Here is a 60,948-nt window from a genome sequence, read left to right on the forward strand (position 1 = left end):
ACTTTAGAAGCATATTTCTACATCTAATCTAATCTAAAAAAGTTGTAATGTCATCATCTGTCTGGTGATACAAGTCTTGATTCATGATCATGTGTCCGCGTCCGATAAGAATCATCTTTCACTTTGAGCTCACATGTCCGTGTCCTACCTGATGATACAAAGACCGGATCTATGTATCCGCGTCCGATACAAAGTCAGACCACCGCCTCCATGTGCAGGTCCATTTAACCTGACGTGTAAGAGAAGGAAAAAAGGTCTAAATGAATTTCAACATAGTTTAAGGTTCACAAAAGCAAAAACATTTATTAGCTTTTAGTATTTTCCTAAAATGATCACAACAATCACTGTAGGTGTGGGCAAAAATTCATTGGCCCTGTTCGCTTTGCTTAAAAACCATGGCTGAAAGTATTGTTCGCTGATTTGTTGTGAGAGAAAAACACTGTTCGTCGGGTTCATAAACCCAGGGTCCCCGATGGGCCCGCTTCCCTGCAAAAGCTCGGCCCAGCAAACAGCATTACAACAACGCGCGACTCCTGGGCCGGCCCAGATACCTAACGACAGGCCAGAAGAGCTATCCAGACTTCGACCGGAAGGCCTGGCCAAGGAGGGGACGACGCTCGCTTCCGACTCCTACCCGCTTTTCCGACCAGGAATACGCCGAACCTTTGCTTACTGCTCTTCTCCGTCCGACACAGTTTTTTTTTTAATTTTAACCCTTTTTTGAATATAATTTTAAATCTAACACTGTTGGTTTTTTTTAAACTAACACTTTTGGCCGCGCCTATTGCCCTGGCGCGGCCAAATGCCTGTGCCGCGCCATGCATGGTGGCGCGGCCCAGGGCTGACGTGGCGTGGGCCAGCCTGGGGGGCCGCTGATGTGGCGGGTCTTGCCGCGCCACCGACCCTGGCGTGGCAGGACCAGATATATACCGCGTGCGAGCCCGCCCGCCCGCATGCACCCCTGCCCTGCCCGCCCGCCCAACGCCCGAACGTCGCCGCCGCCGCCGCCAGCCGCCGCCAGCACCTTGCCTGCGACCGCACGCACCCGCGCCCGCCCGGCCTCGCCTCGCCCCGCCTGCGCCTGCATGGCCCGGCCTCGGCCGCTCGCCCACGCCGCGGCCGGCCACTCCCGCCGCGCAGCGCCCTAGCCGGCCACGCCACGAACGCCGGCGCGTCAAGGCCGCCCGCTCCTAAGGTACCTCCCTCTCGATTTCATATTTTTATTATTATTATCTAGTATAGTTAGTATTTTTTGTATCTACTATTAGTGTCTTTGACCAAATTTATATAATAGCGTGCTAATATTTATAATACATAATAGGTACTATTACATTAAGCATGGAGTATACTTTCGTAATAAACTTATTAGGAGATAGAAATATTGATACCGTTTTTTTAGTTTTGATCAAACTTAAACATATTTGACTACTCGAGAAGCAAGATGTGTATTTATTTTGAGACGGAGAGATTACTTGTAATTTTAGAACCAAAGTTTTATATGGATTGATTATGTATTTATTATCTAGTATAGTTAGAATTTTGGGTTTAGAGATTTAGGCTAGTTAGGTTAGTGAATTTGTTTGTGAACTTACTAATGTTAACTTGAATTTTGTTAATTTGAATACTCTAACGCTTTGTTTATCAATTTGTAACAGGATGGCCCCTCCCACGCAGCACCCGTTGTACCCCATTCTGGAGGTGGAGTACGACGACCAGCACCGAGCACACATCTTGAGTGACAACGACGCAGAGGTGTCCTTGCCTCCTTTGAGGCCCCGCACTCACACCAGGGCGCATCACTGGGACAAGCGTTATACGCCGTACATACGGCGTGCCGGCTTCCTCGAGCTTGTCCGTGTTGTCAACCACGGTCTTCCGCCCTTGACCCAGCACTACTTACTGCAGCTGTAGACAGGTGCGAGTATATTCTTTGTACTGTAAACTTTCTTGTAACAAATTAGAGGTAACTAACAGTCGTTCTATTCTTATAACAGGTGGAGGCCTGAGACCCACACGTTCCACCTACCTTGTGGCGAGATGACCTTGACGTTGCAGGACGTGAAGGCTATTTTAGGCCTTCGGTTGGGGGGACTTCCAGTGACAAGGATAGTTGACAACGATCACTAGAGGGAGCTGGTGGCTCAGTTTACTGGTTTTCTTCCACCGGACAACGATGCTTCCAAGAAAAATAAGTGAGTAATTCAAGCCTATTTAATACTTGCATTGCTTTACAGCTGGCATCGGGTCTCATTTTCTTTGATCAATTATAGGAAAAGTTCTGGTGTTTCGTCGTCCTGGATCACAGAGCGCTTTGAGTACTTGGACCCACAAGCTGAGGAGGCACAGATCGACAGGTTCGCTCGAGTGTGGCTCTGGCACTTTCTTGGTGCTTTCCTCTTCCCAGACGCCTCGGGCAACACCATCAGCTGGATCTTCCTTGACATACTTCGCCAGCCGTGGGAGACCATAGCGGGGTACAGCTGGGGCAGCGTAGTTCTGGCATGGACGTATCGATAGCTATGCGTTGCCTACCGTCGCACCTCAGGACATGCGAACCTTGGGGGTTGCTCCTAGCTACTCCAGGTTTGGTGTTGGGAACGATTGCCCGTTGGGAGGCCCCTTAATAATGGTTTACCGGTAAGTACTTCGGTTCATTATATTCTTCCAGGCAGTTAGATATGATGAGATTATTTGTTGCTAATTCATTATCGTGTTCAATGCAGTAATGGAACAGGCATGATACACTCCCTACAACTCTGTATATCTGGACGGAAGCACAGTTAGTTAGAGGGAATGCGTGGCGCAAGTACAGGGAGTATACGGACGGTCTCGACGTCCTGACACAGCACCAGGTTACGCTCTCTATACTATCGTAGCAGTGTCTTCTTTGATGTACACTATATCACAACCTAACACAATTACGAAATTTCAGGTGTTTTGGTGTCCTTGGGATTCTTTGGAGCTCCAGGACTATCTAAGTCCTGTCACTAGGGACGAGTCACACGAGTATCGCTGCGACGTCCCTCTTATTTTCTTCCACGTGGTTGAGATTCACTTGCCCATCCGGGTCTGCAGACAGTTTGGAAGAATGACAGGCTGCCCACCACCGCTTTACTCCACCAATCAAGTATTGTACGGGTGCGTTATCGATTAATAAGAATGCTATAATTCAGAGGTGTGTTTGGTACAACTAATATCGTTTTGTTGCAGGTTAGACCGCAGGAAGAGGTACAAGACCAAGGATTGGCGCGTGACACATAGCTCATACATACATTTGTGGCAGACCAGGGTACCACATGCGGTCCTTGCGGGTCCTCCACACGACCAGCACACCTTCGATGAGTACCTGCAGTGGCTTCACAGATCTACGAGGACACATATCAAGCCTCCGTACACTGACGTGGCGATTGATGAGGACTCGGAGGAAGATGTCATCGAAGATGTGTACGACGTTACCACTAGGGAGGACACACAGCTACAGAGAGCCCCACTTCAAAGATACATGGTAAGATACTTGAATGGTACAATTTGTTATCCTTTTGGTATTAAGTATGTGTACTAAAACTGTCCAACCGCGTTTCTAGTACCCAGGCGACATAATTGTCAAGGCTGTCCAATGAAGCAGCGTTCCAGGCTTCACTGAGTCTAGAGGGCAGGGGCCAGGCGTTCTCGCGGCTTTTGTGGAGGTAAACATAAACTTGTCCATTTTGAAAATATTTCTTTATTGTATATGTGTTTGGCTAATGAACTAACTTTAACGTCTATTTATGCAGAAGGTGAAGAAGAGCTGCAGGAAGCTAGCTTAGAAGTTGAGCTGCATGGACACTCCTTATGAGGAACTGCCACTCTCCACAGCGGTCGGGTGGCACGTCTTCAGCCTCTTTGAGGACACCAGCCGGCTCTTCTCAGCCGATGACGCAGGGTGTCCACTTCCGCGGTGCGTACACCACCAAATCATAGCGCTGGGAAGGACCCTACAACCGAGGACGAGGAGGAGGACGATGACGACGACGACGAACCCCTAGGCTTCCACGGACAGCACGACCAGTGGGAAGAATGGCCGTAGGACAAGATCGGCATGTCTCAGCTAGGTGGTGCCCCGTTTGGCACCCAAGGAGCCTCACAGGTACTAACAACGATAGTTTGTTTCAATACGTAGTCTCCATGAACTAACGATCATAAAGAATTATAAGTAATCGTGCGTATCATATACCTGCAGGGTACGAGCCGTACGCACCGTCGACGCGACCATACCGACGTTGGCTACACTCCCAATGTGTTGCCAACAAATCCGAAGAGATAGAGGCGTCCGAGGGATCCTTACACTCCTGGGTCTTAGTTTGTTTAGGTCAAACGAATATTGGCATCCGAAACTTGCGGGGTTATTTGGTTATGTTATGTCAAACTTATGTCAAAACAATGAATACGTTATGTGGCAGCTTGTCAACTTGCTTCTTATTCGTTTCGTTGAGTCGTGGCAGCACTACCGACGAGATTAAGTACCCTGCGTTCGGGAACCAGCAGTCCCGGCGTATCTGGACACCAGTGGCAATTTTTCGTAATTGGTTAGTTAAAATGGTGCATAACCGTATTATGAAAGACGAAAAACTAATCATTGGCTTATCAAATTCTCTATTCGGCCGTGAAAAAAACTCAACAAAATACGGGCGCGACGAGTTTCGATTCTACCATCCAGGTAGCTCAGGTCGGCGGCAGGCGCAGCGGCCAGGTGGTGTGGCTGCTCATGCGGTATGTTTGGTCTAGCCACGCCACGCAACAGGGCGTGGCACTGCCGCGCCAGGGTCGGTGGCGCGGCATGACCGCCACGTCAGTGGCCCCCTAGGCCGGCCCACGCCACGTCAGCCCTGTGCCGCACCACCATGCATGGCGCGACACAGGCATTTGGCCGCGCCAGGGCAATAGGCGTGGCCAAAAGTGTTAGTTTTAAAAAAAATGACAGTGTTAGATTTAAAATTATATTCAAAAAAGGGTTAAAATTAAAAAAAATCACCGACACGGTCGGAGCCGACTGGGAACAACCGACCGGGGACGCCTGCTCGGTGAGGACCCAAGAATCAGGCGGAGCAGATAAGGTAGGGAGATCAAGTCAACCGCAATACCGAGGACCGTACCCTGCACACCTGCAGGACAGTACCGCCAGCCCATGCCAGAAGGATGCTATGCAACCTTCCAGACATGTCAGAAGACAAACAGTATTGTGGGCACTAACATTTGTCCTACAGTATGGTAGGCGCCGACATTTGCCATACCAGACGAACACGATGGAGCCTGCCACATGCATTTGGGCGTCAATAGTATTATGGGCACCGACAACTGTCTTGTACCCGACGGCGTGGGCAACAAGACTAGGTAGCACACACAGTCACTCTCTCTCACTCTCACTCACTTGTAAGGCCATCCCCTTCACCTATAAAAGGGGATGCGCTCTCTCCCAACCGAGAGGACAGACATTCCGACTCTCTCTCTCTGCTAAGCTTTAGACATTCTGAGCACTCGAATAGCTCCATAGCTCTAGAACTCTAAAGCTACACAGAGCATACGTTCTAATACTTAGCGCATGTTGGAGCTCTCATCACTCTTGGTCCTTCGGTTTAGAGCCCGACCGGACCTTTAACACCCCCTTCTTATTCCCACTCGTTTGTAACCCCACAGCAAACTTCGAGCACCTGAGCTCAAGAATAAAGTCACCAATCGACTAGAACTGGACGTAGGGCACGTTGCCTAAACCAATATAAATCCTATGCCATTGAGAGCTATGCCACATCCAATCCCAACGCACGACAAAACTACAAATATTTACTTGTTGGTCACTTTTCGCACCGACAGTTGGCACCGTCCGTGGGGAAGACGTCGTGCGTTCACGCTTTTGGTCATCGGATGTCCCACCTTTCCACCATCTTCGGCATGACGGGCTCAACCGATATGATTCGCTTCGGCTCACTGGAGTTTCCCATGCTCCCACCTGTTGGGATGTGGGTTCCTCCCGTCTTCAAGCCGTTCCAGACATTCCTCTTCAGAAGCCTATACTTTGTCGCTGACTAGCTCGGCGTACTTCGCCTCCACGAAGGCACTTGTCCCAGCGCCCATCGGAGGAGGAGCGCCCTCCATCGGCTCTGGGCCACCTGACGACCTCAACGATGAGACACCAGCGTGTAACACCTCGGTTGTTTAAATACTAAAACCTGTCATGTCATCATATGCATTGCAAAGCATTTGGCATTTAGTGAAAATTTGGATATGCATACACTAAAACAAGTTTACATTTATGTGGTATGTATTGAATTGTATTGTTTGAATCAAGTTCAAAATTTTGGTTGGATTTTGAATTTTTATGAAAAATCCTGATTTTCAGTATTTAAATCCTACCCTGAAAACTCATTTCAAAATCTAAGCACATTTTGGGGTTGAGCCTTAAAGCAAAAGTGTAGAGCTTGTCAAGTTATACAAAGTTTGTTTTTGTAGTTTTCAAAGTTGTTATGAAAAATTTGAGGTAATTTGAAAAGGCGTAATTCCCTAAATGTCCCCTATTTGAATTCAAAAGTTCATTTCAAAATGTAGACCGAATTAGGGGATGGTTATAAAAGCAAAGTTGTAGAACTTTGGATTTTGAGCAACTTTTATTTTTGGAGATTTTTGAGTTATTATGCAAATTTGGGAGTAATTTGAATTTTAAAAGGGGTGGCAATTCTATAATTCTTGTGAACGGTACCACGACCACCGCCCCACCGCCGGTGTCCTTCTCCGGTCTTCCAGACGCGCATGTGGCCACTCTTGGCTTCGCGCTGGCGCGGTGAAGGCCACTGCGTGTCGCCTCCTTGCTCTCTTGGCCGTTCTATAAAGCTTAGATGACGTCGGCGACCTTCATTTCGCTGCTCTGAGTGCAGGTTGATATATGTAGGTCGCCTCCTTACTCTTCCCACGGATTGGTGGAGTACTGTATTCTCGGGTGCCGCAGACCCGTTCTTGTTTTAGAGGATCTGAGTGTAGGTTAATATATATAGGTCGGGGACCTGCATATGTCGTGTGGTCTGGAATCCCCAGCTGGGTTAATAATTGGTTCGAATCATCGTTGCTCCTCGGTTATGGAGACTCAATTCTCTATTCATCATCGTAGTTAATAACTGGAACTTGAGAAAGTTTGAGAAAGAGATTGATATGAAGTTCATGATCTCATTACGGATCATGGTAGATTCATATGTGGTACTTATAAAGTTTTACCTTTGAAGTAAAGAATTTTGTTAAAGAGGTTTTACGCAAAAGAACTTTGATTATTGCTAAAGCCATACCTTGAATCCCTGAGCCTACATTCCTGAGTCTTCTTAGTTTTTATTTCAGTTAAGTCTTGTTGAGTACTTTTGTACTCAGGGTTCGTTGACCCTTGTTGCAGGTGAGCCTCATGAGCAGGTCTATTTTGGACCTTGCTGCATGACTGTTGTTCAGGTCGATGACGATAAGTGATTGTGTGATCCTTGGGCAGGATGTTTATTTTGTGTGTTATGTTTATGTTAATTATGCCACTCCACTACTATTATGGTTTGTAATAACTATCGAACTTAGTTTGTAAGGTTTGAAACAACTGGTTTGTAAACTAAGTTATCGTAAGACTTCCGCTACTTTACTTTGATGTATATATTTGAATAAATGTTGTAATACTGCAATGACTCTGTAATGTGATCCTGCTCGGAAATCGTGGATGATTCGGGGTTCCCCAAGGACACCCGACAGACTTCTTAAGTTACCAGGAACATATGTGTAGTTGTCAAAAGTCGTTGGACAGTGACAAGTGCATGTGGGTCCTATAATTTAGGAGGTTCTGCCACACAGCGCTTCGCTTTGAGCCCACGTTGGGCTCAAGCCCCACTGTGAGTAACATACATATTGTTCTTTACTCATTGTTGAATACCTTCAGTCGATTCTCCAAAGGTGCCCCGTTGCCCCCGTCGTGACCACCGTGCAACCGGTTCCCCTATGGCCTCGTGTCCCTCGCGGACGCGTACGCACGGGGGCTCTGAAAGACGCTGATACAGCCCCCTCTCACATCCGAATTCATGGGGATGGCGGGCTACACTCCCACCTCTTTTCATGACCTCGTGGATGATGAGGTTGAAAGCGATGACTCCAGCAGCGGTAACGTGGCACTTGGTCACCCTCTGTTCCGGGAGTATGCTATGGCGGACGCTCCGGGACAGCCACCGGTGGTAGCGGAATCTCTATAGACACACACCCCTTCAGACCCTCCTGTGGAGGCTCTCGCTCATGCGCAGGAGCACGGCGAAGAGTTGTGACAAAGGCGGTAGAGCCAACTGCCACCTGCGCTGGCACGCTTGGCGCAGCACGCTGCGCCACACGCGTGTAACCTGGCGAGCGGCGCCTGGGGTCGCGCCCGTTAGGTCCAACGCAACATCCTGGATAGAGGAAATGATCCCCCACAGTTTGCTCGGGCTGGCTAGAACATCGCCACTATGGCAATGCTTCTGCCTAGCCTTCCCGAGCCTATCGACCCTAGGACCAGGTGGTCCATCAGAACCTCCGGACGCTGGTCGAAACCACTGCCGTTCAATAGGAGGAGAGCTCCATGTCGCAAAACCGGCTCACGGCCTCTTTCCCCACCGGGGGAATGGGGGTGCACCAGTTGAATCACTCCATCCGCTCACCACAACAGTCGCCGGGCGTGGAACGGGAGGCTGCAGCTGCACCATGGCCTGACCTGGCCCCTGCTCCACACCGACCACCTATGCGTGAACCGTGATGCTCATAGCATCATCAACAATCGGTGTCAAGCCCGACGTGATGATGACGTCCATCAAGGAGCGGTGAGAGCAGGCAGCACAGGCCCTGGCCGGACCATTGAGGGGAGCGAGGACATGCACCCCAGGCATGGTCGCCGACCAGATGACTAGAGTCCTAGCCCAGACGGCCCAGGACCATGGTGTCGGCACAAAAATGTGCCAGGCACACGAGCAAGCTAGAAGGGTCTACTCGATGGAGTTGGAGATCCGCCTGGCTTCAACGCAGGGATGGTCGGTCCTGCGTATTCCTCCCGAGACGTGCCAGTCAATTTGACTCTACAATTGACAAGGAGACAAAGTTTATCAGTAATTTAAGGTGGAACGTGCCGGTCTGTGCCCAGATAGTTCCAAGTGTGCCGCTTTGGGAGCAGCCATACGGGAAAAAGCGACTGAATAGCCGATCCGCAAAGAAATCGGCTGTTACGGACTATAAAGCTCATGGATAGCGATTAACTTCATATTGACAGGTACAGTACTCGTAGATGTAAATAAGATCATCAGCTAGATAAATATTGCCGGTGTAAAGCATTGAGCCGATGAATCTAATCAGGAAAAGATATAGCACACGAATCAATCGACTATCTGATACGAACGGATCTACAAACGCTCTGAATCTAATATGTTACCACCAGCAGTGAGGTTTGACAAGATCGATGACAGCTATGATGATAGTAACAAACTAAAACCAAAGAATCCACAAAAACATCCGTACTTCGACAGACTTTCTGAAAGACATGCTATGCGTGAAGGCTCGGATGAATCGGCTGAAATAGCCGATTCAGGTGAAGAGGACTACAGCGTGTGAACAATCGACTATTTCACATGAACAAACCTATGGACTCCTCAGACTACACCTACTATCTCTAACAGTGGGGTTCGACCGAATCGATGCAGCCATGAAAAAGACAACGAATCAAACCCTTAAAGTATATAGATCTATTCACGCTTAACAGAATCATAGACACACACTGTAGGCGTTGACACACAGGTGATCGGCTATTTAGCCGATGCAGGCATAGCAAACAGTTAAGGTCATGCCTAATCAAGAACAGATCTACTAACTAGCATCCTCCAATCTACAGTGCTATCAGTGGGGATCGACCGGATCGTTACAGCCATAATATTGAACCGTAGACCAGATTTAACGAACCAGCAAACCTCTCCAAGATCATACGTGCCTTAACCATGTACTATGCGTGACCAAGATCAAAATAGAACAGCCGATAAGACATAACCAGTCGTTCATTGTAAGAAGTATCGTGTTGTGACAAAGCAAACGACGGACCCAAAGGATATGAGGCCAATCTAAATCGATCTCGATTGGGCAGATTGATGTTGCTACAAACTAATGATGATAAGAACATCAGCAAGATCGGTAACTTAATGAATCTACCAAAGATTGCCACTCTTAGATAGAGCCGATAACCTGACCTTAATCTAATTCGAGCAGTGGAGGTCGACCGGATCGATGTAGCCATACTTGAACTAGACAAGAGTCGATAACTAGCTTATACTAGAGTCGTAGTGGAGGTTGACCGGATCGATGCAGCCGTACGAACAGATGTATAAGCCATGATGGTACTTACAGACAAGCCGAAGGTCAGTCGGACCGTTGCAGCCCTGCTTGCTAAAGAGCTCACCGAGATCTACTCTACTCCTACTCCTAAGGGATGGCTGGAGCCAAAAAAAGTAAGTAACTTGTATTTGATTGATTGTGTGTCTTTTACAATAGCCGGAGCCAGCACAAGGTGCCCTACAGAGAGGCATGCGTCGCCAAAACGGTCGTCCCCTCTTTCCTTAGCTGGTCAGAATCTCTGATCACTTTTGATCAGAGGGACCATCCTTCCCACGTCACCAGACTAGGTCGCTACCCGCTCGTCGTCGACCCCATTGTCTGCAAGAAGCGCCTCACCAAGGTGCTGATGGACGGAGGCAGCGGCCTCAACATTCTCTGCGTCGACACCCTCGACGCCATGCGCATCCCCCGGTCGGAGCTCCGCCTAGTGAGCTCTCCCTTCCATGGCGTGATCCCAGGGACGCAGGCATACTCGCTTGGGCAGATCGACATGCTCATCACATTTGGTAACCGAGCCAACTTTCGCTCGAAGATCCTCACCTTCGAGGTGGTGGACTTCCTAGGGTCTTACCACACCATCTTGGGGCAGCCATGCTATGCCAAGTTCATGGCGATCCCCAACTACACCTACCTCAAGTTGAAGATGCTGGGACCGAACGGTGTCATCACTGTGGGTAGCACCTTTTTGCACACCTACACGTGCGACCGCGAGCATTACGAGCTCGCCACTGCCGTCATCAACTCAACCGAGCTCCCTCAGCTCAGAAATTCATCGACTCCAGTAGTCCCAGACTGCAACAAGCCAACCTCCTCGACTGTCTTCCACCCAATCGAGGAAACTAAGGTGGTGGGGATCGACCCCACGGACCCAACCAAGACGGTGCGGATCGGGGCCAAGCTCTCGGCCAAATAGGAATGTGAGCTCGCCAACTTTCTATGCGCCAATCGTGATATCTTCGCATCGAAACCTTCTAACATGCCGGGCGTACCACGGGAGGTTGCCGAGCATGGATTACGCCTTGTCCTGGACTCAAAGCCCGCCAAGCAATGCCTGCATCACTTTGACGATGAGAGGCGCAGGGCCATAGGTGAGGAGATCGCCAAACTCCTGGCAGCTAGATTCATCAAGGAGGTAAACCACTCTGACTGGCTAGCCAATCCTGTTCTTGTTAAAAAGAAGACCGGGAAATGCAGAATGTGCGTTGATTATATTGGCCTCAACAAGGTGTGTACGAAGGACCATTTTCCTTTACCACGCATAGACTAGATAGTCGACTCCACCTCAGGATGTGAAATCCTCTCCTTTCTAGATGCCTACTCAGGCTACCACCAGATCGCAATGAAAGAGTCTAAACCAAACACACTCCGACACCAATCTGGCACTCGGGGGCTCCAACCTTGGTGCCTCCATGATGGCATCGCCCGCCGACGTCGCCATGGTAGCACTCAATCAAGCTGACTGGAGAGCACCGCTACTTGCCTACCTCCTTGAGGAGATTCTTCCACCAGAAAGGACTGAAGCGCGATGAATCGCTCGACATGCCAAGATGTTCGTCACATTCGGTAACGAACTCTACAAGCGAAGTCCGTCAGGAGTACTCATGAAGTGCATCCCTACTGACCAAGGGAAACAGCTCCTCCTCGAGGTCCATGCTGAAATATGCGGACATCACGCGGCCCCGAGGTCGCTGGTCAGAAAAGCTTTTTGCCATGGTTTTTACTAGCCCACTGCGTTGCGAGATGCAGAGGACGTCGTCCACAGGTGTGAGGGATGCCAGTTCTACGCTCGGCAAACTCATTTGCCGACATAGGAGCTTTAAACCATCCCCATCACCTGGCCATTCGTGGTCTGGGGCCTCGACATGGTCGGACCCCTCGAAAAGAGCCCGAGGGGCTTCACTCACCTACTTGTAGCGGTGGACAAATTCACCAAGTGGATAGAGGCGAAGCCCATCACCAACATTCGCTCAGAAGAGGCGGTCAAGTTCTTCCTTAACATCATCTATTGTTTTGGTGTTCCTAACTGTATCATCACTGACCACGAAACTAACTTCACCAGGAAGTTCCTGGACTTCTGTGATGGATATGGCATCAGGATCGATTGGGCCTCGGTCGGACATCCACGTACTAATGGTTAGGTCGAGTGGGCCAATGTCATGGTCCTCCAAGGACTTAAGCCACGCATCTTTGACTGACTCAATAAGTATGCCAAGCGATGGGTTGTAGAGGTCCCAGTGATCCTTTGGAGCCTGAGAACGACCCCGAACCGATCCACAAGGTTCACACCTTTCTTCCTGGCCTACGGAGCTAAAGCAGTGTTGCCCTCCGACCTCAACCACAGCGCCCCAAGAGTGAAGGCCTTCGGCCAAGACCAAGCCGCAGAGGCTTAGCAGGATGCGGTTGACCTACTTGAGGAGGCTTGTAAGACGACCATCATCCGCTCCGCTCGCTACCAGCAAACTCTCCACAGGTACCATGAAAGAAAAATCAGGGGGGTCCTCGAGGTCGGTGATCTCGTGCTCCGGAGAACCCAATCAACCAAGGAGAAACATAAACTCTCTCTGCCATGGGAAGGACCCTATATGATGACCGAGGTGATCTGACAGGGCACCTGCTGGCTGAAGGACGATAACAGCAACGTCCTCACCAACACATGGAATATCGAACAGTTACGTCGTTTCTTCCCTAAAGCTCGGTCTTACCATTTTCTTTCATTCAACGTTTGCTCCTACAAGCACCCTAGCCCGAGCACTTTTGGCCTGGGTCGCTCGGGGGCTCCACTAGGGTGCGATACCACCCCTCTTTTTTACTATCATATAGTAATACTTTTCACCCAAACGAAAGGGTAGTCCGTTCCTTTAATTACCCTACATAACTTATGTTTTAAACTCCCAACCGATCACACCCCGCCACGACCTACGGTTATGAGCAGCTAAGCCTCGCGGGCCACGCTTGGGTTCTTAAGGTTGTAGCCTATGGGTCAAACAGGCAAATGTGAAAAAGAAAGGATAAAAAACAAAGCTATGCTAGGGTAAAAAACAAGGACGGATGGGACAAGCTTCCCCTTACGAGTGATTCCATCATAAAAACGAAATTAAAGTATTCACAAATGTAAAAAACTATTCACACAGGGGTTCCCCCACAAACTTATCTTTTACATATACTGACTGTTTCTATTCTAATTCTATTGTGGCCGCCCGGCGGCATCGGCTGATGGCACGATCGACGAGGATAAGGGTAGCTCACTTTCCAACAGGACAACGTTCGGCTCGGTCAGAGACGGGACGACGCTCGCTTCCAACCCAGTCTCCACTCCTTCCGTAGGCTAGATGACATCTTCCTGGTGCACGCCTTCAGCCACGCTCGAACGGTGAGCCTCCATCACCCACTGCATGGAGACTTGCTCGGCAACCATCTATGCATATGGCACCAAGCTCTCCCCAAGCGCATGGATTGCATCTACGCTCCACCCATCGGCGTACCCTCTGTAGATGGCGGTGAAGTCTAGATCTGAGTGGTGTGTCGCAACTGAGGTCAGCACCCCCAACGTACCATAGAACATGACATCAGAGATGAGCACCCAAACTTCATTCGGGACCTTCGCTAGCTAGACAGCAGGCGTATTGGTGCTCAGTCCCGACTCGAACACCTCAGAAATGACCACCTGGGCGACATTACGAATCTGGTTGAGCTCCCCCTCGAGAGCACATTGCTCTTCAAGGGACTTGGCTAGCGCCTCCATGCTCTGACCGATCGCCGCCTTGGCTGTCTCCAGCTCTCGCTCCAGAGAACCAATTTTTCCACCTAGTTCTAGAAAAAGGACAGCAAGTTCAGAAGCAAAGGAAAGGAAAAACCAAGGCATCAACCGAAGGTGGAATAGATACATACCAAGGCGGGTGCTTTTGAGGATGGAGAGTCCTTCCTCTTGCTAGGTCACCTTCTCGAGTAGTCGAGCGTTCGACTCCTCTACACCAAGCACCTGCCCCTGGAGCGTGACCACTTCTTGTTTAGCCACCGACCAGGCCTTCTGCTCTGTCTCTAGAGCCTCCAAGGACTTTTGAAGTGCCACCTCGGTCTCCGCCAAGTGGACCTTTGCTACGTCAAGTTCCCGCTCGGCAGTAGTTGCCCGTTCAATCGCAAGCAATTTCACAGCACGCGCTCCCAACGCCTCGGCCGCCCGGTCTTGGGACTCACGGCGGGCAAATTCCAGCTGGCACCGAAACTCGCCAACCCGCCATGACATCATTGCTTCCTGCTCCATCCAACCATGTTCCTCCCAAAGGAAACGGGACTTGTGGATCAACATCACCTCTAAATCCTGTAAAGCGAGGAGCAAACATGCTGAAACAACCAGTGAAAGATCAAGGAGTCAAGGACAAACGCTAAAAATGTAGAGAACTTACCTCTACAACACATGGTAGGTCGATTGTAACTGCCTGATGGACGAGCTCAACCCACTCTAGGGCCTCCTTGAGCCTCGCCTTGGTTTGGCTAGATCGGACTCCATCGATAGTCCTCACTCCTCAAGCAAGTGCCAGAGCTTCACCTCCTCCTCATCATGAAGGACGAACCGAGCCTTCCCCGGGTCACTGGGTCTAGGCCACACCAGCTCGCTGGTCACCCCCGACCCGCTGGAAGATCCAGCCATCGCAATATCGTGCGATGACCGGATCATCACCAACTCCTACGACGGTGGGATGGCTGGTGGCTCCACCCCAGTGCCTTCCTCGCCAGAGCAGGGGATCTCCACTATCTAGACTCCATGGCTCGCCGGTGGATGTTCTACCTCCAGACTAAGCCACGTCTCCTCCCGACCCCTCCAGCTCTGACTAGGAGGAAGAACCGTGCGCTCCTTCACCGGGCGAGGTAGGGAGCCTAGTTTCCCTCCTCTTTTCCGCCGCAGCTGTTGGGAAAGAGATCTCAAGGGTCACCTCTGACCCAACCTCTGCCATCACCACGGGGATCGCTGCCATCACCACCATCACCACAGCCACCGTACTCACGACCGGCCAGGAGGACGCAACCCCCAGATGGGAAGGTCACACCACCACCAATCTGCTTTCCCCACCGCTCGTCGCGACTCGCTACAGGCGGGGTCTCCACTCCTCCCCCATGGGAGGCAGGGCGATGCCTAGTCCTGCCAGGCCCTGACCACTATCAAATAAGAGCAGGTTAGTCGCGCTCAAAAAACACAGCTATGAGATCAAGAAGGAACATAAATGCATACCTAGACGAAAGTGGCAGAGCCCTGAAGCCTCGACTCGCTGGCGATGAGCCCACCGGATGAGGACCGCTCATGGGTCGCAACCCGTGCCCCCTTGTATCGATCGAGGGAGGAGCCGACCCGGCCGATTCCTGATCGGCCCATGAATGGCCACGACCACCAGCTCATGGCGAACCCACCGGAGTAACTGACAGGGCATCTCCCTATTGTGGGTCGCGCACACACACCAACCCCAAAGAAGCGGGGGGATGAACATGCTCCTCCTACTGGTTGGCATGCCCCGCCATGCTCAGAGTAGGGGGTGTGGAGCCAACGACGCATCCGAAGGGCGCGGCGACCACACCCGCTTTGCCTCTCATTCGACAGTGGTATATTCGCTTGTGGCACGCTTCCTTGACTTGGGAACGTCGCCGTGCTTCTCCGTATCCCACCCACCATCTACGGACGCGGCCATAGGCTCACGACGCTCCACCGAGGTCACGACAATGCCCCTGTCTCCTTCGTCCTCGGAGGTACTCGTGTCGCCACCCATCTCTGTGGGCTCCTCCGACTCGATCTCCGCCTCCACGTCACTCCGGCTGATCTCCTTCTCCTTCTCAAACCTCCTCCGGGCCTTCTCAGCTCTCTTCATCTTCTTCTTGGCAAGCGCTGCCTCCTTCTAGACAGCTTGCCGAGCTACGCCCTCCAGCCCCCTCGAAAGATGTGGCTGGGATTTGTATCCTGCGGGTCCCTACGAAACGGACAACTCAAAATCAAAACAAAGCAGAGCAAGAGGGAAAATGTCACGACATAAGAAGAGGGTAGCATACCAGATTGGACAGCTTCGTGGCGTGAATAGGTCTGGGTGTTCCTTCAAGGGAGTCTTTATCCCTCAGTTGCAGCATCTGATCGAGTCAACTCCAGACTTCGTCCTTCGGCAACTCCTCCGGTGACGCACGGTCAGGATCCGTTGGGCCATAGTATGCCCACATCGGCCACCTCCTCTCCACCAGTGGGGTGACTCAATGGTGGAAGAAGGTGTGGAAGACCCGTAGCCCATCTAGGCCATGCTGCACTAGCTTTTGAAGCTCCGCCTCGATGACCTCTAGCTTGTTATGCCGACCAGCAGGACCCCACGACCAGCTTTCCCTCCTCTCCGACCTTCTTCTGGTGAACGGCGGGAATGGTGCCTTTGCTGGGTTCTTGATGTAGAACCACTCGCCATGCCACCCCCGATTGGAGTCACAAGGGGAGTACATGGGGTAGGAGGTCAACGGCTTTGGCTTCTTCTGCAAAGCGAAACCCCCAACCGGCGTGGTTCTGGGTGGCTTCCCCTCAGACAAGGCTCGCCCGCTGAAGATCCATCGAAAGATTTCCATGTGCGGCTCCATCCCGAGGAAGGCCTTGCAGACAGTGATGAAACTAACGATGTGTAGCACCCCAGTTGGATTGAGGTGCTGTAGCTCTAGGTCCCACTCATTGAGAAGCCCGCGCAAGAACCAGTGCGTGGGATATCCAATCCTACGCTCGTGGAAGGCGAGGAAGGAGACAACCTCATGGGCCCGTGGCCATGGAACAGTTTCCCCTAGCGTAGGAGCCCTCCAATGCGCCACCTCCTTCGACGGGAGCAGCCCCTTCTTGGCGAAGGCGGCCAGCACCTCCTCATCTACGTTGGATGGCCTCTAGTTCAACACCGTGCCTCGAATTCATGAACGAATCTATGAGTTCTCCTCTCCCTCGCTTTACCCTCTCTCTCTCCTAGAAACCACTGCGGCGCATGAATGGGCTTGGTGAAAAGGAAGAAGGAGGAGAGGAAACAGTTGGAGAAAGGCAAAGGAATGGGAAGAAAACCCTCTCCCTTCCCCCTATTTAATACGGATAGTCATGCGGTGGGACACGTCCTGACTGATGGGATGCGCCCTACCCAATGAAACATCACCTAGTTAAAATGGGATGTGGCCTAGGTAGGGCCCACCACTACCACAACCTAGGCATAGGAAACAAGGCGCAACTACACGCAAACGACCCTCTGCCTTCCCAGGTAGGGTTTGGAAGGGCCCACCAACAGGATCTCTGTCAAGGAAAGACCAACAGGCTACCTGAGTCGATCGGATGGCTCAGGCGACTACCGAGAGACAGGTAAGGAGCAGTGGGATGCCCCATGCGGGCTATGCCGACTCCATCATGAATGATAGACATGGATCCCATTCGGACATATCCGATATGAGCTCCTCAAACCCATCGCTTGAGTCATCAAGGTAACTTTATCAAACCTTCTTACTTTATTTTATTTTCTAATGCATGATCATTCATTCATCCTATCTCATACACGCATTCACACATTCATCCATACAATCATTCATTCATCCTATACATCCAAAGCATTGCATATGCAATTGATGCATCACAACGCTTCGTGTTGCATCACAAAGCGGTAGTCGCCTCATTTGACATGAGCGACGATCGACCAGGGTTCAAAGGCTGGCCCATGAAGGGCTTGAGGCTGTCTCATGTCAAACAGAGCCAGGGGAGAAAACGCAAATGAGCCCCAGCGGCCCTCGCTCGATCTGCTCGGAAGCAAACATGGTCATCCTGACCTTCTCGTTCGATCCTAACCTAGAGTCATGCCCATAGAATCTCCATCGAGGGGAGGCCAGCGGGCCACCTGAGTTGGTCTCTAGAATGGCTCAGGCATTTGCTGGGAGGCAAGTTAAGGAACAGTGGAATGCCACATGAGGGCTATGTCGACCCTGTTACGAACAACGGACCCGGATTCCACTCAGACATACCCGTTAGAGAGCTCACCGAGCACGTCACTCGAGCCATCGAGGCAAGCGATGTTAGCTCAGCCCCTCTGGTTGTGGAAACCGCGGATGGGTAACGCATGAAACTAGACCAGCCCCTTGACCACGCCCAACACTTGGGTTCGCGCTCCATCGTGCCCGACCCCCCCCCCCCCGGACGCACCCGATGTTTGGGTTGGCGACCCGACGCCTGGGTCCACGCTCCCAGAAACGATGGCTCAGAACCTATGAAGGGGATACGTGCAAAAACAAGAGACATTTTTCCCTACTAATTTTGCTATCCTCTCATCGATCTTTAGTGACACCTGACCCCAGCAACGGCAAGGGGTCGGATCTCACTTGGGGGGCTACACCCACCGGGTAAGCTCGTGCGGACCTACTAGCAAGTCAAAAAAATCCCCCAGGTGATTTCTAGGACCACCAAGGCTACACCTCTTGCCTGGCTCCGCTTCGGCTGACCCCCAAGGCTAGGCTCCGCCTCGGCCAACGTCTGAGGGCGGGATTCGCCTCACCCAGTGTCTGAGGGCTGACTTTGCCTCGCCCGACGTCTAAGGGCTGGCTTCGCTTTGTCTGGTCCCTCGGACACGGTTCCTAACGGAAGCTCACGCCACCGCCAACCACTACGGGCCAGAAAGTACAACTCCAGGTCAAACTTTTGGCATTGTGCAGGGAGCGGTCACATCTTAGCGTGACCCATCTCCACGACATGTTGTTCTAGGGGACTCACATCGACCCACTATGACGGACACATGGTCACTATGCTACCTACTCCCTGTACGATCACTGATCAACATGCTGGTTCGTCGGTCCGACGCCTGGGTCCGCGCTCCGTCGCGCCCAACAGCGACTCACGATCTTACACCCACCCGTTGATCTCGTACAACGAGAATAAACAGACCCTTCATGACTTCGCAGAAGTCCCAAAAGGGCTCAGGGGCTCCTGTCGGGTTCATAAACCTAGGGTCCCCGATGGGCCCACATCCCAGCAAAAGCTTGGCCTAGATACCTAACGACAGGCTAGAAGAGCTATCCAGTCTCCGACTTGAAGGCCTGACCAAGGAGGGGACGACGCTCGCTTCCGACTCCAACCCGCTTTTCCAACAAGGAATACGCCGAACCTCTGCTTACAGCTCTTCTTCGACCGACACGGTCAGAGCCTACTGGGAACGACCGACCGGAGACGCCCGCTCGGTGAGGACCCAAGAATTAGGCGGAGCAGATAAGGCAAGGCAATCAAGTCAACCGCAATAAGGAAGATCGTACCCTACACACCTACAGGATAGTACTGCCAGGCCATGCCAGAAGAGTGCTATGCAACCTTCTAGACATGTCAGAACACAAACAGTGTTGTGGGCGTCAACATTTGTCCTACAGTATGGTAAGCGCCGACATTTGCCGTACCAGACGAACACGATGGAGCCTGCCATATGCATCTGGGCGTCAATAGTATTGTGTTCACCAACAACTGTCTTGTACCCGATGGCGTGGGCAACAAGAGTAGGTAGCACACACACTCACTCTCTCACACACACACACACACTTGTAAGGCCATCCCCTTCATCTATAAAAGGGGATGCGCTCTCTCTCAACCGAGAGGACGGTCATTCCGACTCTCTCTGCTAAGCTTTAGACATTCTGAGCACTCGAACAGCTCCACAACTCTAGAACTCTAAAGCTACACAGAGCAGACGTTCTAATACTTAGCGCACGTTGGAGCTCCCGTCACTCTTGGCCCTTCGGTTCAGAGCCCGACCAGACTTTTAACACCCCCATCTTATTCCCACTCATTTGTAACCCCACAGCAAACTTCGAGCACCTGGGCTCAGGAATAAAGTCACCGACCCACTGGAACTAGACGTAGGGCACGTTGCCTGAACTAGTATAAATCATGTGCCATTGAGTGCTAGGCCACATCCGATCACAACGCACGGCAAAACTACAAATATTCGGCCTGTTCGCTGGTTGGTTTCTGGGCTGATAAGCCCGGCTGATGCTGGTTTGTTGTGAGAGGAAAACACTGTTGGCTAGCTGATAAGCCCTTGCTGAAATCAATAAGCGAACAGGCTAATTTACTTGTTGGTCACTTTTCGCACCGACACTATTCGTTCGCTGAAATAGTACGCTTCATGAGACAAGCGAACAGGGCCATTACCAGATGCAACGCACGAGCATATATCTACTAACTATATATATATATATATATATATATATATATATATATATATATATATATATATATATATATATATATATATATATCCTTAATTATGTGATCTTTGCATCCCAAAAAGGGAACCAAAAAAACGTTATTATGTATATACTACCTTCAACTACAATTCACAATAATAAGCATATACGGTTAATATCTAGCTTATATATACATTCATATCTAATATAAGACCAAACTTGCAAGGTGGCCTACATAAATCGTGGTGATAACTATTCCTTCCGGTTCCAAAATCCAAATTATAAGTCGTTCTGTCTTTAGGTTTGTAGCAAAACCTACTGCATACCTAGAAAAGTCAGAATAAATTATAATTTGGAACAGAGTGATTAGTTTTTTTTCGCTATAGATTTATTTTGCATAAAATAATTTTTACAAGTAGTTGTTTATTGGTTTCATTGTATTGGTCCCCGATCGCGCTCTCATCGATGCACATCCATAGTATCCATCGGCATGAACTTCGCATGATTGTCGTCGATCAATTTATTGGCTTAAGCTACTGTTATCTCCCTTTCACTCCTCCTTTTGACTTACTCCTATCATGTGGCTTTGCAATTTCTGTCGATGCAAAATCAAAGTAGGTGCCCAGTTTCGTTTCTGAGCTCTCTTTTTTTAAGAAAAGGGAATATGTTAATATTCTAGCTTCTGCATCGATTAATACATATAGTTGTTCCTTATTACAAGCACAAGTACAAAGGTCCACGCAATCTCAAAAACAAAGTATTGAGTCAAATAGGAAAAAGGTAAATTTCCCAAAGCAACATCTAAAACGCAATTCTATTACTGAATCTCCAACCGATTCTTGCAAACACCTCCATCGCAGTTGTCTCAATATTCCGGCAACCCATCTTCATCATTTGGCGATCCTCCTCCTTCTGTAGTAGGGACCAGAACCTGATCCAGTAAGTCCCCTGAAGATAACCTGCAAATAAGATGGTGCTGGAATCTTGTCAATAAAAATCAATGTTCATGTCTCTCACGAATGGTTGAGTTCCTTAAATTTAAATTTTGGATCATCATGTACGTTCTTTACAGATTGTATTAGTTGCCTTTTTTGTCCTAAAATATGACTTTTGCTTTTTTTTTCTTGATCGGGCGTTGTACCCGTTTTTCAACTTTTGCTATTTATCTGTTGATATATTTTTTTAAGTACTAAATCTGTCAGATTTCTATACGTTTGGTCGTGCTTTAGGTTGTATTTATAAAAAAAATCTGACAGATTTGATCATATAAAATCTGTCGACAGATAACTAGATACTCTCCTAAAATATTACCATATTTATTACTATATAGCTCATGTCTACTGGAGTTACTACACTCAACCAACCAACCGATCAAGCATCGAGCTTGTCGTGTGACAACATCCATTGGCACGTCAAGCATTCTCAAAGAAACTATGAAACCAGCACTATATATTGGGAGATATGCTAATCTTAGGTCTACTACCTATCACTACTACAAAAAGCATTTCTAGGGGTGACTGGTAACCCTTTGTAGGGGCGGTTTGCCCAGCCGCCCCTACGCAAGGGTCTCTACAAATCATGTATTTGTAGGGGCGGTTCCCGGGCCGCCCCTACAAATCGATTTGTAGGGGCGGCTCGTATTACCAGCCGCCCCTACAAATCGATTTGTAGGGGCGCCTATAGTACTAGCCGCCCCTACAAACAGGTATTTGTAGGGGCGGTTCAATCTAGAACCGCCCCTACAGTATGTTTTCCCGCCAAAAAAATTCAAATTTACAATTCAAAATCGCGTTGCTGAACGTCCCACGACCAACGTTCCGAACCGCGTTCGCGTTGCCGAACGCCCCACGACCAACATTCCGAACTGCGTTCGCGTTGTCGAACGCCCCACGACCAGCGTTTCGAACCACGTTCGCGTTGCCGAACGCCCCGTGACCAGCGTTCGCGTTGCTGAACGCCCCGCGACCGCGACTACAAGCACAAGAGTATTCTATAAACTACAATTACAAGTCCAATTCACAAAAATATATACAATCCATCATTAAATATATAAATTCCATACACATTGTTATCAGTCTCACGAAGGTGTTGATACTGAGGATTTGTACCTAACTCAGACTCTCGGTCATGGTAGGCGCCTCTGACGTGTACAATCTGGTCCAATATGAAGTTGCAATGGTCGCCGACGAGCTCTAAGAGTTGGTCATCCTTGTATGGGTCTCTTTTCATTCCTTTCTCTTCTCTCCACTACAAGAGAACAAGTTTCGATTTATTATTTCATATCATTTATGAAGTTTTTATACTACGGGTGAAGAGGTTCAAACTTACCCTTAAGGGGTGTCTCCTGTAGGCACATGTGTTACTCATTATAGAACATATATAGTATCCACAATGTACACTCCCAGACTTCTGCTTGGGGCACTGTATGTTTTGCATATGAAAATGTTAAGTAATGCTTTTGACAGACATATAATGGAGTACTGAAGAAGTAAGTTACACTTACCGCATATAGTGTTTTTATAGCTAGCTTTTCCTTGTTGGATCATGCCTTCCATGATGATTAGTGACATAGAACCTAAATGCCCTGTTCGAATTATTTTAGCAAATACAACTTGTTAGTATCTAAAAGTGAACGTTACAAGTATGTATACAAACATATAAGCTAATGAGGATTATCAATATGTATACGTCTTGAGAATCGATATGAAGTCTTTGTATGTCACCGTGTCCTTATCTAATGAATCAAAGACCCATGCCATGCTCCTCCTGACATCGACGGCTATACAAATCCAATGGTTGCTGCATGAATTTAATCATAGAACTAGATAAGCTCTTTTGCATCGAATAAATATATCGAACAAAGCTTTAAGTATAGAGTTGAGCTTACTCGAAGTTGTATGGTAGCCATATAGTAGAGTGTTGTTGGAGATTTTTGAAAGCCAGGGCAATGTATGCCGTAACCTTAAAGGACTCTTCTCTTAGTTTCGCCGTATGGATGTGCTCTTTCTCCCAAAGAGTCTTTGCAGCAGCTAGCTCTTTGGCATCAAGTGTCCACCATTTAGGGTAATTGAAATTTGTTTGGCCTATAGCTTGAGGGTCCACATACCCGGCTTTCACACTTGGCATTTGTTTGACAATGTGCACTTGCATTCTACAAATCACGGCGTGGGTTAGTTACAACAAAATTCAAAGATTATATTCATATCATATCGGGAGGACAAGGACTTACAGGCACCACGTGCGAATTAGATAAATCTCCATTTCTCCTAGGTGAAAGCATGTTTGCATGTCATTGAAGTCAAAGACAATTTTCCCGGCTGGGCTTCCAAATGTGCCGGTGGGAAAGCATGCTTGTATGATATTTATGCTCGTTGGGAAAACACGCAAGTACCAATCATGGAACCTTCTCGTTCCAAGTGGTAGGCGCTGGATGTCCAGGTTTGGTAGGAAGGGATTGCCTCTTTCATATGTTTTTGGGCAATCCTTTGACCATTTGATGGCATCAACATTTGGATACTACTTTACAATTTGGTGGAGTTTGCTAGTGATGGCCTCCTTAGAACCTCGTGATGGGACTTTTTTAACTTGGTTCTCAGGCTTGAACTGGTCATGGGAATACCACTTGGACACCGATGAGAAGTCTTTGATCGGAACATAAACTGGCCTTATGGTGATTGGATGCTTCTTTCGAAGTTCCCATACAGGCACGTCCTCATCTTCTTGTGCTCCAGCTTCTTCAGGAGGCACTTGTTGTTCATGTATCGGTTGTGCTTGTTGAGAAGACTGTGGTATCTCATGATGCACTTTCTTGGTACGAGCTGGAGAAGGTTGTGGCATCTCATCAGTCACATGCTCGCTAGGAGGCGGGGAAGAATGTGGCATCTCAGGAATGTGGGGGTCACGAGATGGTGAAAATATCTCCCCGACCTCAACAACTCGCTCCAAATTTGGGAGAGGGGGAGGCGGCGAAGAAGCAGTCAATATAATGTCCCGTTTGTGCCAGAGGATGAACTACCACATAACGTCTCTGAGTAACACCAGCCCCTCAGGAGTTGCATAGTCTATCCTCCACTGCATGAACTCGGGCTTCACTGTATGCACCTCGACCTTAGTGTAGTCCGGAGGTATCTTATTATTGTGGTGTAAGCCACCGGGAGGATATGCCACACCCGTTGCCACCTCCATCCCAGTGTTCTGCCAGCCATTGAGAAACACCAAGGTGCAACTAGTTGGTTCCCGTATGCGATCGACTGGGGTTGTGGCTGTAGTGGAACCTTGGCTGCTAGGAACTTTTGGAGGGCTGCCAACTAATGCTAGTTCTCCCGGCGACGTCTCTAATATCCGTGGCTCCATAGACAATCCTTGCTCCTCCAGCGCCTTCGCAACTAGAGCCTTCACTTGGAGCTCAAGACTAGTCTCCCGGTCTCGGCCATGTTCCTTGTACATGTGCCTGTCCTCTTCGAATCCTTGCTTCTAGGTCATCCTTTTCCCTAGCCCCCTGGTGCGGCCTGTGTGCTCCTTGTTTCCCAAGCCAAGGCTAAGCTCGTCCCTCTCTCTGGAAGGATTGAATGAGCCCTTCTCCTTGTCTTCAGCATATTTCAGTATCCTTGATACTGCCTCTTGGGTCTCTAGCCTATCAAACTTAAGATTACTGCCGAATGATTCTGTACTCCTCGCATATATTCAGTTCCTTGAGCGTACCTTCAAATTCGTCACATCGATATTCCCAGCAGCTGCGGCCTCTTCGTCCATCTTCCTAAACTGCTCTTCCTTGGCATAGTAGCCACCGAGGCCTAGATGATGGTGGTGTTTGTTCCTCTTTGCCAGCTCGGTGTTACAAGCACTGAGCTCCAATGCCTCTGGTGAAGTCTTCTGAGCCACGAGCTCCTCCCATTGACTAGGAGTTATTTTGCCGAACTCATTGAAGGGAGTTAACCCCTTTTGGATATACTTCGTGTTGAGCTCTGTCCTCCAACATCGGAATGACTCTCCCATCATCTTGATAGCATTTTTTTACCAATTTGTGCTTACCCTCTAGAAATCTAAAATTGACCTTCAGCTGCCTATCCCATAGTGCATTCTTTGTGTTCTCTGGTACCTCTTTCCAGTTAGGGATTGCTGGGTTCAATTTATCTCTTACTAGGGCCCCGATCGCATTACGGAATTTTCCTCTTAATTCCTTCGGCTCAAGGATCTCCCCTGCTGGCCCGACCTCCGTTATCACATAGCATGCCTTATCTGGATATAGATTTCCTTTTCTATCCCCTTGTTTCCTCTTAGGCTTGGTAGTCGTGGTTGTGTCTTGAGTTTGTATAGCAGAGGCATCGTGATCTGTCTCTGTGGCTGTTGCCTCTGCTCTCCTTTCCTCTACTCCGTCTTGTCCAGCGAGATGTCGCGGACGTCGATGTCGTCTTTTCTGAGTTTCAGGAGGGACCTATATATATGACGGGTCAAAGTGTTAGCAGAGGTAACACAGCCAAATCTTTAGCAAAATATACAAGCTAAGGCTTTTTTCCTACCTCCTCGTTCGGGTCAAAATCCTTGCTAAATCTTCCTCCGTTGGCCTCCTTCTGGCTTCACGTGGGAAAGGATCCTCGGGACTTTCATATTCCTCTTCTGAGTCATCATCATCATCATCCTCTTCTTCTTCGCCTTCAGCAGCCTCTCCTGCTCTTCCTTCTGCTCCCCCTTCCTCCTCGTTACACTCCTCCTGAGTAAGCATCACTTCTAGATCCTTTTCTAACTCGTTATCGAACTGCTCCTGAGTTAGTTGGTCCTCTAGTGCTTGCTCCTCATTGGTTGGGTGGTCATCATGCTCAGGGCATCGGGCTGCACTGTCTGATGTCCACGATATTATTTCATGCTTTGTTCTAATAGATGCAAGAAAGTGTGCTTTAGGTACGCGAGAAGGTATAAGAAATCAAAAAGGGCTAGAAACCAAAGTAGTCCTATAAGACAACAATATATCAAAAAAAAGTAGTAGCAGTGGTAGAGGCCTCAGAAACATGTCAATCATCATCTGATCTTGAACTTAGAGCATCAAGGCATCATAACAGACAAGAAATGAGAAGGTAATGTAGGGGCGGCTGCTAATGATGCCAAGTTCCTCACAAGTTCTTGATTATCAGCTCATATTCCATATAATGTATGGACTTGGACAATTTCATCATCGGCAAAACAAAGGAGAAGAGAGGAGAGGGGAGATTTGGCAAAAAAAACCAACAACTGCTTATCAAACAAAGTGCAGCAGCTGATGGCAAAAGACAAGACAACAAGTCCTGGGCGAGTCCTGGGAGATTTGGCAAAAAAAGCAACAGCAGCCAATAGTTAGTAGCTAGAAGTAGCCACTTAGGAGTAGTAAGTAGAAAGTAGTTGAGTAGAGTAAGAGTAGCAGTAGAGTGGTAGTAGTAGAGTAAGAGCAGCAGCCACTTAGGAGTAGTAGTAGGAGCATTACTAAAAGAAGAGCAGCAGTAGGAGAAGCTATGGCATCATGTTTAGCTGCACCATGTCTTTCCGTGCTTTCAGACCATCTTTTGACTTGCCTGTGTCCATCAAGGTAGCAATGAGACTCTCAAAGACATTCTTCTGCACGTGCATAGCATCAATGGCATGGGGGACCTCCAAGTCTGGCCAATAAGGCAGATACTGAAAGAAGATCGATTGTTTCTTGAAAGGTATGCCTTCAATAGGAGGTGTGCTTCTATCTCTGTTCGTCCCATCCGGATTCTTCTTTCCATAGACGACGCGTATGTTTTTCACCATTCTGTACATGTGTTCTCTGTTATGACGTCTCTCTGGAGGGGATTCAATCTCTGGGGCGTTGTCATAAAATCTAAAGAACAATTTGCTACGGTACTTGTGACTTGTCTTTAAGAAGCGTCGGTTCCTTAGGTAAACTATCTTCTTAGATGCATCTAGGTACACCCATGTAGTACCATCCAAGCAAACCAAGCATTCCGTCTTTCCTTTGATCTGTCCAGACAAAGCAAACAGCGTGGGATAATCATTGGTAGTAACAAATATTATTGCTCTACATATGAAGTCCTCCTTTCGGAACGCATCGTACATCTGCTCCCCATGCCTCCATAGCCTCTCCATTTCTTGCATCAAAGGCTCGAGGAACACGTCTATATCAATGCCTGGTTGTTTAGGGCCAGAAATAAGAATAGTGAGGAGAAGGTACTTCCTCTTCTGACACATCCATGTTGGGATGTTGTACATGGTCAAGATCACTGGCCATGTGCTGTGGTCGCTCATCCTTTCATTGAAGGGATTCATTCCATCGGTGCTCAAGCCAAACCGTACATTCCTTGGGTCATCGCTGAATTCTTTCTGCTTCTCATCAAACCTTTGCCACTGACTACAATCAGCCGGGTGTGCAATCTTATCATCATCCACCTTGCGCTCATCATCCCACCATGTCATGAGTGCAGCTTCTTTAGGGTTTAGGAAGATACGTCTCAAGCGGTCGGTCATTGTCAAGTACCACATTACCAAGGCAGGAATTCTTCTCTGCTTTGCATCGTTGCCTAATGGAGTGTCCTCTGGGGGCTGAGATTCTTGTACCACCTTTTTTGTACCATTCTTATTCCTCTTTTCCCCCGTGGAGGGTTCGTCCCCACCGTAAAGGTCATTGTTCTTGTACCAACTGGCCCCACACCGGGGACATTTATCCAGTGACTTGAACGTTTCGCCACGAAAAAGTATACAGTGGTTGGTGCATGCATGGATTTTTTTCAACCCCCATTGTCAATGGACTTATGACCTTCTTCGCTTGGTATGTGTTGGTGGGAACTGAGTTTGGTTGTGGTAGCGCCCATGATAGGAGATGCAATAGATCATTGAAACTACAGTCTGACCAGCCGTACTTAGCCTTCAGGATGAGTAGCTCAAGCACAAAACGTAGCAATGTCCAATGTATCGGACAACCCTTTTCAACACCATACACAGTCTCCTTCGATGCTTTTGTCACCCTTTCCAAATTTTCTAGACCTTTCGGGCTATTTAGTAAAATCTCTGGTCCAAGGGCTCGAATCATGTCCTCCAAATCATCTTCATCCCCGACACATGCTCCACCATCATTATTGGCACCATCTTCGTTGTTACCATCCCAACCACCAGCATTACCACCTTGTTCATTACCAAACTCGAAATCCATTCGTGCATCAAGCTCTGCTGAATATTGGGACAGGGATTCTATGGTTTCATCGTCGTATTCCTCCTCATCCTTGTCGTTAATAATAACCGTTTCACCATGATGAATCCACACTGTGTAGTCCTCAACAAATCCTCGCATAATCAAATGTGATCTGATGATAGTCACATCTGTCCATGCCATACGGTTCTTGCAATCTTTATAGGGGCAAATAATTGTATCCTTATTCTCTTTCAATGTCGTTGCATGCTTCTTTGCGGCTTCAATAAATTTATCCACCTCTTCACGAAAACCTGCATTGAACCTTAACGAACCATACATCCAAGAGTTCATGTACTCCATCTTTTACAACAACAACAAAACAAACATTAAATGACTACTTATTCAGATATATATAAAAATGAATCAAATTAATAATTACTTGAGAATAATTGTATATACTTCAGATATATATGAATATAAATCTAACATAATTACATGAAGCATACAAACACACCATGGTAGAGGAAAATTAATTAATGGCCCATTTATCCATAAATAATTAAAATACATATTTATTGATTACAATAAACAATTTCAAAGACAACAATTAGCAACAATTATACTTTACCCAATATCTTTCATACAAACCCTAGTCCAATTTCATCAAACATAAATTAACAAAAACAAAATTAATAAAAAACCAAACCCTAGATCTAGATCCACATGCACATGAAACATCCATAAAACTAACTAATTGTTCACTAAAATCAAAAAACATGGACCAAATAAGGTACTGATCTTGTTCTCCTCCCTATTTTACCCTAGTACATTTAAAACTTGGCTCTAATTTGCTTCATAAGTAGCTCAAGCACCATTGAAGAGAGAGCAAAACAAAACTCTAATTACTAACTAACCAACCATTAAAACTTCAAAAAAAAAGTGCGGAATAGTATTTTCTTACCTTCTACAACCTCTCCACCAAAGGATTTGAAACCAAAACCTTCCCCCCTTAGTAGAGCAATTTTTGGAAGGTGTCTAAGGCCTCCCCACCTTTCTTTCATGGGTTGGAGTGAGTGACCTGAGGAGGAAGAAGTGCTGCAGCTGTTTTATATGTGGGTCATTTGTAGGGGTGGCTGGTGATTGAGCCGCCCCTACAAATCCGAGCTATATATACGTGGGCATTTGTAGGGGCGGCTCAATCACCAGCCGCCCCTACAAATAGAAATTCCAGGGACGGCTGGTGATTGAGCCGCCCCTACAAATCAGATCCTATTTGTAGGGGCGGCTCGTATCACCAGCCGCCCCTGCTGTTCCATTTGTAGGGGCGGCAGGTGTCTGGGCACCCGAGCACGCCACTGTAGGGGCGGCTCCATCACCAGCCGTCCCTACAAAAAATTTGACCCGTTGCTAAAAATCGTTTTTTACGTAGTGTATACCACTCTACCTTATCGGCCATGATGTGGCCACGTTTGTTTCTGCTTGTGGCTAGCTTCTTGAGAAAGAATAAAAAAAGGCCAAATTTTTTGAGGTCAACGACAGGGGTTCAAACCGATCCTCACCTGATTTTCATTCCCCTGATCCCAGCAAGGCCGGTGGGTGGAAGGGGCTAGGCCCTCCAAATTACAGTTTTTTTTAGATCAAACCGGAGTTTTGTATTAGCCATGAGCAGGATTACAATCATCATTCAGAGCCTGAAACTGATTATCATATAGCAATCGATACGCCGACCGGACCGTGTATACACCGTGTCGTTCCGGTTCCCAGGCCCAGGAATCCTCCCCAGCGCCTCTGATCGGCGTACTCAGGATGGCATAAGCATCAACATTGGCAAAAGTCTGTCTGATAAGATTCACATTCCAACCTCCACTTGGCATCAACAGGACAGACATTGTGTGGACCTGTGGCTCATCCGGCACAACGATCGGCTGCCCCCCAAAATGTCCTGGTAGCCATCGATCATGCCAAATATCTGTTGTTCTGCCATCACCACTCCTTTGCAGCAAACCTTTCTTCAACACCTCTCTTCCTTCCAGAATCGCACGCCAAGTATGACTAGCATGTTTTTTTCTAGTTGCAGACAGGAAGTCAGTGTCATGAGTTGCTTAATTTTGCACCCAATCGATTTATTTTATTTTATTTGCATGATGATCGATCGAGCTGCCTGCGTTCGGGTACAGCCTCGTCCGCACGGTCTCCTTCCTGCAGCGCAACTGGGGCCACCTCGCCGACGACATCGAAGCCGGCGCGCTCATAGGCTAGCATATCACCGAACTGGACCTGTCGGCCCACCAATAACCGACAGAATACATATCGGCCCTCCAGTTGCCGACAGGACGCTGCTTTCGGCTGCCCCGTAGTCCCTTGTGAGAAGACGTGTCCTATCGGCCATTGAGAAGCCAAAAGGATGCTATATGTCAATTTTTTTGTAAAGCAGCTTTTAGATTTACAATTAATCATTAAAAAATATTATTTAAAAAAAATCAGGTGACTGCTGGGCCGGCATCCTCACGCGCCTCTGGCCGAACGCCAAGTACCTGGACGCCATCAGCGCCGGCACCATGACGCAGTACGTCCCGGCGCTACGTTACTACAGCGGCGGCGGCATACCCATCGTGTCCACCGTCTAGGGGTCCTCGGAGTGCTACTTCGGCCTCAACCTCCGGCCAATGTCCGGCAGCGACCCAGCCGAGGCGTCCTACACCATCATGCCCAACATGGCCTACTTCGAGTTCCTGCCCACGTACGTCGCAGACGACGCCACGGCGGCGAGCCAGCTCGCGGAGCTCGCCCGCGTGGAGTCCGGGCGCAAATACGAGCTGGTGGTGACCACCTACGGCGGGCTGTACGGGTACCGTGTCGGCGACGTCCTCCGCGTGTCGGGGTTCCACAACGCGGCGCCGGAGTTCCGGTTCCTGCGCCGCCGCAACGTGCTGCTGTCCGTGGACGTCGAGAGGACCGACGAGGCGGAGCTGCAGCGCGCGTCGGCCGCGCTGCTCGTCCCGCGCGGCGCGGGCGTGGCGGACTACACCACCCAGACGTGCGCCGAGACCGGGGCACTACGTCGTGTACTGGGAGCTGCGTATGCTATCTTCCTCTTCAGCCACCGCCGCCGCAGGGACGACGTCGACGGGCTTGGTGGTGGACGGCGGCGACATGCTGGGCCGGTGCTGCTTGGAGATAGGAGGCGCTGAGCTACTCGTACAGCGAGGGACGGGTGGGGACCGGCTCCATCGGCGCTCTGGAGATCCGGGTGGTCCGGCCGGGCACGTTCGAGGAGGTGGCCGACTACGCCGTCGTCTCCCGCGGCGCGTCCGTCGGGCAGTACAAGGTGCCCCGGTGCGTGACGGCACCGGCCATCGTCGAGCTGCTCGACTCGCGCGTCGTGTCGAGCCACTTGCTTTGGCACTGGGACTCTGCTGCTCTGAGATTTTGAAACGTTTTCTTGCTTCTCGATTAGCTCACCTGGTCCGGCCATCGAGCTAGGCACTTCAAGCACTACCGGAAACAGGCCCGTTGCCAAAAGCCAGCGTCTTTGCTGAGAGCTAAATATCGGGCTCTCGGCAAGTTTGTCACGAGTCGGCCCTTGGCAACGGTAGGCCGTCGGCAAAACCATATTTGCCGAAGGCCTGACCGTCGGCAAAGAATTCCTCTGGGCAACCGGGCTCTTTGCCGAGGGTCTGGCCGTCGGCAAAGAAAGGCCGTTGGCAAAAGTTTATCTTTGCCGAGGTCCGGCTCTCGGCAAAACATGGCCGTCGGTAAACCTGTGACGGCAGGCAAACGGCCTTCACCTGCCGTCTATTTTGCCGAGGGTCAGAATTTGGCCCTCGGCAAAGAATTACTTTGCCGAGTGTCGTTTCTGTGCCCTCGGTAAATTTTTTTTTTCTTCCAATTTTTTTCCCTGGTTTTACTGTTGTACCTTAAAGTACATATTAAAATTTGGAGCTTTTTTTATTTTATTAGCTATATTTAAAAAGTTTATTTTATTTACTTGAATTCTTCCCGGTAATTCAAATTTGAACTGCAGATGCATCGAATATTGGAATTGAGTGATTCAAAAAATTATATTCATGGTATTGCATGTGGTGTGAGACCGTATCCAGTGACAGATGCCAAATTTGGCGCATCGTTTTCATGGAACACGGCGAGGAACTTGCGTGTAAAGTATTTTTAAATTATATAAAATGGAAACGAAGTCCAAAATTCACGAAACTTGTCGATGTATCATTTCAACGCATGTATAGGCTGTGATAAAAAATTGAGTGGGTTTCGAGCAAGTTGCGACGTGCGACCAAATTTGGCATCTGTCAATTGATACGGTCTCACACCACATGCAATACCATGAATATGATTTTTTGAATCACTCAATTCCAATATTTGATGCACCTGCAGTTCAAATTTGAATTACAGGGAAGAATTCAAGTAAATGAAATAAACTTATTAAATATAGCTAATAAAATAAAAAAAGCTCCAAATTTTAAATATGTCTTTTAAATATTATTGTTAGCCACCAGAAAAAAATTGGGAAAAAAATTTGTATTTGCCGAGAGCCTCAAAGGGCTCTCGGCAAAGAGTTTTTTAAAAAAAAACTTTGCTGAGAGCCCGGATCTGGGCCCTCGGCAAAGGCCCAGTCCACATAGACCAGGCCGGAAAACCCTAACGGCCCACTCAGCCCTTCCTCTCGCCCGCGCGCCCCGCATCCCCTTCCTCTCGCCGCCGCATCCCGCCGCCGCCGCCGGTCCCCCGCGCCGCCGCAGCCTCTCCCCCACCCCGTCACCGCACCGCCGTAGCCCGCCCCCGCCCCATCCCCGCGCCGCCGGAGGCGGCCCCCGCCCCATCCCCACGCCGCCGGAGCCGCGTCGTCCCCCGCCTCGCCCGGTGGTCGGGCACCGCCGTCGCCCCCCGGCCACGCCCGCCGGTGGCCCACCCCCACGGCCAGCGCATCCCTAGCCGGCCCCACGCTCCCCCGGCCGGCCCCGCGCGCCCCTGCCGACCGTGCAGAGAGCATTTGGAGGAGGAAGGGAGAAGAGAGGAGAAGGAGAAGGGGAGAAGAAGAGGAGCAGGGGAGAAGGGAGGAGGAGGGGAGAAGAGGAGGAGAAGGAGAGGGAGAGGAGAAGGAGAGCAGGGGAGAAGAGGAAGGGAGAAGAGAGGAGGGGAGAAGGAGAGGCCGACGACCGTCACGCCCCCACGTCGTCGCGTCACGCCAAGCGGTCGTCGCCGTTTTCCCCGCGTCTAGCCGAAGACGAGGGTGATCCCGACTCCGCGTCGCCCGACTACACTGCCACCCAAGGTAAAGCCCCCCTCCCGCCTGTTGCTGGCCTTCGTGCCATTTCTGGATTAGTGGGCCTTCGTGCCTTTTGTGGATGTGTTGGCCATCGTGCCATATGTCGTTGTGTCGGCCATCGTGCCGAAATTGTGGATGTCGGCCATCGTGCCGTCTTTTTCCTTGCAGGTTTTGGAAGCCTCCCCGTATAGGGGAGGTTCTGCCGAAATTTTGAACTTATAAATTGTGTTTCTTGTTTTGCACAGAAGAGCCCGACGGAGGGGACCCGGAGTACCCTGAGCGTCTTCCTTCGGGTCTGCCTGCACCGCGTCACCTCTCCACTCCACCGCCACCGTAGGTATAAGCCCTTTGTCCATAACCCTAGCTAGATCATGTAAACCAGTTAGGCGTCTCCCGTCCAAAAGAGATACGGTCGTAGGTATGCGGATCTCTGCATGTCTGCGACCGTATCTGTTTCGAATTGTCCATGTTATTTGGACAGCCCGCGGATGCGTAGATGGTTTAGTTTGTATGGTCCGGTCCGGTCCAAGATGGGGTTTCGGCAGCACCTCCCTGTTGTTCTCCGGATACACACTCTCCCTTCCAGGACGTGTATCGGGAGAATAGCGGGGATGTGCTACCGAAATTCTATCTCGGATTAGAGCGGAGCATGGAAACTAACCTCATCTACGCATCCGCAGGTGGGATTAGGACCTATCCCTACCTATTAGATAGTAGGCAAGTGGTGCATATGCTATTGATGGTTATATTACTCTGTTATATATATGGTAGATGATGGATAACCGTGATTGGATATACACGGGCCGCCATAGTCAGAATCAGGTCACTCGTGAATGGATACAGAAGACTGAGGATTTCTTGGACAAAGCATTTGGTGTGGGTGCTCAAGCAATGACAGAGGTGTGGTGTCCCTGCAGCGAATGTGCAAACAGGAATAGGAAAACCAGGAAGGTCATTGAGGAACATCTTTGCAAGTTTGGGTTTATGCCAGACTATACCCGGTGGGTGTGCCATGGTGAAGGCCATCGTATTAGAGATGAGGCATTGAGGCCACGCTTGGAGGAGTTTGATAGTGATGGCGGGGTACCAGACATGATGGATGACTTCCACCAAGCACACTTCGATGAACGATGTACGGACGAAACCGAGGAGCAGGAGCCAGAGGAAACCGTAAGGGCATTCTATCGCATGATGGAGTCGGCTAAGAGGCCCCTTCATGACAAGACAAATGTTTCTCAACTCGATGCCATTGGACGCTTAATGGGGTTAAAGTCCATGCATAACATGAGTCGAGACTGCTTCGATAGTATGCTGGCAGTTTTTGGGACCCTGCTTCCGGTAGATCACGCGCTGCCGAAGAACATGTACGAGTCAGTAAAGCTCCTCAAAGCTCTTAAGATGTCGTATGAGCAGATACACACTTGTGAGAACGGGTGCGTCCTCTTTAGGAAAGAACACGCGGAAGCAAAGTATTGTCCAAAGTGTAAGTCCTCTAGGTATGTGAAGGTAGAATCTAGTGATGGGCAGAAGAAGCAGCTTGGAATCCCCATGAAAGTCCTTAGCTCCGCAATCTTGAAACATTGGCGTCAAATGTTGCAGGCACAACTGCAGGCGATGGAGGCCGAGCGGGAGCAGCAGTGGCAGAGGCTGGCAGCTTTGGAGGCCGAGCGGGAGCTCGAGCGGCAGAGGTTGGCAGCTTTAGAGGCCAAGCAGGAGCAGGATCAGCGGCAGCTGGTAGAGGTGCTCTCCTACGTGCGGGGTCTTGCGATGACCCAAGGTGGAATGGTCCCACAGTTCCTGCTCGGTCAGCTGCAGGCTACACCTCCACCTCAGCTTGATTCTACTCCGGTGAGTATGATAAATATTTTAGTTTCTCTAAATATCAAACCTAGTGAAACCTAGTAAAACCTAGTGAAACCTAGTGCTAGTGGTGATGGTGGTGGGTGGTGGTGGCGGCGTGGTTGGTGGTGGTGGCGTGGTCGTGGTGGTGGCTGCGTGGTTGGTGGAGGTGGTGGCGTGGTGGTGGCGTGGTGGTGGTGGTGGTGGCGTGGTGGTGGTGGTGGTGGTGGTGGTGGCGTGGTGGTGTGCTTGTTGGTGGTGGTAGTAGTAGTGTGGTGGTGGCGTGGTGGTGGTGGTGGTGTGGTCGTGGTGTCGCGTGGTTGGTGGTGGTGGTCGTGGTGTGGTCGTGGTGGTAAAAAGTACATGTAGTGCTTGGTTATCTATTTATGTTGTCTAACACGTTCTGCATCTTCTTTGTTTGTGTAGCATCAGTCGACGGCGTCGAACGACCCTAACCTTCTCCTCGTCAACTCCCCAGGATCGCACGCGGCGCCTTCTCAGCCCGGACCGTCGCCGTGACCAATTTGGCGCCTCCTATGCCTCTTGTTTATGTTGCTTGTCGAACTTTACACTTGTGGTTGTCTATGTGTCGAGATTTGTTTGTGACTTCGAACTTCGAGACTTCTATGTGATGTGGATGTGAATTATGTGATGTGGATGTGGTTATTGATATGTGGATGTGCTTATTGTGATGTGGATGTCATATATATGTTTATTTGTTGACTGGAAATGCAAAAAACAAAAAAAAATTAAAACTAGCTGTGGCTTTGCCGAGGGCTATGGTCATGCCCTCAGCAAAGCTGGGAATTCTGGAACACACAGAATCCCAGCTTTGCCGAGCGCATGACCATAGCGCTCGGCAAAATGCGCTCGGCAAAGAGGAAGCCTTTGCCGAGAGCTGAGCCATAGCTCTCGGCAAAAAAATGTCTAAAAAAATTGGCAATATTCTTTGCCGAGAGCTCTTCTGACAGACGCTCAGCAAAGTTTTTTGGAAAAAAAATTCAGAAATTCTTTGCCGAGAGCTTGCTAAGGCTCTCGGCAAAGATCAACTTTACCGTGACCTCTCGCCGTCACGGCGAAAATTTTTGCCGACGGCCGACTAACCCTCGGCAAATCCTTTGCCGAGAGCCCGAGATGCGGCTCTCGGCAAAGTAGCCTTTGCCGTGAGGTACTGTGCCGACCGGCCTTTGCCGAGAGCAACTCTTGGCAAAGCCTTTGCCGAGGGCAAAGGCTTCTTTGCCGAGCGTATCCGGCCCTCGGCAAAGAACCTCGTTCCAGTTGTGAAGTTTATCTCCGCAGACCATGTATATGTGTATCTGAAATGGTTTCTTGCTTCTCGATTAGCACACGTGGTTCCGCTATCGAGCTACGCACTTCAAGTTTATCTCAAAATACATACTCCATCATGTATGACCATGTAAATATACATATACGTGTATATGAAAAATTTCTTGATTAGCACACGTGATCCGGCCATCGAGCTAGGCACTTTACGTTTATCTGAAAATCTTTAATGGAAGCAGCCTGGCATGTGGGCAAAGTCCGTGCGCCCTATGTACTCCGCCTGCATATACGCCGCATACTTCGAAGATGTCGTATTACATGGCCATGTGCTGAGTGCTGACTATACTTCAGTTTAATTTGCATATGAGCTTTCTGGTCTGCACTTTAGAAGCATATTTCTACATCTAATCTAATCTAAAAAAGTTGTAATGTCATCATCTGTCTGGTGATACAAGTCTTGATTCATGATCATGTGTCCACGTCCAATAAGAATCATCTTTCACTTTGAGCTCACACGTCCGTGTCCTACATGATTATGATACAAAGACCAGATCTATGTATCCGAGTCCGATACAAAGTCGGACCACCGCCTCCATGTGTAGGTCAATGTAACCTGACGTGTAAGAGAGGGAAAAAAGGTCTAAATGAATTTCAACATAGTTTAAGGTTCACAAAAGCAAAAACATTTATTAGCTTTTAGTATTTTTCTAAAATGATCACAACCATCACCGTAGGTGTGGGCAAAAATTCATTGGCCTATTCGCTTTGTTGAAAAGTCATAGCTGAAAGTACTGTTCGCTGATTTATTGTGAGAGAAAAACACTGTTCGTTCGCTGAAATAGTACGGCTCATAAGACAAGTGAACATGGCCATTACTTTGATAGATTTGATCACATAAAATCTAACCAGATACTCTCCTAAAATATTACCATATTTATTACCATATAGCTCATGTCACTACCCCAGTTTTCGACATCATTGCTGGTTCAAAATCCCCCTTCACTACCGGATTTTGAACCGGCAGTGGCATACCGGCAGTGATGCTCGCTGGCTACTGCTGCCGGTACTTCACCCGACAGTGATAAGGTTTAGACAAACAAAAAAAAGCAATCCAACAAACATGCTGGCTGGAGCATGCTCGTTACCGCCGCTGCCGCCACCATGCTCGCTGGCTACCGCCGCCACTACATCAAGCATTTCATCCGAGAAAAAAATTCATACATCAGAAAGGACGGATTCAACCCATCAGAAAAACTCATCCACAAATCGATTCGTGCATCGCAGACGAAGAAGGGTTCAACACATCACAAATCAACCCATCCACAAATCGATTCGTACATCACAGACAAAGGATTAGGGTTCAACACAAATAAAATAACTCATCTACAAATTGATTCACACAACATAGAGGGAGGGGAGGGGAGGCCAGGAGGGGGAGATTGGGGATGCCGCCGGGTAGGCCAAGTCGCCGCAAACAGCATGAGGGGTAGGCCGCAGTTCCGCTGTAGGTCCGGCACAGCTCCAGCGCAGGTCCACTGCAGCTCCTCTCCACACCACAGATGTAGCGCCCCCTTGAGCCCCCTTCAGCACCTAGAAACCACGCACGGAGAGGCAGGCCATCAGGAAGGCGCAATCTACGGATGGAGAAAAGGAATAAAAAGCAAGAACGAGGATAGGCCAGGGCGACTCACCTCGGAGGCGTTTGCGGCGTCTTTATCCATGTCGTCGTGGCTTGCGCGGCGGATGGGACCTTCGACTCCAGCGCATGCGCTCTAGGCCTCCAGCCACGGAGCTACCGGAGCGCATGCTGGCCAGCTACTGCTCATGGCCGCAACGGAGGAGAGGAAAGTGTGGAGGCGTGGGGAGATCTAGGGAGGAGGAAGAAGCCGCGCCGGGATCTCGGCCGCTTGCCGGCGCCCACGGCGGCCTCGCGCCCGCGGTGGCCTCACGGAGATTTGGGGAAATCTGGAGGAGTCTGAGGAGCGGAGAAATATGAGAGAGAGGAGAGAGAGCGGGGAGAGATATGAGAGAGAGGAGAGAGAGCGAGGTGGATTCGGTGGCCGAACGAGTTAACCAGGATTGAATAAAAATTTCTGGTTCGGAGCCTACGGATCACTGTCGGTCTGTGAAATGCAACCGACAGGGATAGACATCACTGTCGACTTTTATTACCAACCAGCAGTGATAATATATATCACTGTCGGTTTGTTAGAAAATCCGGCAGTGATAGCATTTTTTCTTACAAACCGGCAGTGATGCATCTATCGGTGTCGGTTTTAAAATTCCGGTAGTGATAGGGTCGGCAGTGATAGCTTATTCTGTAGTAGTAGTGTGTCTACTGGAGTTACTACACTCAACCAACCAACCGATCAAGCATCGAGCTTGTCGTCGTGCCAACATCCATTGGCACGTCAAGCGTTCTCAAAGAAACTTTGGAACCAGCACTATATATTGGGAGATATGTTAATCTTAGGTCTACTACCTATACCACTCTACCTTGTCGGCCATGATGTGGCCACATTTGTTTCTGCTTGTGGCTAGCTTCTTGAGAAAGAAGAAAAAAAAGGGCAAATTTTTTGAGGTCAACGACAGGGATTCAAACCGATCCTCACCTGATTTTCATTCCCCTGATCCCAGTAAGGCCGGTGGGTGGAAGGGGCTAGGCCCTCCAAATTACAGCTTTTTTTAGATCAAACAGGAGTTTTGTATTAGCCATGAGCAGGATTACAATCATCATTAGCGGTAGCTCGTAAACCTGGTGGAATTATAAGCCACTCTTCCACCAGATTTTCATGAGACACCAATCTAGCACACTCATGAGCTAACCTATTATAGGTTCTATTAACAAGGCATAATCTAAACTCATCAAAACTCCGGCAGAGTTCCTCCATTTGCAGTAGGATTGGATGAACCTCCGATCGTTGCCCTGTACGGTTCTCCCAGAGGCTTACCAGAACCTGGCAATCAGTCTCTATAATGATTCTGCAACACCCTCTATCACGTGCAGTCGTGCATACTGCAACCCGTCGCGACAAGCCGTTGCCTCAGATGTTAGGGCATTCAGAGAGTGCTCATACCACCTGGCTAAACCTCCCAGCGGGCGTCCATCGTGATCACGAAGTACCACACCCGTCGCTCCTGTGCAACCCCCCTCAAAGAAGGATGCATCAACATTGCACTTAATCCACCCAGGAGCCGGTTTTTGCCACTGCAGATGAACCGCTGTTGTCACTTTCGGAGTCTTCGGCGGATGAGCCATTTGCCAAAGATCAAAAGCCGTATCTTTCACCCATTGTATTGCTGATCGAACAGGCCAAGCTGCCTCGCCATGTCGCCGCTTGTTCCTCGCCATCCACAGCGACCACATACCACAGAGAAAGATGGCTGCATCCTTTGGAGGGCACAATTCTGGATTCACCAAATCATGTGCCCAGGTAATAGGGTTCAGCTCTGGTAATTTAGCCCCTGTTAGCTTCTTCACTTCAACCCAGAAACTCTTAGCTACAGTACAGTCCATACACACATGTTTAATGGACTCCTCATCTGCTCCACAGGTCTCACAATTTGGAATTGGTTCAATATGTCTCCGATGTAGCTCTCGTCTGGACGGTAGGAAACCATTCACTACTCGCCACCAAAAACACTCGCACCTTTGGTAGAACATATAGACCCCAAATTCGTCTCCAAACCTTGTTCTCAGACACTGACGCCCTGCCATCATTCAGAGCCTGAAACTGATTATCATATATCAATCGATACGCTGACCGGACCGTGTATACACCGTGTCGTTCCGGTTCCCATGCCCAGGAATCCTCCCCAGCGCCTCTGATCGGCGTACTCAGGATGGCATAAGCATCAACATTGACAAAAGTCTGTCTGATAAGATTCACATTCCAACCTCCACTTGGCATCAACAGGTCAGACATTGTGTGGACCTGTGGCTCATCCGGCACAACGATCGGCTGCCCCCCAAAATGTCCTGGTAGCCATCGATCATGCCAAATATCTGTTGTTCTGCCATCACCAATCCTTTGCAGCAAACCTTTCTTCAACACCTCTCTTCCTTCCAGAATCGCACGCCAAGTATGACTAGCATGCTTTTTTCTAGTTGCAGACAGGAAGTCAGTGTCATGGAAATATCTGCCTTTAAGGACTTTCGCACACAATGAATCCAGATTTTCTAATAATCTCCATCCTTGCTTTCCCAACATGGCTAAGTTGAATAGCCTGAGGTCTCGAAATCCCATGCCCCCCTGCACCTTGGGTCTCGTCAAAAGCTCCCAACGTTGCCAATGGAGATGTCTATTATCCACCGAGCTGCCCCACCAATAATTAGAGATCACCGACTTCATTTTCCGGCAGGTGTCTTTAGGGATCAGAAAACCCTGAATTTTTTTATTTTTTAGACCTTTTTTTGAAAAAAAATCACAAATATGTCTCTGGAGGTATGATTTCAAAATCTAGACCCTTAGCTCGGCGCCATCGTTGGTGGCGCCGAGCTTACACGTCTCGACGCCATAGATTTTGGCGTCTAGGTCTTGGGCTCAACGCAGACGTGGCGATAAATTGGCAGGCAGCTTGGCGCCGTAGATCCTGGCGCCGAGCTCGGCGCCGTAGATCTTGGCGCTGAGCTTGGCGTCGTGGTTATTGGCGCCGAGCTTGGCGCCGTGGTTATTGGCGCCGAGAACGGTGACAAGATCTATGGCGCCGTGAATGCTAAGACCTTGTAAGGTCTCTTTCGTATCACTGCAAACGCCTACAACCACCTCTTCAATGTAGGGAGGTCCTTGAATACCCTTCCATTCTCAATTACCATGTTAGGGCCGGCCTCAGGAGCTTCTAGGAGCCCATCATCACGTCCTTCTGCACACGCCTGATCAGCATGAGCAAGATCACTGAACTCGTGAACTCTTGGATCACGGCGGCCGAGAAAGATACGCCTCAGCATCTCAACATCACTCTCTATCAGCTCTCCAAAAGGACAATCATCATCAGAATCAAGAGCCCTTGCCATCTCATATGGCTCCGAATCGTTCATAATTTTAACACTATTGGAGCCACAGAATCCATCTCCACAGAGCACTTGCGCAGCAACAGTGGGCACATCCACATTGTCAGGAATGTCTACTGCAACATAAGTAGAAAAATAAGGAAAGAATGAAAAATTAGATGTAAGGAATGGGGTAAGCTCCCAATAACCATGCGGACAAGACACTTACTCAGATGATTCTGTGTTAAAGGGATCTCATGAGGAGGATATGCCACAACATCATGAGTTTGACAAGCATCTCCAACTAGCTCATTGGAGGCAGATTGAGCATCGGGAACCGTAGGTGCAACCTCCACATCCATATCAGATTCCAGGACGAGAGGGTCGAAGTGTGCCTGTTGACCCATTGGTGGGAAAACCCCATGAGGGATGGGATCAACTAACACCCGACGCACAACCACGTCTAAACATTACAGCTGGCTCTTCATAGCCGATCTCACATAGTTCTCCCACTGATCCGCACACCCAATTGGGATCATTCGCCTGAGGATGTTGGGAGAAGAACCTAGGAGCAGTACACCCTCAACTGCAATGCCATCATCATCATCTCCAAGGCAATGCAGCTCCTCCCGAGCCCTTGCAATCATCTCACTAAATGAAGGCATTGTCGGCACGAAAATGTGCCGGGCACACAAGCAAGCCGGAAGGGTCTACTCGATGGAGCTGGAGATCCATCTGGCTTCAACGCAGGGATGATCGATCCTGCGTATTCCTCCCAAGACGTGACAGTCAATTTGACCCTGCAATTAACAAGGAGAGAAAGTTTATCAGTAATTTAAGGTGGAACGTGCCGGTTTGTGCCTGGACAGTTCCAAGTGTGCCACTTCAGGAGCAGCCAGACGGGAAGAGCGACTAAATAGCCGATCCACACAGAAATCGGCTGTTACGGACTGTAAAGCTCGTGGGTAGCAATCAATTTTATGTTAACAGGTACAGTACGTATATGTAAATGAGATCATCAGCTAGGTGGATATTATCAGTATGAATCATTGAGCCGATGAATCTAACGAGAAAAAGATATAACACGTGAACAAATCGACTATCTAATACAAACGGATCTACAGACGCTCTGACTCTAATCTGTTACCACCAACAGTGAGGTTCGACCGGATCGATGGCAGCTACGATGATAGTAACAAACTAAAACCGAAGAATCCGCAAAAACATCCATACTTCGACAGGTTCTCCGAAAGACATGCTATACGTGAAGGCTCGGATGAATCAGCTAAAATAGCCGATTCAGGTGAAGAGGACTACAGCGTGTGAACAATCGATTATTTCACGTGAACAAACCTATGGACTTCTTAGACTCAACCTGTTATCTCTAACAGTGGGGTTCGACCGGATCGATGCAGCCGTGAAAAAGACAACGAATCAAGCCCTTAAAGTACACAGATCTATTCACGCTTAACAGAATCATGGACGCACACCGTAGGCATTAACGCACAGGCGATCGGCTATTTAGCCGATGCAGGCATAGCAAACAGCTAAGGTCACGCCTAACCAGGAACAAATTTACTAACTAGCATCCTCCAATCTACAGTGCCATCAGTGGGGATCGACCGGATCGTTACAGCCATAATGCTGAACTATAAACTAGATTCAACTAGCCAGCAAACCTCTTCAAGATTATTCATGCCTTAACCGCTGTACTATGTACGATCAAGATCTAAGTAAAAACAGTCGATGAAGCATAATCCGTCGCTCAGAGTAAGAAACGTCATGTTATAGTAAAGCGAACGACGGACTGAAAGGATATAAGGTCGATCTAAATCGATCTCGATCGGAACGGACTGATGTTGCCTGTAAACTAATTAACTATCTACCTATTACACCCTAACTATTGTTAACTACCAACATAAGTATCTATATATCTATCTAAATAACTATCTACCTATTACACCCTAATTATTGTTAACTAAGTACTAAATTACCAATTCAAATGAATAAAATAACTTACTTTACTGTGCAGTCGGTGGAGCGTCGATGGAGTGCAACAGCAAGCCACCGGAGCGCCTAGGCCAGAGCTCCCGCGCGCAGGGACAGGCGGCCCCAGTCACCAGCCCTACATGGCCGGCGGCCGCTGTGGCATGGTGGGTAGGGGCGGGCACGGCACGGCGGACCGTGCAGGGCGGGGCAGGCCGCGGACGGGTGGGGCGGGGCGAGCCGCGGCGCCGAGTGGCGCGGCAAGGCAGGGCGCAGCGGGCCACGGCCGGGCTGGGCGGGACAGCGCGCCACGTGGCGGGCACAGCAGGCACGGTGGCCGGCGAGGGCGCACGGGCCGCGGGCACGGTGGCGGGCGCCGGCGAGGGCGCGGTGGCTGCGGGCGCCCTGGCTCGAGAGAGAGAGGAAGAGAGAAAGAGAGAAAGGGAGGGAGGGCCCATACGTAAGTCAGGGCTCGACGCCAATAATCACGGCACCAAGCTCGGCGCCATGGAACCTGGCTCGAGAGAGAGAGGAAGAGAGAAAGAGAGAAAGGGAGGGAGGGCCCATACGTAAGTCAGGGCTCGACGCCAATAATCACGGCACCAAGCTCGGCGCCAAGTTCCATGGCGCCGAGCTTGGCGCCAAGATCCACAGCACCGAGCTGGTTGCTATGTCAGTGTCCACGCCGCCAACGTGGCCCCGACCTAAGCATCAGAATCTATGGCGCCGAGACGTGTAAGCTCGGCGCCACCAACGATGACGCCAAGCTAAGGGTCCAGATTGTGAAATCATATCTACAGAAGTATATTTGTGAAAAAAATTCAAAAAAGGGTTAAAAAATAAAAAATTCGGTCAGAAAACAGTTCATTGGATAGGTAGGAACCCCTTGAGCCACTGACTTGAGAAGTACCTCTCTACCAGCGCCACTGGCTTCTCGCCCATTCCAGGCCCCCCACTAGGCCTCTGATTTATTGGGCATATATTCAAAAGCCTCCTTTGTTGCCCTCCCAATGCAGTAGGTAGGCCCAAGTATTTTTCAGCTAGTGCTTCCATCTCAATTTGGAGCACTGTTCTCACTTCTTGCTTAGCATCTTCATCACAATTTGAACTAAAGAACACTGCCGATTTGTCCTTGTTCACTAACTGCCCCGATCCTCTGCTATAGATTTCCAGGACATGATGTAACCTTTCAGCCCCCCTTCTCGACGCCTCAGAGAAGACTATACAGTCGTCCGCGAAAAGAAGGTGTGAAATCCATGGGGGCATGTACACCCACTCGAACCCCCCTCGACAGATGCAGAGGTCCGACTTCTTTCAAGAGACAAGATAAACCTTCTGAGCATAAAAGGAATAAGTAGGGTGATATAGGGTCACCTTGTCGAATTCCCCTAGTCGGTCTGAAGGGCCTCGAGAGATTGCCGTTAACCCTTACTGAGAAAGCCACTGAAGACACACATCTCATAATGGTATTAACAAAGCTCTCGGCAAAGCCCAAACTAAGCATAATTCCTTGTAAATAATTCCACTCCACCCTGGTCGTATGCTTTCGCCATGTCCAATTTGATTGCACACGCCCCGGTCTTCCCTTTCTTCCTCTTTAGATAATGAATGCACTCATATGCGACGAGCACATTATCTGTGATCACTGATCAGTCACCCTGGTACAAAAGCGCTTTGCTCCGGAGATATCATGTCATCCAGGAAACTCGAAGTCTATTAGCAAGCACTTTAGAGCAAATCTTGTAAATGACATTGCACAAAGAAATTGGTCGAAAATTCTTTAGATCCTGAGGGTGTTTTATCTTCGGGATAAGCACAATAGCAGTTTGATTGATACCTTCTGGCATTTGCCCACCATTCAGGAAATTCAAAACTGCATTTGTGATGCTAGGCCCCACAACATCCCAATGGGCCTTATAGAACCCTGCTGTGAATCCATCGGGGCCTAGGGCTTTGTTTGCGCCCATCATAAAAAGAGCCCGCTCCACCTCCTGGGCTGTGAAGTGGGCTTCCAATGCACTCATTCATCACATCCTGTGACTCGAACTGGTACTCGGCTTAGGATGTCTTCTGGGCGCGGGTCCGGCTGGGCCGTAAACAGGTCCCTATAGAAATAAGAGGCCAAAGATTCAAGGTGCAATTTTTGCATTTTGGTCCCTTTTTAAAATATTTTTTACAAAAAGACCACTGCCAAAACTTTTGCTACAAATAGACCATTTTTAAGCGTCTTAGGAAATCACGCCGAGGTACGAAGGTCGGCGTCGACTGACACGACGCCGAGTCCTTGCCACGTCACCGACGACTCCGGGGCTGGCGCATGGGGCCCAGTACGTCGGCGTCGTGTCAGCCAACGCCACAGGCCTAACTTCGGCGCGGTGGGGAGTCACGCCAAGCTCTTGGCACCATCCGGCGCGCGGCCTAGGCGGCCCAACAACGCTTCGTGGCCCAAGAGATCGGCGTGCGATCAGCTGACGCCGAGACGCTAACCTCGGCGCGGCTCGACTCAATGCCGAGGTTCGGTCAGTTGAGGCCGCGCCGCGGCCCCGTTCTTCCTCCTCCCTCCATTCAGAACCAGCAGGTGGCCATTTGCCACTCCCTCTCTCTTCCCACGAACCCTAAATCCTAAATCCAGCTCTTGGGAGGCCAGATCGAGGGTTTTGACGTTTTGCCAAGGTACTCCTCTTTCCTCTCTTTCATTTCATCCATTTAGATTCGGTTGTTTGTGTTTTTTTTAACTTGGCATTATAGGTTTGGTTCATGTTCATGTCATTCGTGCAATGTATGGTGGTTCAAATGATTGAATGACCCAAATGTATGGTTGTTGTTGTTGTTGTTGTTGTATATGTTCTGGTTTATAATCATTGAGTTAAATTTTGTATTTGTTGGGATTCAAATTTGCTTAGGGTTTGTAATGAAAAGCTTATTTGGGAGGTATGGTGATGTAGTGTTAGTAGCTTTACATTCGTTGCAAGGTACTTTGGATTGATTTTTTTTTCTACGTAATGCTTCACCACGGGGCATAACTACCTTGCAATGAACCTAGAATTGAGCTACAGATGGTTCTCTTCTGCGTCAGCAGTGGCACAAACATGTGGTTGCTTCATTGAGGTAATCTTCCATTTGCCTACCTTCGTCTTCCTAGCACATACTCTCCAACCACACTATTGTTCTTCACAAGCAACAGTGTACCTCTTCTCCTTGAATGAATTGATGACCCTAAAAGGTTGGTTGTGTACAATGGAGTACTCTTGCAACCATGTTTTCAACTCATCCATGGTAGCAAACAATATGCCCTTCCGTATGATGAGGCAACCGCTAACATCAGGCACTGTTGTATCACTTGGCCCACCATCAGCTACTGCCCTGTGACCATGGCTAAGGTCCTCGAAATCACCAACTAGTGGATCTCTCCAAGGCAAGACCCTAGACAATATCTCTATTTCCCTAAAATTAAGACGACCAATAGGGCAATCATCATCAGAGTCTTCGGCTATCTCCTCTACGAAGGATTCATCATCTCCAGCTATCTCCATGTCAAAACGGTTCGTAGCCCTAGCATCACCAAAGTCTTCTTCACCACTAAGATCATCTTTGTCGCTAAGCTCATCCTCAATAGAAAAGTCTCCGCTAGCGTCGTCCAAACCTTCTTCTGCATCACCAATTACATAATCATCATCCTCTTTATCACTATCATGATTGCCCTCACCATCGGCAACCGCATTCTCCTCCTCATCTCCACCGCCCTCAAACCAACCTCCATCACGCTCGAGCGATCCAAACACTTCACCACCACCGTAGCCTAGTTGTGTGACAAGTATTTCTTCTTCAGACAAAGGACCATAACCTATGTGAGCAGGGGAAGATGGACATGCTTTGAAGTTATCATTTTCTAAGCCGGACTCCTTACTACTAAATCCAAAGATCGCACTTCTGAGGCCAATACAACTGTCTTATAATTATTTCATTCAGACTCGCTTGTAATTTTGAGCAACCGCTTGATCCGAGGACTCTTCGATGACCCAACATCTATGACACCTTCAAACTGAACATGCACGTCTCCTTCATTCCAGCCTAACTTAACCTTCACTCGCTCCACTAACTGGGTCAAAGATGGTGTTTCAGAAAAAATCAACAACTCCTCACACATGTCTAGAAATTCCAAACTATCATCTCTTGTCCTAACAATACGGCCTCCATGATGCAACCTCATTAATTTATCCATCTACAGCCATCACACAACAAGTAGTGTCACATATCAATATATCATGCGAGTTTCAATCCAATAAGTAGAAACTAAAATATATCATTTCATCTTTTTCAACCCCAACAACATAATCATTTCTAGTCATAAAATTTGAAATCTAATGACCAACAAATAACTAAAATACATACTAACCCTAATAAACAAAGAACCCTAATGACCAAAATAACTAGAAACCAAACTAACCTAACATGTTCAGCACATAAAACAGTTAAACAATAATGCACTCAATCAACCTAAGCCATATATTTTGCAAATGCAAATACACATATACCAAAACACCATACACCCATGATTTCACATGATTAGAGACAATGCAAGCACATCTACGCGGATAGATTGGAGGAGGGGAGGGACCATTACCTCGAGGAAGCTTCGGGAGACGAGATCCGGGCACCTAGGGTCGCATTTGGGGGTTAGGGTTTCGTGGGGGCCGTGGGGGGAGACGAACAGAGAGCCGCCGCTTTCAGAATGGAGGGATGAAGAAGAAGGGGGCCGCGGCGCGGCTTCAAGAGTCCAGACCTCGGCATTGAGTCGGGCCGTGCCGAGTCTGGTGGCTCAGTGTTAAGTGACCCCGCGCCGAGCTATTGGGCCACGAAGCGTTGTTGGGCCGCCTGGGCCGCGCGCCGGATGGTGCCAATATCTCGGCGTGTAGTCCCACCGTGCCGAGGTTGGGCCTGTGGCGTTGGCTGACACAACGCCGACGTGTCAGACCCCATGCGCCACCATGTCGTCGTCGACCGGGGTCGTCCGGGACGTGGCAAGACCTCGGCGTCGTGTCAGTCGACGCCGACCCTCATACCTTGGCGTCATGTTCTAAGACGCTTAAAAAATGGTCTATTTTCAGCAAACGTTTTGGCATAGATCTTTTTATAAAAAATGTTTTCAAAAGGGACTAAAATGCAAAAATTTCACAAGATTCAAGCCCCTCCTGTTCTGTAATCAACGCGCCTTCCGGCGATCGCAGCCCAACGATCTGGTTTACCTTGGCTCGTTCCTTTGATTTTGCCTGAAAGAGCTTAGTATTTCGATCACCCTCTTTTAGCCAAGTAATCCGCGACCGCTGCATCTCCATAGTTTCCTCTCTAGCTAGAAACTCAGAGATTCTGGCCATGATCCGGCGTTCTTCTTGGGACGGACCAGCAAACAGGGATCGTCGTCTCACCTCCTCAAGTTCCCGGTGGAGACGCTTCAGATCCCTCCTGACTGATCCAAAGACAGTGTGCTCCCATTCCTTGAAAGAAACCTGCATCCACCCCAGCGCCGACTGTCCATTTGCCGCTCTGATCTCGTCAATCCACGAAACTGCTCCCGAGCGTCCAGAGTTTCATTGAAATCCCCCGCGCATATCCACGGGGCATCGCTCTGGACACTTAAGAACTCCAAAAGCTCCCAACTACGGTACCTGCGGTCTCTCCGTGCCTCACCATAGATGCCGGTGAAGCACCACAAGTCGGCACCAGAGGTTGGATCAATTACCATTACATCTATATGGAGCTTGTCATACGTCTGCAATTTCACGCAGACCTCATTTGTACAGAGGAGAGCCAGCCCTCCCCCGCGACCGAAACTACCAACACCAACACCATTTGGAAAGCCGAAATCCCTTCGCAGACTCTCCACATTATTGCTGAACAAACGCGTCTCTGACAGAAACACCACCAGCAGGCGGTGCATCTGAATGAGGCTCCGGGCTTCTTGAACTGCCTCGGGCCGCCCCAAGCCCCGGCAGTTCAGGCTTAACATTTTTAGGGAATCGATGGTGCAATTGCATCAAGAGTGACGAAGGGGCGTTTACATAACAAGGGCGGTGCTCCATCCACAAAGTCCGATATATCCATATCCGGGAATCGATGGTCCAATTGCATGTATAGATATCAAAAACCGGTATGTTTTTCATGAATTGGTCATAATATTGACCATTGAAATATGTTCCTCCCCTAGGTACTGTGATGAAAGTCGTCAGCTTTCAACTAGGAGTATGATAGTTTGAGTGGACACATTATGTTTGGTTTTCTGTCCTCTTCATCGACATCAATGGCAGGCGACTAGAGTACCCAATGGAGCAGCTTGTTGACAAGGTTGTACCGTAGAGACCTGTGCTTCACCATGCGGAGCTCCTCCCCCTCCCCGTCGCCATGGCCGCCAGTCACCACCTCGAGTCCACTGAAGACTGCGAACCTGCTGACGCATGGCGAGCCGCCTGCAGGGCCGCCGCGGACGATCTTGAAGAACCTGGCGAGGCAGAACCTGGAGCAGCCAAGGTGCACGAGAAAGGTCGACCTGCCCTGCCACTCCGGCGGCGTCGGGGACTCCTCCCTCCACAGGACGCGCGGCGCCGCGGGCGGTGCTGCTGTCAGGTCTGACGCGCACACGACGCCGTCCTCCACCTTGTCGGCCAAGAGGCCGAACCAGAGCTTGTGCTCCGGGACGTACGTGCCGGGGCCCCAGAACGGCAGCACCCAGTCGCCGGCCTTGGCCCACTCGCCGGTCCCGACGTCGAAGGAGTGGGTGCCCAGACCGTCCTTGGACACCCAGACACTGGCGCCGCCGCCGCCGCCCGCCACCGCGTAGGAGGTGATGTGAGCGCGGACTCGCTGGCTGTCAGGGTCGTAGGTGCGCGCGTACGGAGGCGGCGGCATCGGGCGCCAATCCCAGTCGGCGGCGTCAGGATCGAAGAGGAGGCCGTGGAAGCAGGCGGCGTCCCGGCTGAAGGCGCGGTTGAAGTGCGTGTCGATGACGTAGAGGTCGTCGTCGCCGACGGGGAGGGCGGCAGGCCTGACCTTGGGCGCGGGGGTGAGCTCGGGCAGGGCGCGGACGGTGCCCCGCGCCGGGTCGTACATCACGCAGCGGCCCGTGTGGTCAGTGGCCACCACCTTGTGCCGCTTCCTCCAACCGCCGCCGCCTCCGCTGCTGCCGTGGAGGAGCATGAACTCCATGGCGCCTTTGCTGGTGCTGGTGCCGGTGCCGATGGTGGGGGTGGGCGCGCTGAATCTGATGGCGGGAGGCGGGAGGCGCGCGTCTTCTGGCGGCGGCGGCGGGACGGGGGGCCTCTCGCCCTTGGGGAAGAAGAGGCGGGCTGCGTCGATGCGGCGCAGAGGGAAGTCCCGTTGCTGGGTGTTGTTCATCACCAGGTACACGAACCGCCGCCGGAAACTCATCACGGACGCCCCGCCGCCCCGGCCCGCTTTGAGCGGATCGGATTGAATTGGTTCCTCTTCCTCTCCCTCTCCTCCTGCCGAGTGCCTACTCTATCTAGCTCATCCGACTTGCCCCACCAGATCTGCAAAAAGCCGGTGCTGAAACCATGGGCTACATTGCAAAAATACAACAGCATAACAAGATCTGCAAAAATACAACAGTCTGCAATGCTCACATTTGGTCTCTACTCCATGATCTGCACAGAGGCACTGGGAGCCTTGCTCTGTTCTGGTTTAGTTGGAGTAGATGGTTACACCTTGTGCAACATGTATACCAAGGGAAAATAAAGAAAATAAATATGCTAGGAATGAGACATTCGATAAAGAGGTAACCAAGGAAAAACAACATTTGTTTCGCTGACAAGAGGCCCTGAAGAATGCAAACATATGCATATGAATGCCTTACTCTGAACATAACTGAAACAAACCAACCCCGCTGGAAGCAAAATGAATACATTTTGGGCTTGGGTGGGACAACAAATTTTGTATAGCAACTTAGTAACCACTAAGATGAGTGGATCTATTTGTCTAAGAACTTAGTAAGCACTTAGAATGTCTGATTGGTGAACCGTACTGTGACGATGAGCATGAGTTCTGAAAAAGGAAACAGTCATAGGTTTAGACCAGCTTGTCATATTGGCTATAGTATGGTTGCATCTAGCTTTACAGGGCTGAAAAAAAAGAAAGGTCACTGATAAGAAGTTGGCAAATGTTAGATCCTCACTGACTTTATTCGTTTGAATGGACACAGTGTTATCGATATTTCCAAGGACTTTTCCAGGAATTTACTGGCATCTTTGGATGTACACGACTTCAACCTGATCTGGAATATGGCAAGGTAAAAAAAATTGAACAATGTGTACCGAACATAAGGTGAATTGCTTCAAAAATCTTCTCATCAACAGAAACATTCACAGCCAACAAAAACTCTGCAATCATTCGTTTGCCTTGCAGATTTGATAAAATCCTATTGAATTTTATGCAACTGAGAAAGTACTTTATGGATACAAAGTCTGAAATATAACACCAATGAGCATTACAAAACCTCATACCTATGTCAAGACCCCCTCTTTCACAACATCGTTTGTCGCATGATCTGCAAAAGCAATCAGAGCATGAATATATAAGGTGATATTATTGGCATTAAATACTAGATGGTAGCATACATACACCCATTACAGTGTGATATAAGAGTAAAACGTGATAACTGACTTGTACGAACTAAACAATATAAGAACATGTCTGCTTCCAGTCATTCAGTAGTTCAGAAACAGCAAGGGGCACTACATTTCAGCACAAGACCAAAATCAACTACGTGTTTGACAAAACAAGCAAGTAAGAAGAAAATTGAAAACTGCAATACATGATGGTGTAGTTTCGTCAAATAATGCAGGACTAAACAATCACACAAACAGGAACAAGTATGTACTAGAAAACATGCTTATCAGCCACCAAGAACAGTTATCTAAAAACACTATATATATAGTGGTGTTATCCTAAAGTAAGAGAAGAATTTTGCATTGTCAATTTAAGATATATGTGAATCCCAAATCAAGATCGAATTTTTATCACTAACTGTGAAATCAGAGGCATAAAGGACAAAATGTTTCTCAGTTCAGGAGCAAACTTTTGATCCAAACAGTTCAGTGGATGCTAAAAGTAGGAGTCTAGTCCCTTGCCTACAAGGCTACAACCGACCATAAACAGATATGATACTGTATTGGGATCAAATGGCTGTCTCCTTGGCACCACTTTTAATTTCAACTGTAAACAGCTGACCACAACTCAGTATTTCAACTGTAAATCAGCCAAACAAGCCAAGCGAACAGGGCGTCAGTCACTCTGTTGACGGAGGTCCTGACTCCTGTGCACCGAAGCAGAGTTCTTCTCACCGTAGCCTCAAGAAATCATGTGGATGGCTGTACACATACTGTGCAATAAAACTAGGTCTTAACATAATTTAGCACCTAGATTGAGAGGAAGTCAGCAATAGAACAGATTGGGGAAACCGAACAGAATGGCAGCAGCTTAAAATCTTTGTTGCAGCGAGATCTGAAACGAGAATTTATTGGGAAAACAAGCAATAATAGCAGAGAACAAGACTTCGATGGTGATTCAGGAAACAAGATTTAGGAATATACCAGGTACTAGGGAGGAATCGAAAAGGCAATGTGGCTGCCGTGAAGAACTGTGAAGATGCATAGGCTAAAAAGGAAACCTAAGGAAGAGACGTTGGCCTTCTACTCTTCTTCAACCTCCGCATACCAGCATCCTTCGCACGGAGGGTCGGCGGCCATGCCTGAGCGCTCAAGGTAGTGGTGGTGGGGGAGGGGGGCGGGGGTCTACGCCGCCGGCCAACTCGGGCGGCCGCACAACCCGGCTGTAATGGTGGGTCCGCCCCTGCGTGCACGGACGACGAAGCGACCCTTGCTGCAGAGATCCACGATAGCAGCGGCGACGGCAGTGAGACTGAGATGGAGGAAAGGGGAACGGAGCAAAAGGCATTGGAAATTTGAAGACGCCGTGGTGACAGACTGACAGCCGAAGCAGAGGAGGGAACAGTGACTACAGCACTGGAATTCGACGTAGAGTTGTTGCAGTAGGTAGCAACGCTTGTATAAACTCTTATGTATGCTGACTTTTTGGGGGAAGAAAGAACTCTCCCGCCAAATCTTAATGTATGACATGATAGCAAACTGTGTTGAGCTAGTACAAGAACTGCCGGTTTTTTGTTGCATTTGTTTATAATATATATATGTATTGGCAAGCTCTAAACCTAAATATTTCTGTTGCCAAGTTCTCTAGTCTGCGAACTGTCAGTAACAGTCAACAAATAACCAAGGTGATACTTCAATGTCTCCCATGTATTATACTTTTAAAAAATTGAAACCTAAAAACAGGGTAAACTCCAGAGCCAATGTATCAAGCACCCTAAAATTACTGCATTTCATTTCTCAGGGAAAAAGGCAGTGCATTCTCAGACAATAGATGAATTCTGATGAACTGAACACTTGGATAAATGGAAGACATCATACATTGCAATAATGATTCTTTCACACAAGCAACTGCAGTGACTATGGGGAAATCAGTTGTCACCAAGTATGTATAGCATTCCAGTGCCGAAAAAAACTGTCTGGAGGGGTAAATAAAGGAAACATCAAATATAGATTGCATGTGCTTGTTTTAATTTCACAGCACATGGAGTTCCATTTAGTTTAGCGACACCATCGTGTAAGGAACTAATGTGCCTTGAAAAGCAGTGTATAATGAGCATGTAACTTGTGTTTACAAGATTTGCATGATGTGGATCACCATTAGTGTGTGGAAGAAGTTTTTATGAGGCATACGTGACATTTCGCTTGGTCGTAAACGATCGTAAATTTCCAGCCGGAACAGTGTTTTCCTCTCACACCAAACCAGGCAGCAGTAAATAATCCACGATCGTTTACGGCCTCCGAACAAGCTGATGGGTCTCAGTTTTCTTCTCTCCTTCAGAATTTCCGGCCGGGGTATCGCAGCACCAGATGCATTCATTCCTCTTGCGATCCTGACGTTGGTCCCATCTTCCAAATACTTATATCCAACCTAACATGGTTTCCTGCGGTAAACATTGTTTTGAGTGTTGACAGATTATTTTTATAAACATAGAAGTGAATAAAAGCAATGTCTCTGTAGGTAGTAACACATGGCCACCAATTATCATATACATACCCAGTGACAGGATCAACTACTTGGACACTTGAAACATGAAGTGGAGCTTCAATCGAGAAAAATACCGCCCGTGTGGCCTTCTCCTTGCTAAATGTGTTTCTTAACCTGAAATGATGATAACCCAATTATTCATGGAGTTCCTGAGAGATGACCATGCATAGGACAATGAACAAGATGTTTCCCCTTTGCTGGTTGCAGTTTGCACTTAGCAGCACCCCAGAATAGACAAGCAAATATGCAACACATTTTTAATAAGTATATATAATGATATCAGAAAGAAGAGAAAAATACAGTTCTGCAGTTCTTGTTTGACATTCACCACAGTCGATTCCACAAAACAAATCAATTGGCTACCTAGCTATAAGCTAATTTAGTTGATGAGCATCTATTGACTATTGATTAGGAGGATCATCGTGGACGACTCGGCGGCTCTACAGCCGCCGTCGCCAGGGTCCTCGTCGCGACTGCTTCCCGGCCGCCGCCGCCGCCGCTCTCTGGCTAGCGGTGGCGGCGGCCCGCTGCGGCGCTCAAAAAGGCTCCACCGCAGCAACTTCCCTCTCCTCCTTCCTCTCCTCCCCTCCTCTTCCAGAGCTCTGTCTTCTCCACGACTTGGATGGCCGGCAGCGAGCTTCAAGTCCGGCGACACGCCGGATCCGTGTCCTCCGGGCCTGGATCCGGCGACCCCCGCCCCGGATCCGGCGCTGACAGGGCTGGCGGATGCGGATGCGGTAGGGTGCGGCGGCGGAGCATCGGGCTCCATCTCTCCTCCCCGCCCCGCTGGTGGCGTCGAGGGCCTCCTGGTCAGCGACTACAGCGTGTGGCCGCGGGGCAAGGCCGCCCCCATGGCTGGCGCTACCTCCTGCTCCACCGGATCCGCCGAGTGCACCTGCGCCTTCGCCTGCCGCCCGATTTGGCGTCCCCGGGCCGGATCCGGCCCGGCCAGGACCGGCGGACGCGAACGCGGGACCGGCGCGGTGAGCGGACGTCCGTGGCGAAGCCCAGGGTGCCGCGGAGCGCGCGGACGGGCCACAGGCGGGGAGAAGCATCGCACGCGGCATTCTGCGGCCTACGCGAGCGGTCGCGGCGGCCAGCGGGCGAGTCGCTCGCGGTGCGGCCCTGGGTGCTTGCGACGCTCACGCGTGGGGCCGTGCTGCACAGCAGCCTGGACGCAAGCGCCCTCCGGTCGACCTGCAGCTCCTCCATGGCGGTGTCGATGGAGCTCTACGCCGCCCAGTGGCCGCGGCTCGCCTGCACCGAGCGGATGCAGCCACGCAGGGCCACCACACAGCTGTGCATTCGCTCGTGCTCGGCGGTGGCGGTTGGACAGCCTGGCCTGCACCTGGCGCGCGCGGCCCTGGCCGGGGGCGTGGCCTGGCGGCAGCCAGCGGCCACAGCCCACAGCGTCCTTCCGCGGGCTTGCGGCCAGCGCACGGCGTCTACTTCGGGACATCGAGTGCGCCCGGAAGCGGACCTCGCCCTCGCCCCTGCCCGCGTGCAAACTTTCTTCGGCTTCCCATATGTGCCGCTCTCGGCCGGTTCGGGTCGATAGGGCCTGATCTGCCTCGTCGGGTAAGTCGAAGCTCCGCACAAGGGCCAAGGCCTAGGGGCGTGTCGTCGTGCCTGCGCTCGCCAAATTAGTTTTGAGCTGGCGGCGGCGGCGAACTACAGCTCAATCCTGGGAGTGAGGAGCTTAGGCGAAAGCCATGCACGACCTGGTTGTGCGATCAACGACGACGCCCTCGAGCGCCGCTTACCTCCTTGGAGGAGTCGATGTAGCTTTGTCCCTCTCTCCCCAGTGAAAACCTAGCTCTAGTTATCAAGAGCCGATGGTGGTGGCGTCAACGACGTCGCATCCTTCTTGAGGCACCAGGGGGGGCTAGCTCAGACCTATCTGTCCTGGCGTCGATGTAGCTACGAGGAGTGGTGCAGGGCACAATGGTCACGGCGTAACCGGCGAGTATGCTATTCAGCGGTGCACGCGAATCGAGGATCGGTTGGTGTCCTTCTGCTTGGGTCTAGACTTATCCTTAGTCCTCGTGTTGGTTCTTCTTGTTGTTTCTGTTAAGTGTTGTTGTTGTTGCTGTTATAATCTCTCCCTCCCCATTGTACTTCTTTGGACTCATTGCATCTGGATTGGCGCCACGCCCTTCCACTTCCCGGCTTGCTCGGCATCTGCGGAATGGAAATTCAGGTGGGGATAGTTCATCCCTCGGTGAGCTTTAAAAAAAAACTATTGATTATGAGCTTATTATGCAAACACGCACCATCTAACATGGCAGGCTGGCGTCAAATTGTAAATCTGAAGGCCAACATCCATCAATGGATACAGGATGCACACGATTATTCAGATCTCATTCACTATTAATATGCCTTGTCTTCCTAATTTGCTATCTTAGGGAGAAGGTCTATACCTGTCATTCAGTATATACTAGTCAAACTCGTATGATCAGCCTGAAAGCAGGGCAACTGGGATAAAGCCTGGGCATCATCGAATCACTTACAATACAGGACTAAAACCAGGAGTGCAGCTGCAACAGTAGTGTGGACTCCGAAAAATTAACACCATTTGCAACGGTAGTGCAGCTGCAATAGTTTGGGAATTTGAACTAGGCAACTAGCACCTAGATCAAGATGTCAGTAGAAGGTAGGTTTGATTCTCGATTAAACCGATACAGCCAGTGTGCAGAAACAAAGCTGCCAATTATGCAGCTGGTACCAGTCCTATGTAGCCACAAACAGTAACCTGCTACACTGAACACTCAGGCTAAATAACTGTCAACTGGGGAATAAGATACAAGGGCAGCAATGAAATTACCAAGTAGTTGCCCTCGACGATGACGCGATTCTGGGACTAAATGACACGCTTTAGGAGCCCCCGTCTCCCCCCTTGTCCTTGCCTCTGATGATCATCACCTGGCAGTAATAAACACACAAAAGGAGGGAAATGGGAGGTCCTGCAACGAGAAGAGAGTAGGACTAGCAGGAGTGCTGGAGCAACTGAAGTGGGGGATGGAGCGGAGCACGAGAGAGATTACATTGTCGCCGCGGAGGATCTTCCAGTGCTCGATGAGCTTCTCCGCCGCCTTCCATCCCATCCTCCTAGCAGCGCTGCGGTGGCCGGCGAGGGAGGCGGCGGCCGGGGGAGGAGCCAGTGGCGGCAGTGGGCGCTAGGACTGACTGCTGAGAGCGTAACTAGGCCAGGTTGGTGAAGGAGGTGGAATGCATCAGTTGGACTTTTTTTTTTGTGACTCATGGTGATGGGGAAGGCCTGGTATGGTCGCTCTGGGCTTGAGCCCAGCTTGATTCCAGGCACGCATTTGGAATTGTATTTCATGAGCTCAAAACCTTGTTTCCACAAATTTGACACAGGAGAAACCCCCTGTTTGGATGTAAGAGATCTTTTTAATAAACTGTTAATGTATGACGTGACAGTGACAGTGTTGAGCTAGTACAAGAACTGCTGTTTGTTGCATTTGTTTATATATCAATATATTTATGTATTGTCAAGCTCTATGTCGTAAATATTTCTGTTCCCAATTTCTCTACTATGTGAATTGTCAGTAACAACCAACAAATAGCCAAGGTGATACATCAATGTCTCATGTATTAGTTTCCAAGTAATATACTTACAAAAAAAAAGGTGAATCCCCAGAACCAAGCACCCTAAAATCACTGCATTTCATTTCTCAGGGAAAAAAAGGGACTGCATTTTGAGACTATAGATGCATGGTACAATATATAGGCCTGTGACCTTGTGTGTTTTCTGTTGTCTCTTTTTGATTGCATCTAGTAACAGTAAACTGCAAACACTTTTGGAAACGTTTTTACATCGGTACAAAAACCAACAATAGCAGGTTCAGTTCACCCTATTTTCATGAATTGGATATCTTACGGCACAGATATAAATCCATGGGAAAATTCAAGAATGCATTTCTGAAGAACAGGATCTTTTTTTATATATAGAAAATAGGAAACTGATAAAAGACAACAGATGTTATATGTGTAGTGTAGGCGTGTAGCAGCCATCATCATCCACTCTCCAATACTATAGTTCTATACAATACAACATATCATTGCTACATCATCGACTGAATTTGTTGTTTTCGTTCCAATCAGGCACCATTTGTGTTACATTAGTATTTAGGAGTTTTATAATGATACTTATTAAAGCATCATCTAAAATTTCAACTGATGGACCCGCTCCCCGTCGTCATCCTCCAGCCACTAGAGCTCAGCCCTTCCAGATCTACCCCATCCCCAGCCGCCCTCCCCATCAGCATCCAGATTCGCCCCCATAGTCGCCCGATCTACCTATTGTTGGGTTTCTCTCCAATGCTCACCCTGGGGTCGGCGAGATCGAGGTCTCCGCCGCGCCACCACCCGATCCCGCCTCGCGCGGGGCAAGCGGCCATGCCGGCGCCCGCGCTGCCAGCCCCAACCCTAGCCTGCCGGCGACCTTCCAGGTGCCAGTAGCCACCTCGCCAGTGACGGTTGGAGGGATGGTGGACGAGACGTTGGTCGTCGTCGAGGACATCCTGAATGATGAGGACGAGGACGAGGACGAGGATGCAGCACGCTCGGGCAGGCCCTCGCCGTCCTCTCTCTCCGCGCATGCCCTCCCCTTCTTCCCCACCCGTCGATTAGCTGTCAGGAGTTAGTTCCGGCATTGGGAGGAAGACCCCGGTGCGGGTAGCTTCGATGACGAACTCGCTTCTTCTACCACGTGCCCGTCGTACCTGGACGCTGCTCGCAAGGCTCTCCAGGCCATGCCTCCACCGCCGCCAGGGGCTCCAGACGCGGTGCAGAGCGCAATGGAGGGACCCCATCTGGTGCCTGCAAGGGGGAAGTGGCATCATCGGCGCAGGACCGATGCGCCCAACGATTGTGGGACTCAGCCATTGAATGCCGCCCGAGCACCCGCATAGCGTCGCCTTGGTTCACAGCCAGCGGCGAGAGTTTCGATGCACCAGCGACTCGGCCCGCGGCGTAGGGCGCCCGTGCCTGTCATGTTTCGGCAACCCCATCGAGGGCGCAACGTCGACACCGATGGATTCCAGATTGTCGAATTATGGACTAATTAGGTTTAAAAGATTCGTCTCATAAATTAGTCACAAACTGTACAATTAATTATTTTTTAGTTTATATTTAATACTCTATATATGTGTCCAATTATTCAATAAGATAAGGAGTAAACTTTAGATAGAGGAACTAAACAAAGCCTTCCATTTTTCAGTCTGCTGTCTACTCTACTCTATGTCTTGTACCGTACCTCAAGGAACAGTGCCGCTTTGTATGTGTTTGCCAAGGAGTAGACTCTTCTCCATCCTGAGTTCCTCACGTAGTACGTACTGAGCGCAGCTAGCGATATGCCATCTCTTCGATCACATACCTCATTTTTTCAGTATGAAAATCTATGCCTTGCCAAGATGTCCAGCCTTGTTTATCGGTCTCCATTTTTCGTCTTGTGTTTAGGAATCTCTGGCCATGCATGCATGTCAAAAATAACAAAAAAATGCTATATTTTAGGCATCTTAATTTTCATGCAACAGTGTAAAACATACCACTTGCGCAATTAAAATAGGGGTGAAAAATGAGCCAACTTCATCTCTTTTTTTGAGCTCTCATCGCAATTGACATAATCTTATTTGTCATATATTTTTTCTAAATCGTTAAGACCTA

General features: G+C 49.4%; 2 protein-coding genes across 5 annotated transcripts; one reads left to right on the forward strand and one right to left on the reverse strand.

Annotated features, from left to right (window-relative positions):
• The first annotated feature begins 31,383 nt into the window (after nt 1-31,383).
• Nucleotides 31,384-32,150, forward strand: LOC136503016 (probable indole-3-acetic acid-amido synthetase GH3.9). The gene is made up of 2 exons (XM_066498233.1): nt 31,384-31,782; nt 31,899-32,150. Exons 1-2 carry the CDS (start codon nt 31,384-31,386, stop codon nt 32,148-32,150), a joined length of 651 nt encoding a protein of 216 aa, XP_066354330.1.
• Nucleotides 32,151-50,227: 18,077 nt separating this feature from the next.
• On the reverse strand, nt 50,228-55,403 carry LOC136504735 (uncharacterized). Of its 4 annotated transcripts, XM_066499718.1 has the most exons (5): nt 55,270-55,403; nt 54,906-55,156; nt 52,611-52,654; nt 51,735-51,815; nt 50,228-51,641 (listed from the first exon to the last, which is right to left on the reverse strand). In XM_066499718.1, exon 5 carries the CDS (start codon nt 51,517-51,519, stop codon nt 50,407-50,409), a length of 1,113 nt encoding a protein of 370 aa, XP_066355815.1. In that variant the 5' UTR covers nt 51,520-51,641; nt 51,735-51,815; nt 52,611-52,654; nt 54,906-55,156; nt 55,270-55,403; the 3' UTR covers nt 50,228-50,406. The 4 variants fall into 4 exon arrangements, with proteins under 4 accessions (XP_066355815.1, XP_066355813.1, XP_066355816.1 ...); XM_066499716.1 differs by having other exon boundaries at nt 51,735-52,654; nt 53,700-55,156; XM_066499719.1 differs by having other exon boundaries at nt 51,735-51,787; nt 52,611-55,156.
• Nucleotides 55,404-60,948: the final 5,545 nt, after the last annotated feature.

The sequence above is a fragment of the Miscanthus floridulus genome, chromosome 14 (genome assembly GCF_019320115.1).
Source record: "Miscanthus floridulus cultivar M001 chromosome 14, ASM1932011v1, whole genome shotgun sequence".
NCBI classification, from domain to species: domain Eukaryota; kingdom Viridiplantae; phylum Streptophyta; class Magnoliopsida; order Poales; family Poaceae; genus Miscanthus; species Miscanthus floridulus.

Bases quoted from the DNA above. Each gene is read 5' to 3' on its own strand.
- LOC136504735 (XM_066499718.1), bottom strand. From the start codon at position 51,519: ATGAGTTTCCGGCGGCGGTTCGTGTACCTGGTGATGAACAACACCCAG.
- LOC136503016 (XM_066498233.1), top strand. From the start codon at position 31,384: ATGTCCGGCAGCGACCCAGCCGAGGCGTCCTACACCATCATGCCCAAC. The intron at 31,783-31,898 runs GTACTGGGAGCT...GCTTGGAGATAG, and splicing joins AGACCGGGGCACTACGTCGT to GAGGCGCTGAGCTACTCGTA.